Here is a 72,089-nt window from a genome sequence, read left to right as displayed (position 1 = left end):
TATCCTGGTGACACTACGAATATGACCCGTTTTATAGGTGTAAAAATTGTTGTAAAGTGCTACAAATGATCTGACCCTGATCATTCATGTGGAGACATGTGAGCGGGGGTATTCTATACAAAGGGGTTTGTATAAGATCGAACCACGAAATGATTAGTTTCATTATATAACACCATTCATAATAGAGACATACATTTCACTAGAATGACCATAGATGACATGACCTGAATCCTAAGTGAGTTATGAACTCCTTCCTATGAAGGCAGTCCTTTGAATTGTATGGGTGAGAGTGGTCAGATCGTCGACTCAATAAGTCTACCATTTTTTGGATTCGTCTGATTGGGGAGCTAAGAACACAACTGTACAAGACAAAATTCATTCCTTCCCTGACGTCTAGGTAAGTAGATAAATTGCTCCTTTAAGGTCTGATTCCAGGGCTTGAACAATGTGGCACCACACCCTTTCGTGGCCCGAGAGAAGTATGATCATAGTTGGACTATGACTTATTGTTCATTAGAGGGATCAGTGGTACCTAAGAAGTTTGATGTAAGTACACGGGCAAAACGACAATTTTGGTCCAGCTGTACTTACGAGCAATTTGTGAAGGGTCATCGTGCTGTTGATTGGATATATTAAATGGACACAGAAATATATCTGTAGTGCAAAGAGTACAGCTTCCGATCTTTAGTGGAGTGTTCGGTAGTTAATGGATGTTGAATAATTTGATTAAAGAAGTTTAATTAATTATTCAAGTACCATTGGAGTTTCAATCTATAGGTTCATAAGGTCCCCTCTGTAGCTCAGCTGAGAGTATTGAGAATTAATTTTGGATTAATTTGAATTGTTCAAATTAATTTAGGGAATTTATTATATGTGATATAATTAATTTAACTTAATTATATATTATATAATTAATATAATGTATTTGATACATTATAATATAAAGTTTAATTGCAAGGAAATAGATATTTGAATATGATTTACATATTTATATGAATGAGATTCATATAATTAAATACCATACACGTATGATAGAAATAAAACTATAGGTTATATTGTATTTGATACAATATAAACTATAGGTTATGTGGAATATTTGATATAATATATAGTTACATATATATATATACAATAAATTAGTTATTAAATTTAATTTAAAAATTCAAAATTAAAGGGACCTCCCCTTAATTTTCTCTTATTAAACGTGGGAATAGGGGTGGTTTTTTTTTTTTTTTTTTTTTGTAATATTCATCTTCCTCACAGAAGATCTCAGTTTTTTCTCTAAAAAAACATATAGAAGACTCCCTACAACAAATAACTTCAATCTCTCCCTCTCTCCCTCTTCCAAAATCTCAGAGCCCATACACTCCTGAGAAATTCCCATCCCTAAAGAGAATACAGAGGTCTCACTTGTGGTGGTGGCCATTTTGGATCGTGACTGTTCGAGGAGGAATTTTGTGAAGAAATTGGTTTCTTCAAGGGTACGTATTTCTCTCAACCCTTTCTCTCTCTCTTTTTTTTTTTAGTTGCACACTGTAAATTCTTCATTAATGCATAATTGTATGTTATGTAATTTCATTGTTCTATGAAAATAAAAATTGGACCAATCCCCATTTCTACTACGGAACTTCACAATTTCTTCAATTGGTATCAGAGCATAGTTTTGGTCCTAATTTTTTAATTTTCCAGAATGCATCTATAGACCCATGATGGGTTGCATTGTATAAATTGATTCATGAGATGAATGAAAAAAAATTTGGTTTGCAATTATTGGATTTTTTTCGAGATTAGATCATAGTTTTACAGCTTTATTTTAAAAATTTTGGTTTATAAGGGCCTTTGTTTTCGGGAATTAATTGCAATAGAGTATGTATTTTGAAAGTCTTGAATCGTTCTTGATCATTTCGGTGTTTATCTGGAGAAATGAGGCCAAAATCAGAGGAAAATCGAAGGAATTCGCAACTGTATAGTAGCGTTGCAATGTTATGCCCTAGCATTGCAACATTGCGAAGGGCGGAGTGAAATGTTCTTTCCGTAGCATTGCAACCCTAGATCATAGTATGGCAACGCTCTAAGAAGAATGAACCGGTCTGCATGAAGTTCAGCTTGTGGCTCGGTTGGTTCGTGTTTAGTTCACAGGGTTCGAGCGATTCGTGGTCGATTCATATGGTGGGCGGTCTAGTTCGTGTAGTTCAAGACCCAGTTCGCTTGTTTTGAACCAGTTGGCTTTTTTTTTTTTTTTTTTTTTGTAATAGCTAGTTGTTTTTCTAAATTAATTAAATTAATATAAATTTTATTTTAATTTAATTAATTGTTTAAAAGTCCAATCCCGGTCCAATAATTGTTTTAAATTATGCATATAATGTATGATTTATTTTATATATTTATATGTCATAATGTATGTGAAAGAAATTGGACATGAGGATTTTCATGAGCAACGGAATGATCGTTCTAAATTCCATTAGTATTTGAACATAAACAATTACAGTACACAAACAGAAACTAAGCGGTCATGCACAATACGAAATTATAGCATGCTTAACAAAGATCAAGGGAAAGAATAAACATACCTTTGAAGACTCATCTTCAATCTCCCTTGATCCCGAACGCTTATTCAATCAGCAAGATAACAATCCCGAACGCTCGAACACTATGACCGCAACACTGCACGATCAAAGCAACCACGAACACAGCGATCTCCAAGATCACAAACACAACGATCGATCTCCAAAAATCTTGAACTATGTCGAGTTGAGTACGACACACCACAATGGCTACCGTGGTATTCTCAGAGTGAGAATCCAAAAGTGTGGGCTCTGTGTGGACTTGGTTAGAGGAAGAGTCTGGAGGAACAATCATGTAAATGATTGAGCAAATGAGAGATGACAAGGTCTATCGTATAGATGATGCCTAGTCGTTTAGAAGAAGCTCTAAAATCGTTTAGCAAAAGCTCCACGATCTTTTAGCTATCGGCCAACTGTTGAGTTGTCGTGTAGTGTCACTCCACGATCGTAGTCTCTCTTTAGCTATCGTTTAGTGAATCTCATACACCACACCGATCATATCATATATAACCAAACTACCTCTTGTCAATTTGAACATTTCAAATCAATACCAAGAACTGATTCTCAACTTGAATCCATTGAGCTACCAAGGGGACCTTATGGACCTGTAGCTCGAAGCTTCAACGATACGTGAATAATTGACTAAACTCTTTAGCCACAGGATCAACCATCCGTTAACTGCCAGGCACTCCACTAAAGACCGACAGTTGAACTCTCCTTACCAAAGATATATTATTTATCCATATCAACCAATCAATAGTGTGATAACCCTTTACATACTGCTCGTAAGTACAGTTGGGCCAATAACCGTTATGCCCTTGTAGTTACATCTAACTCCTTAGGTACCACTGATCCCTCTAATGAATATAAGTCATAGTTCTATTATGGTTAAGCTCTCTCTTACAAAGAGAAGTTGTGGCCACTATGTTTAAGACCCGGAATCAACCCTTAAGGGAGCAATCTATCTACTTACCCCTGCTTTGGGAAATAAGTGAATTCCATTTTATGTAACTGGTTCCCAGCTCCCAAATCAAATAAGTCCCCAAAAAGATAGGCATGTTAAGTTGGCAATCTGGCCACTCTCACCCATACTAATCAAAGGACCACCCTCAAAGGCAGGAGTTCTCAAAACACTCAGGATTGAGGTCATGTCAACTATGGTCATTTACGTGAGATGTAAGTCTCCAGTATCAATGGCGTTATATATAGAGACTAGTCATCTCATGGTTCGATCTTATACAAACTCTTTGTTGAGGACACTCCTGCTCGCATGTTTCCACATGAATAGTTAGGATCTACCATCTGTAGTAGTTCACAACACTTGCAAACTTTTACAAAGCGGGCCGTATCCGTAGTGTCATAAGGATTAGGTATCTCTTCTTAATCCTTATACTACAAACCTATTTAAGTTATCACTTAAGACATGATCCACTTATATATCTCATATACATGCTTAAGTTTACATACAATAACCATGGAGCTTTGTTTATTGGATATGAGTAAATGCCAAATAAAATAACTCTTATTTTATTCATAACAATGTGTATAAGTTACAAACGACGAGACTCTAAGAGAATTAGGACACCAATCCCAACAATCTCCTACTTATCCTATTGGCTCGGGAGGCTAATGTACAATACAAAATAAATACATGTACAATATACAATAAACTAGGGCATACCAGTATCATCTCCCACTTGCCCTAGACAAGATGCCGCATGGCCCGCAGACCCAGACTCTCCAGGTGACCCTCGAACACTTTAGTCTGAGAGACTTTATAAATGGATCAGCAACGTTGTGCTCTGACGCGATCTTTGTGACTATCACATCACCGAAATGCACAATCTTCCTAATCAAGTGGTTTTTTCGCCCTATATGCTTGCCTTGATGATGACACCGAGGTTCCTTCAAATTTGCCACAACCTCGCTGTTATCACAAAAGAGAATGATAGAAAAATCCATATTTGGAATAACTTCCAAATCTGTAAGGAATTTTCTTAGCCAAACAGCCTACTTAGCTGCTTCACAAGCGGCTACGTATTCGGCTTCCATAGTCGAGTTCGCGATGCATCCTTGCTTGATTCTTCGCCACTCTACAGCCCTTCCATTCAGAGTGAATACTGACCGCAATGTCGATTTATGAGAATCTCTATCGGTCTGAAAGTTAGAGTTTGTGTATCCTGTAAGGATCAAATCCTTATCTTTATACACGAGTATGTAGTTCCTCGTTCTCTAAAGATACTTGAGGATCATTTTGATCGCCGTCTAGTGATCAAACCTGGATTGGACTGATACCGACTAACAATCCCTACTGCATAGCAAATGCGGGTCTGGTACACAAAATTGCATACATTAAGCTTCCTATAGCCAAAGCATATGGAATCCGTCAAATCTCCTCAACTTCTTGAGATGTCTTAGGACATTGATCCTTAGACAAAACGTTTCTATGCCTAAAGGGTAATAAAGCCCTCCTGGAATCCTGTATCTTGTACTCGATCAACATTAGATACGATGTCCGAGACAAGGCTAACCACTTGTTTTTACGATCTCGAATGATCTGGATCCCTAGAACCTACTATGCCTCACCCAAATCTTTCATTTGGAATAGGGTAGGTAGCCATTTCTTAATGTCAGTCAGATACCCTACATCATTCCCAATGAGTAGGATATCATCCACATACAGTACCAAGAAATCTACTGAGTTGTTGATGATCTTCTTGTAAACACAAGGTTCATCAATGTTCTAATCAAAGCCAAACGACTTGACCGCAGTGTCAAATCTAATGTTCCATGATCTAGATGCTTGTTTCAGCCCATAAATGGACCTATTAAGCTTGCAAACTCTTTGCTCTTGATTTGGAACGACGAACCCATCTAGTTGAGCCATGCAGATGGTCTCCTCAAGATTACCATTAAGAAAAGCAGTCTTGACGTTCATTTGCTAAATCTCATAATCAAATGTGGCTATGGACAGGAGTATCCTAATAGACTTGAGCATGACAACAGGTGAAAAAGTTTCCTCATAGTCAACTCCCTCAACCTGAGTACAACCCTTTACCACGAGCCTAGCCTTAAAGGTTTGCACCTTTCCATCTACACCTCACTTTCGCTTATAGATCCATTTATACCCTATATGTCTTTCCACATTAGTCGATCCACAAGCTCTCAGACGTCATTGAAGTACATAGACTCCATCTCCTGGTTTATGGCTTTAATCCATTCATCCTTGTCAACATTTTTCATTGCTTTCTTAAAAGACAATGGATCCTCGACTCCATCATTAGAAATGACGTTTTGGGCTTCAGTCAAACCCATGTAGCATTACGGTGGGTTCATAACCCTCCCACTACGTCGAAGTAGTCTCAACTCTTGATCTAGTTGACTAGATGTATTGACCTCAACAACTCTAGTTGATTTTTCAATCTGTTTAACAACTCTTGTGGAACCCTCAGTAGTCTTAGTCTCACTAGAAATCTCACATAAAACAAGCTTACTTTGTGGCTTATGATCCCTAATGTGGTCTTCTTCAAGGAAGATAGCATTTGTAGAAACAAATACTTTGTTCACATGCGGATCATAGAAGTATCCTTTTGAACGCGGTTTTAACTTCTTTGAGTTAGTCACAAGCACGTGTGTCAGACACCCCCAAATTCTGAAGTGGCGTAAACTACCTTTACGGCCTCTCCACAACTCAAAAGGTGTTTCAAAAACACTTTTCGAGGGAATGTTGTTCAAAATGTAGCAAGCAGTCTCCACTGCAAAACCCAAAACAAGTCTGGAAGATGAGCATAACCCATCATAACCGAACCATGTCCAACAAAGTTATGTTTCTCCTTTCTAATACACCATTTTTCCAAGGTGTACCTGGGGCCGAGAGTTGGGACGCAATCCCATGTTATATCATATAGTTCTAGAATTGGAGGTCCACATACTCTCCACTGCGATCAGATCGTAGTATTTTTATCTTCTTACCTAACAAGTTTTCAACTTCAGCTTTATACTCCTTGAACTTGTCAAAGGCTTCAGACTTATGTTGCATTAGGTAGAGATACCCGTACCTTGAATAATCATCTATGAAAGAGATAAAATATTCATGCCCACCTCGAGTTCTAACACTAATCGAGCCACAGAGGTATAAATGTACAAGCTCCAAGGCTTTTTTGGCTCTGTAACCTTTTCTAGTAAAAGGTCGTTTGGTCATCTTACCTTCGAGGCATGATTCACATACCGGTAAGGAGTTTTCTTTTAAACTCTTTAGAAGTCAACTTTTCACCAACTACTCAATCTTATTGAGGTTTACGTGACCTAACCTTAGATGCCAAAGATGGGCGTTTTCTTTAGGAGAAACCTTTGGTCTTTTAGCTGTTGTCGTTGTACTTAACATTTCAGTATTAACATTTCAGTATTAAAAAAGAAACGGTATAACCTTGTTCAATGAGAAAAGAAACTGAGATTAAGTTCCTCTTGATATGAGGAACTACAAAAACATTATCCAGTAACAAATAACATTTCTTGTCTAAAAATAACATCAGTCTGCCTACAGCAGCAGCTGAAACAACCTCACCAATAGCGACTCTAAGAGTCATCTCTCCCTATGGCAACATTTACCAGGAACTGAATCCTTGGTAAGAGGAACTAACGTGATTAGTAGCACCTGAATCAAGGATCCAGGCAGAATCATAATTCTCTACCAAGCACGTCTCCAAGACCAATAAAACATATTTATTGTCTTTAGACATCCTCCTATTTTAGAGAGTAGTGGGATCAATATCAGAACCTAAATAAGCTCTAAGTTTTATGTCAGAGAACACTTCTCTTCCATGAACCTCAATAGAGTCAACAATAATTGTTTTCTCTCCCTGGAGTTTAACTTGGGAACTGACACTACTAGTATTGTCATCCATCTCTTTATGCTCGAAAAGTAAAACTGACATTCAAATAAATCTTGCAACGAGTCCATGATCTCACATGAAATGACCATGTTCTTAACCCTTTTGGCCAAAACATCAGGTATGCTAGCCAAAATGTGAAGTCAGGCCAATGAATTAGCCTTCATCCACACCTCATATGCATTACAAACACTTCGCGGTGCATCAAGGATCGAGACTTGAGGACATTCTTCAACCATGAAAAATTCGATGATGTTTACCACAAAATACGTTTTACAAGACTCTTTCCACTGTATGTAATCGGTCAAATTAGAGGCATTAAATGAAAATACAAATATGTTGCTGAAAAAAAAAAACACATTGACCTACGTTAGGTCTTAAGCAAATACCCATTGAGAAAACATACAACATCCAATAAGGTTTAGCAAAACTAATATGAACCCCTGATGACATGCAGAAATGCACGTCATCTTAGGCCTTTTATTTAGAATTATGAGGGCTGTTAAGCATAATATGCGGAAATTATGTTAGGAATACATGAGAAAATGAGTTTGTGTCGTTCAGCATTAAGAATCTCGACTAACCCACTATTATGCATTATCATGCGTTCAATTGTCTATTTTTGAAGCTAACGCAGGAATCGGATGCAGACGCGGAAGCCAGGCTATCGCATAGACGACCGCATGTGGAGAAATTCTCCATCGCAAACGCGAACGTATACGTTCAACGCATGGGTGTTGCGGTAATCGATCGCATGCGTTCATCGCATAGGAGTTGCAATCATCAAGTGATTGCAGTCATCGTGTAGAAGTTGCAGTAATCAAGTAAATGCGATCATTTCAAGATTGCAGCTACACAATGATAACCATAATAGCAGGATTACTGCAAGGTTGGTGGAATGGAAGAATCAACGCATATCTCGAGAAAATCAAAAGATGATATTGACATTTCACCTACCACGCCGTTAACAGTCGAGATTCAGAAAAGGAACAATGCACCGCGAATGTAAAAATCAGAGTAGGTCCATTAATGCTGTCGGCAATCAAACTCTATAAATAGAAGCCGATGAGTAGAATTTCAAACGATCCAAGGTTTCCATCCAAGGTTTCCTACCTTCAAGTGGATCCTTGTGATCTAGACCAAAGCGTTAGAAGAAAGTTTGAGAGTTCTTCATCTTCTTCATCAATTCCGAGTGACGACCGGAGCCTTCGCCGGAGTTAGATCTCGAGAGAGTCAGCTTCACCGCCCTTCCATGGCACCACCGGCAGCTTTGACATACATCCGCTGGAAGCAAGACATTGCTTCCAGCTGGTCATTTCATTTTCTCTTCTTTTCTTATATTGTATTGTATTACATTTTGGATTAAGAAATTAATGCATTGTGTGTTCAATGCATTTTTATATTTTCTTCGATTCCATCTCCATATTTCTTTACTTAGCATTCTTAACTTTCATCGCATCACTTAGTGAGATTGCTAGAATATCGCATACTTAATCATGCGGCATAGGAATATGAAGCATGTAGCAAACCACCGGGAGGTGTGCATTGCGTGAGTGTGTGAGAAAACCTTATTTGCTTAATATGAAGCTGTAGCAAAGCTTGTCTATAAGTGGATGCAATGTTTGTCTATGAGTAAAATCAGCAACAACTAACTGCCTGAGAGGGTAAGTGGTTGGTCGCATTAAGCAGTGTAAGCAAGTGTTCACTAGAGATAGGAATAATCTTACGTCAACAAGGTTTTTGCGGTTACCTTGTCTTATATATGCGTCCATCACACCTTTAGAGCTACTCGGGAGAGTCTGAAGAAAGAACCTAAGACTCGGGAGAGCTAGGTTAGAATCGATGCTCGAGAGAGCTAGATTAAGATTGCATAAGCAAGAATGAAGACTTAGGAATAAGTTCCGTTTGCTAATACAAATCACGTGCATTTGCAGCGGGCATGTATGACATGAACGCATTAGTTGACGTTAGCTGGGGTTTCCCTTGCGGTCAAGCTAGGGTTGCGATGAAGACATCCCCACATTTTATCTATTTTTTCACGCATTTACTATGCATCAACAGTTGTCATGTCTCTACCTCTCATTCATATTCTCATTGCTTAGTCTGTTAGGAGTAGGAGTAGTTTGTAGCTTAAAATCCCCCATCATTCTTTTATTCATCCGCTGCATACACATTACCGTATAGCATTTAGTTACAATTCCCTAAGTTTGACCTCGGATCACCCGAGAAACTTGCGTTCGCATTATACTTGGCGTGAGCACAAGAAAACTTGTGACGGGAATGCATGGTCATCGCATACATTCGTTAACGCATAGTTTCATTTCAACGCATGACCACCGACGCATGAGTATCAACGCATACCTTAAGACATGCATTGCATAATTGCATCCCACTAATTTTTGTCATCAACCCCGTATGACATCTAGTTTCATAATGATGCTTCAAAGGTTTAGGACAAAAGCTACCGAAGGGAGGTCAATTATCCCTCCCCTAAATTGAGAAATTCTCAACCAGTCATTAATACCAGAACAACTCTTGCTCCTATAATGACTAGCCATCATTGATTTGATCAAGAAATCATTAACTTACTTAACAATTTCTCGTAAGTGTGACCCGCCATTTTAGGCCCTAGAGTTCCATCCCAACTAGCCAATCTGAAGGGAAAAATCTTATTGGGACAAAAACTAAAGTGACCCTATCCATTTCTGGAGTTCACCTTAATCTTGACCAACTGCACAAAACCCATCCGAAGGGAGACGCTCCCAGGGCGCCACGAGGGAGTACACAATGATTTCACAGTGCGAACCAGTGACAGAGACCATAGAACGTGTTGAAACACACCTTTCACCCACTTACTATAAACACTCTCTCCGTCCACCTTGATATTGACTCATGCAAACACCATTCGAAGGGGATGCTCCCAGGGCATCACCAGGCCAAGATAAATCTCACGGTGTGAGCATTCAAGAAGAAACGTGAGTGGAATCATTGACATATCAGATACATTAAAACCTTTGAACTTAGGTCTATCTCAATCCAATTTTAAAACCCTTTTAAAACATGAGTTCACCCTAAGTCCGCATGCAACTCTTTCTTATCAATTTTAGTTCTAATTTATATTATAACGCTTATAACAAAAACAAACAAAATCAACCACAATGTAAAGAAACACATATGAGGCATTCATAACGTTTACAAATAGCCTAAGTGTCATGCTCCATGCATCGTTCATTCATTGCTACCTTTCATATAACACTTATACAAACACACAACGAACGAAGCAAAAACATGCTTCCATACACCCCTTATACTATAATGCTTATAATATAAAGATGATGCATGAATATGCTTATTGCATGCATAAATATAACTCTTATATTTTCATGATCTATGCGCATGCTCTCTTATAATTTCATCATGTCATATTATAACACTTATAATACATGACGCATGAATAATTGCACAATCTAAGGTGGGTTTCAAATCTATATGTCAAACACTTTGCCATATGTCAAACACTTTGCCCTATAAACCACATACATCTCATGTATATAAAACAAATGTTGATGAACCGAGAAAATATGTCTCAAATCCTCAAAAACTAAAGCTAACTATTACAAATTCAAAGAGTCACTAGTTCAAACAGGCGAACCGGGTCTTGAATCATTCGGTCGAAGCCCGCATCTCCACTGATCGTGTACCAAACTTCCCCACGATCGTCTAACGAAAGAGTAAACGCTTTACTCAATTGTTTACCTACGTTTCCAATGCTAAACGATCGTTTAGCAACGATCGTCTTTTCACTATGCAATGAAGCACGAGGTACGCGATCATGCAGCGCGCTCCGCAACGCAAGCCTTATATGATCGTCTAAACAACTATGATGCGATGAAGTACGATCGTCTAAACCATCGCTGAGCGAGTGCCTTTGTATCGTATACCGCATGATCGGTAGTTAGTGACTATGCGATGAGCATGCTAACTACACAATCGTTTAGCGCACTCATCTTTTTCTTAACGATGAGTATCAAATGCTCCCACTCGATCGTTTACCTTCAGCGTCTACACGATCGGGTAAACAACGCTACGCAATAGAGTAAACGCTTTAACCCATCGTTTAGCATTAGCTAAATGATTATTTAGTAAATATAGACAATCACATAGAAAAATCGACACGATCGTTTAGCCAAAATCTAACGACCGTTTACCTGAGGCTATACGCCACGACCAACTCTAGGTCTTCTTCTTCGCTGAGAACCGCATCTTCATGCTTTGAAACTTCATCATAAACAACTCAACATACTCATACACTTTGAGTTACAGACTCAGTTGCATGTTAATTATGCCCAAAGACACAAGGGCCCTACAATCTTTGTAATTTAAAGAAAGCTTTATACAGAGGCAATTAACCCGTAAACATTCATCAATGCCATCCACAAACGTATTTAACAATTAAACGCAATGCAGAAACCCCACCACGACTGTAAAGCAAATTCAAAACATAAGTGAAATTTGGAATATCATAACAACCTGACTCTAATACCAATTGAAGAAAATCGAACATGAGGATTTTCATGAGTAGCGTAATGATCGTTCCAAATCCCATTAGTATTTGAACATAAACAATTATAGTACACAAACGGAAACTAAGCGGTCATACACAATACGAAATTACAGTATGCTTAACAAATATCAAGGGAAAGAATAAACATACCTTTGAAGACTCATTTTCAATCTCCCTTGATCCTGAACGCTCGTTCAATCAGCAAGATAGCAATCCCGAACCCTCAAAAACTACGACCAAAACACTGCACGATCACAGCGATCCCCAAGATCACGAACACAATGAATAGCCTCCAAAAACCTCGAACTATGTCGAGTTGAATACGACACACCACAATGGCTACCTTGGTATTCTCAGAGTGACTTGGTTAGAGGAAGAGTCTAGAGGAAAAATCATGTAAATGATTGAACAAATAGGAGATGACAAAGTCTATCGTATAGATGATGCCCAGTTGTTCAGAAGAAGCTCTACGATTGTTTAGCAAAAGCTTCACGATCTTTTAGCTATCGGCCAACTGAGTGAGTTGTCGTGTAGTGTCACTCCACGATCGTATAGTCTCTCTTCAGCTATCGTTTAGTGAATCTCATTCACTTGACAGCCTTTCCGTGAGAACTCTTTTCCATAATGGAAAATCTCAAATCATTTTAGATTTAGAAAAAAAAAATTCCTTTTATCTCACGGTTACCATGAAACCACCAATAACCTCCCACTCAATTGATTATTAGAAAAAAAGAGATATCCAATAATTAATATTATTATAAATATATATGATAACCAATTTACCATACTTTATTTATAACCTATAGTTTAAATATTTCATCTCATGTAACATGTAAACCATAATTCTTTTTCTATTTCATGGTGCTTAATGTAAATCTCATTTATATTAATCCTCCACTTGATGTATCTCATGTATCACACCGATCATATCATATATATAACTGAATTACCTCTCGTCAATTTGAACATTTCAAATCAACAACAAGAACTTATTCTCAACTTGAATCCATTGAGCTACCAGACCTGTAGCTCGAAGCTCCAACGGTACGTGAATAACTGACTAAACTCTTTAGTCACAGGATCCACCATCCGTTAACTGCCAAGCACTCCATAAAGACTGATAGCCGAACTCTTCTTACCACAGATATATTATGTATTCATATCAACCAATCAACAGTGTGATAACCCTTCACAGATCGCTTGTAAGTACAGCTGGTCAATAACTGTTATGCCCTTATAGTTACATCTAACTCCTTAAATACCACTGATCCCTCTAATGAATATAAGCTATAGTTCTACTATGGCTGAGCCCTCTCTTACAAAGAGAAGTTGTAGCTACTATGTTCAAGACCTGGAATCAACCCTTAAGGGAGTAATCTATCTACTTACCCCTGCTTTGGGAAAGGAGTGAATTCTATCTTGTGTAACTGAGTTCCCAGCTCCCAAATCAGACAAGTCCCCAAAAAGGTAGGCATGTTGAGTTGGCAATCTGGCCACTCTCACCCATACTAATCAAAGGACCGTCCTCAAAAGCAAGAGTTCCCAAAACACTCAGGATTGAAGTCATGTCAACTATGGTCATTTATGTGAGATGTAAATCTCTAGTATCAACGGTGTTATATACAGAGACTAGTCATCTCGTGATCTGATCTTATACAAACTCTTTGTATAGGATACCCTCGCTCGCATGTCTCCACATGAATGGTCAGGATCTACCATCTATAGTAGTTCACAAAACTTGCAAACCTCTATAAAGCGAGTTGTATCTGTAGTGTCATTAGGATCAGGTATCCCTCCTTAATCCTTATACTATTGACCTATTTAGGTTATCACTTAAGGCATGATCCACTTGTATATCCCATATACATGCTTAAGTTTACATACAATAACCATGGAGCTTTGTTTATTGGATATGAGTAAATGCCAAATAAAATAACTCTTATTTTATTCATAACAATGTATATAAACTACAAACTACAAGACTCCGGGAGAATTAGGACATCAATCTCAACAGTATGTCATATAGTAAAATACCACAATAGGTTATGCATTATTCATGCATCATTACATTATAAATATTCTAATATATAGTTGCATGACTCAATTTTATAGCATGCTCATGCTTCATATAATAAAATGTTATAATATATGTTTGCATGCATTAATAACATAGTCATGCATAATTTATATTATAAGTGTTATAATATATAGTTGAATGTATGGATGGATGTATGTTATTAATTATTTCATTACTTTAGTATATAAGGGTTATGTATGTTAAGTAATGAAATGGAATTGCATGAAGTATGTCACTACTTTAGGTTATGTTATAATTGTTATAATTTACCTAAGTATGCTCTAACATGCAATAATTGATTTTAATTTATTTCATTTCTTTTATAAAAGTTATAATAAAATGAAATTAGAAATTAAAATAATAATTCAAAATTGCATGCAAACCTTAGGTTAAAATCATTTTTTTAAAATAGTTTTAAAATATGATTCACATAGACCTAAGATCACATTTCTAATGAGATTAGAATAAGTTTAATAGGATTAAATTGATTTAATTAAAAGATTAAATTTGTAGCAAATGTATCTATAAGGGACCTTTTGTCTAAGGCTAGTTCTATCAAGGTTGAGGTATTTAAGTTGGCAGAAACGAAACATCCTTACTTGGGAACTGACATGAAAAGGTGAATTAGATAGATTTGTTACAAGCATACGATTGTTTATTAAAGTTTATTAAAGTGTTTAATGAACATTAATTAAAATTGTTTAACTATCCAAAGTAAGTGTTACTTTTGGGCAAATTTAAACAATCGCTTAGTCAAATAATTAGTCGTATTTTTCTAAGTTAAATTAACCATAGGTAAAACACTTAGTGGGAGGAAAATGAGGTATATGATACTTCATTTTTCCTTTTTCATGTATCTCTATATAAGTTCACACTGTAAGATCTATACTCGGCCTCGAGGCACCTTTTCTTGTGTCCCACTATCTTTGAAGCAAAAATCGGCATGACTTATGTACTAAAGCGCAATCGCTAACTGCTCCCCAAGGTTATCACCACCTCTAATCTTAGATGTACACTCATTAAAGAAAAGAAAAAAAAACCAAGAAAATTGTTTTCGCTCAGAACTAACAGACGAGAAGATGAAAGAAGAAGTATTCAGACTTGGAAAAAAAACATTCACTATGAGAAGTTGGGAGAAGAAAAACGTACAAACTGAAAGGTAGTAAAAGATTTAGTTCATTTTTTGCGTAAGCATAGTTACCTAAACCTGCTAGTTCGAACGACAACAAGTACACAAGCATGTGGAAAAAGTTTTTACTTCCACCACAACCACAATTTGAAAGCTCGAATGCAAGCCTTTGTATACAATCCCCTTTGAGAGTCAAAATCTTCCAATGTGGGACACCATATTACTTTTTCCTCAATTTTTTTTTTTTTGCTTTTCACTATGGGCCAAAAGCCCAAATCACTCCCAACACTCCCTTCTTAAATCATGTTGGAATGTTTGATCGGCTCTTTTGGTTGAATCTTTTCGAACTCAAGTTCTCCTTGTGTTGTAGACCATCGTTTGAATGACTAACCGGGAAATCATTCTTTTTCATTTTAGATGGACTTTCAATTTTTTACCAAATCTCGATTGCTAAAGAGGACCAAGAAAATACGACCATCACTTGCACCTATGAGACCTACACCTTTAGTTGGGCTTTGTAACACCCAGGTATGTTTCAAAGGTGTATGATGAGAATTTTTTCAAATTTTATTGAAAAGTGTATAGAGGTCTTTATGGATGATCTTACTGTCTACGAAGATTCTTTTGAGGATTGTTTACACAACCTTAGTTTGATCACGAAAAGATGCATTAAAACAAGCCTGGTTCTTAATTATGAAAAGTGTCATTTTATAACTTCTCATGGCATCTTGTCTCATCTAAGGGAATTGAAGTTGATAAAGATAAGATATATGTGATTGCTTAGGGAAGTTTGTTCTTTTCTTAGAAGTGTATGTTTTTATAGGTGCTTTATCAAGGACTTTTCGAGATTGCTCTCCCTCTATCAAACTTACTACAAAACGATGTCCATTTTGATTTTAACAAAGAATTCCATAAAGCTTTTGACACTTTGAAGGAGAAATTGACTTCCACCCCAATTCTACAACCTCCACGATGGAACATTCCGTTCGAAATCATGTGCGATGCTAGCAACCTAGCAGTTGGAGCAGTTTTAGGGCAGATGGTCGATAAGAAAAGCCATGTCATTTGTTTCACATCAAGAACTCTCAATCCGACTCAAATCAACTACACCACGACCTAAAAGGAGTTTCTCGCTATTTTCTTTACGTTGGATAAATTTTGTTCTTACATTCTTGGTTTTTTTGTTACGATTTATACTAATCACACTGCTCTTAGATACCTTATGACAAAGAAGGAGTCCAAGCCTCGTCTTGTTAGATGAAAATTAATTATTTGCTAATTAGCTTAGTTGATTTCAATTAATGAAATAAAAACTTCTTGATTATGAAATATAATAATTAAATTAGTGAATAAGAACAACATATGATGTAAGTGGGAGTTATAAATTTATATTTGATGACAACAATGAAGTATAAGATCTTTTGGATTGGTAATTGACGTTTTTATTTGTTGAATGAATCGAAACAAAATGAAGATGGTGGATGGGGACTACACATTGTGGGAGAAAGTTGCATGTTGTTCACTGTCCTAAACTACATTGTATTGCGTTGGTGAAGAATATAAACTCAAACATTCAACTTATTCAAGAACTATTTCATATTTCTTTAACTTTTACAGTCTGTTATTGTAACTACTTGTATCAGAAAATAGTATAAGTACTCATCATTTACAAATTTCATAGCATACAATACAATAGCTTCAAGAAAAACTTGAAATCTGTAAAAGAAAGAATTTGTGACTTAGCTCTCAATAAAGATCTCTCTCCTTCCGGTGGACGTAGGCAACATTTTGCCGAACCACGTATATCGTTGTGTAGCACTTCTCTTCTTCCCTTCGTCTACAAGATTACATGCTTTTGTTCTTCAATCGTTTACTCGACCAGTCGCACAAATCAAACAGAGAAATTAGGGTTAAAAGAAGTTCTGCAGAAATCGAAAAGAGAAAACGAGAGAGCAAGAGAGAGAAAGGAAATTAATTCTGAAAACATCACCCATCAGATTAATTTTTCTTTCACTTCCATCAGGCAAAGATTAGTGGAGCAAACCACGTGGAGCACATCAGCTAGAAGTTCATGGACAAACGGTAGCCAAGTATTCTACCAAACCAAATTCTTTTGGGGCAAAATAATTAGACTCACGAATTGGATCAACAAAAAGGGCCACACACATTATTCATCATTTGGGCTTATTTCAAACATACAACAAGAAACAGGCCCAACAAAGTGGTATCAGAGCAAAAGACTTACAAGATTATAGTTCTTGAAGAATCAAGAATCAAGAATCAAGTTTTTCAACAAAAAATGTCAATAGCAAGATTCGAAGTGGAGAAATTCGATGGCAAAGGAGACTTCGGCCTGTGGAAGGCCAAAATCATGGCGATTCTCAGCCAGCAAAAAGCTCACAGCACCCTCTTTGACCCATCAACACTCCCTGCCACTATGACAGCCCAAGAAAAAGAAGACTGGGAGCTGGCAGCCTATGGTACATTGGTTCTAAACCTTAGTGATAGTGTTCTTAGACAAGTTTTAGATCAAGAAACTGCATATAGGATATGGACTAAACTAGAAGAGTTATATACTACTAAAGATCTTCCTAGTAAAATGTATCTTAGGGAGAATTCTTCACATTTAAAATGGATTCATCTAAAACTTTAACTAATAACTTAGATGAGTTCAAGAAAATTGTTGCTGAATTTAAAACTCTAGGAGAAAAATTTGGTGATGAAAATAAGGCCTATGTGCTTCTAAACTCCTTGCCTGAACCCTATAAAGAAATTAAAAAATGCTCTAAAGTATGGAAGGGACAGTATAAGCACAAACACTATAATCTCAGCCCTAAGAACTAGAGAGCTAGAATTACAGATTGATAGAAAGGATCATCCTAGTGGTGAAGGGCTATTTGCTAAAGGAAACTTCAAACAAAATCATTCAAAGGACAGAAAACCTCACAACTCAGAAGATAATAAATCAAAATAGAAAATGAAATGTAAGTATTGCAAGAAGAAAGGACATCTAATTAAGGATTGTTTTACCCTAAAAAGAAAGAATCAAGAGAAATAAAAGGACTCAAAAGGCAAACAGCCCGAAGCATCTGTTGTAAAAGGCTCCTTTATCTACTAAGATGCTTTAGCCTCAACTTTAGACAAATCCAACCATGTAAATCCTCTAGGAAAACATGATTGGGTCCTAGATTCTGGATGCACCTACCACATGACCTCAATGAGATCTTGGTTCAACACCTTTAAGAAATTGAAGGAGAAATGGTATATTTGGGAAACAACCAAGGCTGTAAGATAGAAGGCATTGGCTCTGTTTCTATGAAACTTAAGGATGGAACTATTAAACTTCTTAGGAATGTGAGATATGTTCCATTACTTAAGAGAAATCTAATCTCCTTAGGAATGCTAGATGCAATTAGGTGTGAGTATAGGGGTAAAGGAGGGACCCTTGAGGTGCTAAAGGATTCTAAGGTGATATTAGTTGGGGAAAAGATAAATGACTTATTTGTGGTCAAAGGAGTTGAGATGATGACAGAGGCATATGTTGCCACCACAAATGAGATCACAGAGGCTGATGTATTGCACAAAAGATTATCTCACATTAGTGCTAAAGGCCTAGAAGTCTTATCTAAACAAGGGATTCTACCTAAAAGTCTCTCAGAAAATCTAACCTTTTGTGAACACTGTGTTTTAGGAAAAGCCACAAGGCAAAGTTTCACTAAAGCACAACACACCACAAAAGCTATCCTAGACTATATACACTCTAACCTATGGGGTCCAGCTCCTACACCTAGCCTAAGTGGCTCAAAGTATTTACTTTCTTTTACGGATGACTTCTCTAGGAAAAGTTGGGTCTACTTCTTTAAAACTAAAAACCAAGTGTTTGATAGGTTTAAGGAATGAAAACTCATGATAGAGAAGCAAACTTCTAAAGAAATTAAATACCTAAGAACTGATAATGGACTGGAATTTTGTAGTGAAGAGTTTAACAAATTCTATAAAGAAACAGGAATAACTAGGCATAGGACTGTTAGATTCACTCCTCAACAGAATGGAGTAGCTGAAAGACTAAATAGAATAGTCATGAAAAGGGTTAGATGTCTTCTATCAGATGCAATCCTTAGTGAAAAATATTGGGTTGAGGCAGCAAGCTACCTTAAATAAGTGTCCACATTTCTCCCTAAACTTTTTAACTCTTGAAGAAAAATGGACCACACATCCACCTAACCTAAAAAATCTAAGGGTATTTGGATGTGTTGGCTATATTCACCAAAATCAGGGGAATCTAAAGTCTAGGGCAGTAAAATGTATGTTTGTTGGGTTTTCTGTAGATGTCAAAGGATTTAAGATGTGGAATCCTACTGAGAAAAGGTTTGTCATAAACAGAGATGTTACTTTCAGAAAAAAAGAGATGTTTATGCAAAAAGAAAAGACAACTTATGAAGTTTCTAATGGCCCTAATACTGCTAGGATTGAGGTGGAGACACCTAAAGATTCTTCTACGAACCATAACCCTCCTATTGAATCGGAAGAAGAAGAAGAGGATATCTCAAATGAGAATACAGGGAATACTGAAGTTGTACCTGATCTAAGTCAGTATTCTTTGGTTAGGGATAGGCAGAGAAGAGTGATAGTTCCTCCAGTTAGGTATACTGAAACTAACTATATGAACCTAGTCCTAAATGCCACAATAGCTCCAAATGAACAAGAACCAGCAACTTTTGAGGAAGCAGTAAACTACCCTAATGTTAAGTCTTGGATTCAAGCTATGTGTGAAGAAATGAAATCACTCACTGTCAATAATACTTGGACCCTAGCCTCTCTTCCTAAAGGTTGCAAACCTATAGCCTCTAAATGGATATATAAACTAAAAGAGGGTTCTACCAAAGAAGAAAAGCCTAGGTACAAGGCAAGGTTAGTGGATAAAGGGTCTACACAGAGGGAAGGCATAGACTATACTGAAATTTTTTCACCAGTAGTAAAACAAACCTCTATTAGACTACTTTTATCTCTAGTTGCTCAGTAAAATCTTGAACTAGATCAACTAGATTTAAAACTGCTTTCCTTCATGGAAACTTAGATGAGGTTATCTATATGGTTCAACCTAAAGGGTTTGAAGAAAGAGGGAAGGAAGACCTATACTGTCTTCTAAATAAGTCTATATATGGTCTAAAACAATCCCCTAGATACTAGTATAGAAGGTTTAATGATTACATAAAGAGTATTGGATTTCAAAGAAGTTCCTATGATATTTTTTCTTATATTAATTCATCTACCTATAAGGATAAAGTCTATCTACTACTCTATGTTGATGATATGCTACTAGCAAGGAAATCTAAGGAGGATTTAATTCATGTCAAAAATCTCCTAAAAAAAGAATTTGACATGAAGGACTTGGGTTAGTCTAGAAAAATCCTTGGGATTAAAATTCAAAGAGACAGAACTTCCTCAACTCTAACCATTAGCCAGTTAAGCTACTGTGAAAAAGTAATTAGCAGATTTAATATGTCTAATGCAAAACCAGCCACTATACCTATTGCTAGTCATTTTAAACTTTCCTCAGAAAACTCACCAAAAGAAACAGACATAGAATATTTGACTCAAATGCAATCAATTCCATACAATCACGCAGTAGGGAGTCTAATGTACTTAATGATATCTACTAGACCAGACCTTTCATACAACACTAGTCTAGTCAGTAGATACATGTCTAACCCTGGGAAAAGACATTGGGAAGCAACAAAATGGATTTTAAGATATCTAATTTGGTCTAAACAGTCAAAATTAACATATCAAAGTATTAATGAATTAAATTTAGAGCTATATGGATACATTGATTCAGATTTTGCAGGTGACCAAGACAAAAGAAGATCATTAACAGGTTATCTAATCTTATTTGGTCCTAATCTGCTGTGTTGGAAAGCAAATTTACAGTCAATCACAGTATTATCAACCACAGAAGAAGAGTACATGACTTTATCAGAAGCAATAAAAGAAGCATTATGGTTAAAGGGGTTGAGGAAGGACTTTGACATTAATCAAACAGTAGTAAAAATCTACTGTGATAACCAAAGTGCCATTCACCTATCCAAAAACCCTCAGTATCATTCAAGGACCAAACACATAGACATTAAGTATCATTTTGTAAGAGACAGAATAGAGAAAGGAGAAGTCGAGATGCTTAAAGTTCATACCACCGAAAACGCAGCCGACATGCTTACCAAACCTATGAGCAAACTCAAGCTAGCAAACTGTCTTGGTCAGATCGAGTTCTAGCTTCCTGAAAAAGGGTAAAGACATGTTAAATCCGGAAAGAGAAGAGCTTGAATATTGAGCTTAAGGTGGAGATTTGAATAATATAAGCTCAAACATTCAACTTATTCAAGAACTATTTCACATTTCTTTAACTTTTACAGTCTGTTATTGTAACTATTTGTATCAGAAAATAGTATAAGTACTCATCATTTACAAATTTCATAGCATACAATACAATAGCTTCAAGAAAAACTTGAAATCTGTAAAAGAAAGAATCTGTGACTTAGCTCTCAATAAAGATCTCTCTCCTTCCCATGGATGTAGGTAACATTTCGCCGAACCACATATATCATTTTGTAGTGCTTCTCTTCTTCCCTTCGTCTACAAGATTGCATGCTTTTGTTCTTCAATCGTTTACTCGAGCAGTCGCATAAATCAAACAGAGAAATTAGGGTTAGAAGAAGTTCTGTAGAAATTGAAAAGAGAGAACGAGAGAGCAAGAGAGAGAAAGGAAATTAATTATGAAAACATCACCCATCAGATTAATTTTTCTTTCACTTCCATCAGGCAAAGATTAGTGGAGCAAACCACATGGAGCACATCAGCTGGAAGTTCGTGGACAAACGGTAGCCAAGTATTCTACCAAACCAAATTCTTTTGGGGAAAAATAATTAGACTCACGAATTGGATCAGCAAGAAGGGCCACACACATTATTCATCATTTGGGCTTATTTCAAACATACAACAAGAAGTAGGCCCAACAATTGGCTTGGGGAAGGAGCTGACAAGGATGGTTGTGCTAAAGTAAGGAAGTGGATTCTTGACTATAGAGGTGCTCCTTATATACCTTCTTGGGGAAAGATTTGGCTTGCAATGAGTAGTATAGTATTTAATTTCTACCTACTTTATTATTATTATTATTTTCTTGTAATTTGTATTAAATGGAGTAATTTTAATATGATGATATAGATTCTGGGAGTGTATGAATGGGAGGGAACAAACCTAATTCCACCAGAAGTTTGGATGTTTGGATCAGAAAAAATGGCTATGAATCCAGGAGCACTTTTTTGCTATTGTCGATTGACATATCTTCCAACATACTTATATGGGAAGTGCTTTGTGGGGTCTCTCACTCCTCTCATTTTATAACTACGACAAGAAATCTATATTCAATGTTACGCCAACATCAAATGGAGTCCATCAAGACATCACTGTGCAAAAGTGTTTATTTAATACTAGTTATGCAGAGGAATAATTTTCAATAATATTTTATTTGATATGGGATTCTAATCATACAATAAGTTGTTTTCCCTTAATACTATAGGTGGATAAATGCTTGAGCGTCCATTAATTCAAAAGTTAGCATGGGATGCTCTTCAATATCTGGGAGAACCAATTCTCAACAGTAGGGTATTTAAAAGAGTCAGAAGTCGTGCTCTCCAAATAAACAAGCGCCACATTGATTATGAAGATCATTGTAGTCGTTATATCACAGTTGGATGTGTGGAAAAGGTTTTGCTCATAACTAACGTGGTTGGTTGATTACTACAATTAATATAAGAGTTAATAATACTTGGTTTTATAATGTAAGGTTTATTCGTTTTGCTATCCACTTTTTAGGGATATTTTCAAACTCCAAGTAATATGTTATGAAAACCAAAAAAGTAAGTTTTTAAAAACTATTTATTTTCTGTTTTAGAGGTTGGTTAGAATTCAAAATGTTTCTTAGGAAGGATGAAAATCATGATAATAAATTGAGAGAAAAAAATATAATTTTTGAAAACAAAAAAAATAATAAATAGTTATCGAATGGAAGGTAAATAAGTATTAATTATATTGACATGATAGTAGGCTAATGAACGTGTAGCCATTATAATGATTGCTTGCTAGGCAGATGACCCTAATAGTGAAGCATATAAGAAGAATCTTGCTAGAGTCAAAGATTACTTATGGGTTAGTGAAGATGGAATGAAGATGCAAGTTAGGATTATTCTTTAAAATATTATTTTAGTTCCGGTTCTTATAGCTTTGGTCCATTTTTATCCCTAGACTTTTAAAATGTTCGTTTTGGTTCTTATATACTTTCAACTTTAGTTTATTATAGTTCTGGAATTTTCAAAAGATTATAGACGTAGTATTTAAATTTTTTATTTTTTCAAGAATGATATAGTTAAACATATATATTTCTCTTATATGTATATACACATACATTATTTTTGTTTGATCGTGAGTAAAGCTTTGGAAGCCAATCTTGGGATGTTGCCTTTGCCATTCAAGAAATTCTTGCTACTAATCTTCATGATGAATTCTCAGACACTAAAAAATCACATGTACATATGGGGCTAATAATTGTTACACAGGCACACATGTGTAATTGATTAAACCTTGCACTTGTTTGAAGAGATACTGCCAGATGATGTTTAGATTTTTCCCAGGTGAGAAGAAGTTCAATCGAGGGGGAAAAGAAGCAGAGGAGAAGATGATCGAAGACATAACAATTACACACAAAGAAAGAATAGTAAGAAAAAAGATCGAGAAAGAACAAGAGATTAAGTGGTTTGGCTTTCAACCTATATCCAGTTGAGGAATTACAAGATGAAAGTTATAGATAATAGCTTTCTAATTCTCCCTTTTCTCTAATTGTTTTTCACACACTTACAACATACTGATCAATGGGTATTTATAGCAGATTGATGAAGAGAGATTGAGGCTGATTCGTTGAAGCAACTTCTAACGGCAAAGGTCTTTTTCTCTCTGTTTTTAAAAATCCCCACCTTTGATTCAATAAATTAGTTGAATTTCATCCTTTGCCATGATGTATGCTTCACTCTTTGTTTGGTAGGGCCAACCCGATTAGGTTAGCACAATATTTCGGCTTCTGTTTTGAGACTGGTTTAGTAAGCATGTCGGAAGCATTATCTTAGGTATGAATTTTAAGCATCTCTATTTCTTCATTTTCAGTTACTTTTCAAATGAAGTAGAATTTGATATCTATATGTTTGGTGTGATTATGAAACTATCGGTTTTTGGATAAATGGATAGTACTTTGATTATCACAATAGATGTAAATTGTTTTATGTTTTATTTTAAAGTCATTGAGAAGGGTTTTTAACCATAATGCTTCCTTAATAGTCTCAGCTAATGTTATATATTCAGCTTCTATGGTTGAGAGAGCTATTACAGACTGAAGAGAGGCTTTCCAACTTAGGATATTTTTCCAATAAAGTAGATATAACCACTTAGCGATTTCCTTTTGTCCAAATCTCCAACAAAATCTGAGTCAACATAACCATATAGATTATGTGTGGAGTGATCATTCATTTTGTAGTCTAGCTTAGCTTCTTTGGTGTGTTTAAGATACCTCATTAGATTGATATACCTGCAAAACATGGGAGTTATCGTTTGATTAATAAATTAATTAAATCTTATTTAAATGAGACATTTCTCACATAACCTATAATTTTAATTCAATTAATTAAATTGAATCAAATTAAATTAAATTAAATTAATAATTAATTAATTCTCCAATTAATTAATTATCAAATTAAATATCATATATTTAATTTAGCCTACATTCGAATCATATTCAATTGTATTTCTCTCATAACCTATAGTTTTAATGTGTATCTAATAGACATTAATTTTAACCTATAGTTTTAATATGAATCTAATTCATATCAAATTAATATTTGAACTCTTTCAAATATTTAATTCTCCCATTTGAATCATATCCAAAATTAAATTTATATATAAAGTTTAATTAAAATATAAATTTTATATTATAATGTATCATTATACATTATATTATTTCCCTAAGTAAATTTGAACATTTCAAACTCTATTCAAGACATAGTTACCTCAATTCCCTTTACGAGCTAAGAAGATGAGCTCATGGACCTACAGATCAGAAACTCCTACAATATGAGATTAATTGACTAAACTCATTAACTACATTAATCAATATTCATTTTCTGTGGGTACACTCCACTAAAGATCCACAGTTGCACTCTTCTCACTGCAAATATATTTTTGTGTCCACAGATATAAACCAATCATAGCAAGTTAGTCCTTTACAAGTGTTCGTAATACTAGTTGGGTTAAATTACCGTTTTACCTCTGGGTTACCTCTATATCCTTAAGTACCAGTACTCCTCTACTGAACAACCTATTTATGGTCCAACCATTAAACAGAAACCTCTCTCAGGCCAGTGAGAGGGTAGCGTCATTTGTTCAAGTCTCGGAGACACACTTAAAGGAACACTCATCTACTTACCCTAAAGTCGAGAATGAGTGAAATCCATTTTGTATTATTATGCTCCCAGCTCCTCACACGGTCTTGTCCCTAAAATGGTAGGCATATTGAGTCAGTGATTTGGCCACTCTCACCCATACAAATCAAAGGACAATCCCTCGTGAACAGAAGTTCATAATAGACTCAAAATTAGAACTAAGTTTGCTTAGGTCATCCTATTGAAATAGAAACCTAACCAGTCAACGGAGTTACATCTAGTGGTTACTATTTCACGATTCGGTCTTATGTAAACTCATTGCATAGGATACCCCCACTCACATGTCGCCTACATGAATGCGTTGGATCATTGCGTTTGTATCAAATACAAAGTGGGTCGTATCCATAGTGTCACCAGAATAAGGTGCTCAGCCTTATCCCTTTACTATAGACCTTTTAGGTTGTATCTTGAACATTGATCCCTATATATCTTTACATAAAGTTCAAGACTCATAAGACAACCTAAGATGTTAGTTTATTGGATTTAGGGCTATTAAGACAAAATGAATATCACATAATTAATAACACTTGTTGAAATAACATCACTACTACAAAATCTACATTACTCGACACTTGGGGGTTGTTTGGGGCGCTAAGATGATAAAGGATGTGGGGAGTTCTAATGTCTGGAGAGTTCTGATGTCTGTGTTTGGGTGTGCAAAGTTGTTATGTCTAAGTTGATATGTCTGCATTTGGATGTGCAGAGTTGTTATATCTGAGTTTATATGTCTATATCTGAGTGTGCAAAATTGTTATATCAGTGCTATCTGGTTCAATTTTTGTACTCTATAATAATTTGTATGTATAAACACTATCTTTAAAATAAAAAAAATAAAAAAATAAAAAAATCTTATAATCCAATTATTGTATCCATCCTATTTGGAATAAGACATTGATTGCATTTTTGTATTCTTTCTAATCTCAAGATATGGTACACAATTCAATTTTATATTAAAACAATTAAAAATAATTACATTGATGATTTATATTAAAATGATTATATTAATATTGAAATTTATTAAGTCTAAGTAATATATTTATATTTATTTATTAATTAAGCTATGTTTTTATTGTTCAATCTTCAAAAAATAAAGATTTCATACTTTTGCAAGGTAACTTAGGTAACTTCAATATTAGGAAGCATGTAAACATTAAAAATAAATGAAGACAATGCAAATACTCATAAAAAAATTAAAAAATTAATAACACCAAAAAATGTCAAACAGTCCATGTAATATAACCATTGTATAAATAGCACACCAAAATTAATAACATCAAAAAATACAATTGAAATGGAATATAAGGGAATACAAAAAAAAAGTAACACATCAACCTATTCCGTATTAGTTTGAGATGCATAACAAAACAATAAAAAGAAGTTACAAAAAAAAAAAAACTAGAAATACTTATAATGTAGGAAGAGAACTAGTTCGAATAGAGAATTACCTATGTTACTTCTATGAAGTACGATATGGATGGAGTCCAAGGGTTGCCGAATCAAAACACAATGAGGCACCCTACCACCCACCAAACAATCAAAAGTTAGAAACTTAATGAAAATAACACAACCAAACATTAGAAAGTAGAGAAGGAGAAACCGAAGTTAAACAACTCGCCGGATTGACAAAATAAATCTTGGACAGTGGAGGCTCTCAGCAAATAGAGAAGGACCAATGTTATTATATAGGAAAAGTGAGAAGAGAGAGTGGTTGTTGAACATTAATAATAACCCCAACAAATATTAAAAAAAAAAAAAGTGTGACCAGCTTCAGAATATTAAGTTTACATCATGAATGAACTCAAATCTAATTAATAACTTGGTTAAGTCATTAATGAAGTGGTTAAATGGGTAGTGGAAATACGCAATTGGAATAAAATCAGCAAACTATCAGAATAGTCATTAATAAAATCAACAAACAATCAGAACATTCATTACAAAGTTGGTGGACAGTTTAATAGATGAGGTAACTAATAATGCATAATATTGAAAACGTGCAAAATACGCAAATATGATCAAGTATGTTCAAACATGATCGAATATGAACGATCGAGTATGATTGAGTATGATCAACCATGATTGAGTATGTTCATGCATGATTGAGTATGATCGAGTATGATCAAGCATGATCGAGTATGATCGGGTATGTTCAAGCATGATCGTGTATGATCCAGTATGGTTGAGGGAAACGGTGACATACGATACACGAAAGGAAAATGATGATGAGATTTCCGAAAATGGGTCCACAAACAATTAAAATCGGTGAGATAGGATAACGGGCCTCCAAACACTAAGATGATATACCAACACATGGTATACCATCTCATGTTGGGTTCCCAAACAGCCTCTTGTAGTTTTTAATTACTTGACGTTTCTCTTGAAAAAAACGTCAAGTAATGACCTTTTAGAAAAGAAAATATCAAGTAAAATGGTTAAAAAAGTGGAGATTGATGGAATGTTTCAGATATTTTCACGCGAACCATTACTTGACACGTTTTTCGTGTCAAGTATAAGAAGCTCTTCCTTGACATATTTTTCGTGTCAAGCAAAATATAAAAAATAATATTTTTTAATCTTTATTTTTTTATTATTTTTTTTTTTGTTTCCCTCCCTCTCCCATTTTCATTTCCCTCTCAAATTTGGTTTCCCTCCTACCAAAATTATCAAATAAAATATAAAAAATAATTAACTTATTACTTTAAACAAGTAAAAGGGTTAAATGTGCCTTAGTAAAAGAAACTTCCCCTCCTTCTTCGTTTTCTCTCTCACAAACCCTCCCTCGAAACCCTCTCTTCATAGCACCCCACCAGCCCCAGCCGACTCTCCCTCTCCTTATCGCCAATAGTCGTACAACCAACCTCCGTTCATGCTGGATCGCACGTTCACTGCCGCTCTAGTTTGCGCCACCTGCAGTCGTTCAAGCCGTCAGACGCCATTCGATAAACCGCTGAGACTCAATCGCTTGTTTCGCATCGCTCGCCCTACATGTCAGCCAATAGAGTTCGTTAGCCCTGAGATCCACTGTCGTTCTCAATGATTTTGCTCAGTCGTTGCCCAATAGGCTGACTGCCAGTTTTTTTTCTCTTTTTTTTCCAACTCTATCAATCCCGCTATTTCATGCCTCTAATTGACTGAGCCATTGTCGAACTGGTGTTTAGCTCGTCAAGCAGTTGTCACTTGTTTGTCAATACCTTGGATTTGGGTAAAGATTGGTTTTTTTGTGTGTAAGTTTTGTGGGTTCCTTAAAAATCTTTGTTATCCATCAGTTCTTGGCCTCATTTGGTTGTATCCATTGTGATTTTGGTTTTTTATTGAAGGTTTGGAGCCTTTGGAGCCGTTGTCCGACAGCATTAAGGATCAATTTTCGATGTTTTTGGTAAATATTTAATATTATAAGTATTTTTCAAGGATGATTATATTGATTATTGATGTTGTAAATCGGGTTGCCCCTGTGGTCAGTTCTCCACAACCTAGTCCTTTTCCTGTGGTAAGTTCTATAGTCGTCGCTCTGCCCTTGTTCTATTGTCATAAGTCTATTGCTCTAATGCTTTCTAAAATATTTTAGGAGGATTTCTCATATTCATAAAAATTCATCCTAAAGAAGAAGCTTTCCTTGTGGAAAGATATCTTCTCATCACTTCTCTATCCTCTTCCTGTGGCATAGTTTTATGAGTGTTTTCTTGTTCCTCTTTTGTTTTTCTTTTCAGGCAAGTGAAGCGTCGATTTGAGCAAACCTTCGAATGTAGAGGCTATAATGTAGTAAGTGTTTTGGATGTATTGGTATGAATTCGTGTTTTGGGCTATAATATAGTATCTTCTGTAACGATTTGCTTATTTGAATGTTTGATGATGAGATTGATTTTGAAGTGCTGGAAGGAGTTAAGTTGTTGTCCAATAGGTTTGAGACCAATCTTGGCAATATTTTGGTAAGTTTGGATGTTAGTATTAATAGTTCTTTGTTACCCATTGAAGTATTGGTCTAATAATTGAATTATTTTCAATTTTTGATGTTCAATTCAAAAATTTCAAGGGATTGGAGCCACTGTCCAGCAAAGTTAATGATGTTTGGACATTTTGATAGGTATTAAGGCCTTGAAACTCCTTTGAAATTGTTACATAGTTGCTGGAATTTGCGCTTTGTAACCATTATTATTGAACTTTTCTAGGTTGGATTACTTTGTTGTAGTTTTGAAGTAGCATTCGAGCCACACTTTAGGTAATCTATTTGGAGTTAATTGGTTATTTTGGTGAATGAAATTTTGAAGAAAATTTTTATTGCTTGTAGATAAGATTGGCTTCTAATATTCTTATTTTTTATTACTTGTAGATAAGATAAGTTGTGAAAGTTGTGAAAGTTGGGAGAAAATGTATCTGCATTCTTCTATTTTAAATTTTAGCATATGCTTGATTTGTTTATAATCTTCTTCCTCTTTATTATATTTTCTCAAATCTCTCACATCTTCCTTTATTTTGCGTAATTGTTCTCCTAAGGCTGGATATGGTCAAAAGAGAATGAATGAAATCCTAGTAAGTCCCTAACTTTAAATTGCAGATATTTTTTAAGTTTTGAGTATGATATTTTTTCCATTACATAAAGTAAGTCAATCATGTACATTTTTCCTTGTGCGTGACTTTTGTCATTGTTGTATCTTAACACTTATTTCTATATTTTGAAATTTGATGTAATCGTCCTTCATTCTATTTTGCAGATTGACTTGCTTTAAACATGGCTTGTCTAACCCTTAGTTCTCAAACTTTAGACTTCAAAGCTTAATATATAGATTAAATAATGTACTTTGTTGAGAGGTTACTTATTAAACAATTTGACACTTTTGTGTTTGTTGAAAGTTGAGTTTTGTATATAAAAGCAATAGTTAAGATTTTATTTTGTGAACGTAATGTGAAAGAGAAATATTGTTGTAATTCATGAGGAGTGTTCATATGAAAATTCATGGTTGAATATATGGAATTTTTAGTGAATATATTGAGTTGATAGATCTTAAATGTGTATAGTGTTTATCTAGTTGATGTAATTGTATTGTTGGAATATATGGCAAAAAAATAAGAATATCAATTAGGACATTTAATTTGAAAAAAAAAATACATATACTTGACAAATAAAAAAGGTCAAAAATTATCATATATGATACGTAGTCAAAGTCAAGAATCAATAAACTTGACATACCACTAATATCAAGTGCATTATCTTTCTTTACACGAAAAATGTATCAAGAAACATTTGTCTTGACATTTTTTCGAAGTCAAGTTATCATACTATACTTGACAGTCAAATACTCGATGCTTTTATAAGCATCAGGTATATACCCTTTACTTGACATTGGAAAAACGTCAAGTAATCCAATTTTTGTAGTAGTGCATCGATAATTTTTATTGATGACAATCAATCACTTACATTTACTATGTACGTGTTTTAAGTCATAAAACCTAATCTACTTCCACTTAAACTTCAACTTAAAAAATAAAATTGAAAAAAAGAAAAAAGAAAAAAGAAGGAAAATAAGAAGAATGAAGAAAAAAAAAAGAAACTTGAAAAAAAAACATTAGAAGAAAAAAAAAAAAAAGAAAAAGAAAGAAAACGTCGGAAGAAGAGGAGGAGATGAAAATAATTTATGCTTGAAGCCTTATTTGTAGATAGAGAAATAGATTTTTAAATCCTAATTTGCTTAGGCTTTAGAATCAAATCTATCTTAGATTTTTATCAAATTAAATAATTTTTTTAAAAAAACTTGATTTTATCCCCAAATTAAGATTTTGCCCTTTTAAATTTTATCCAACATTTAAATTACACAACCTTCTATCCTCAAATCAAATTAAATTGAGGACAAAATCTTAAATTTATGTGAAATTCAAATTTGGGCATATTCCAATTTTTATCTCAAATTCATCCAAATTTAGGTTCTTATCTCTAAATTAAATCAAATTGCAGGTAAAATCTAAAATTTCTCTGAAATTAAAGTTTGATCATATTCCAAATTTTATCCCAAATTCAAATAGTCAAAGTTTAATCTTTTATCCTCAAGTTTAATTAGATTGTGGATAATACCTCCTATTTATCTCAAATTTAAATAGAGGCATAATTCAAAATTTTATCACAAAGTTAAATTGAGTGAAGTTCAAATCTTAACTTCATGTTTTATTCCAAATTCAAGCCTCTTGGGTAGAAGTTCAATTTTATTCCAAACTCAACTATGAATTATGTAGAGTGTAAATTCTACTTAAATTCAAATCAAGATTAAAAAAACAAAAAGAAAAAAGAAAAAGAAAAAAACAAAAAATTTGATTCCAATTTTATCTTTTTCAAGATTTATCCACCCTTATACATGTGTAAATATCGAAAAGAATATTTGTTGAATGAGAAATTTTGGACAATCACAAATTGTCACACCATTTACCAAATTAATGATGAAATAACAAGTAATTGAATTTAGGAATAAATAAAAGTTGACATATGTCCCAAGCTGAAATTGAGGTTACAAATTGGCAAATCCCGATGATACCATGTGTTTTCAACCGTTGGATCAAATTATTATTTTTTGGTCTAATCAAATATTAAAATTTAGGTTAAAGTTAAATTGAACCCAAAAATTACTTAATTTGACTCGAAGAATGCCCAAATCCAATAAATTGACCCAATAGCCAGGTCTATGGACCAACCAAGCCCAAACCCGTAAAGCCCACCTGGGGTTCTATAAATAGATAAGTTCAATTTTCTCTACAATTAGAAAACTCCTAGACTTCTAAAGACTGAAAACGGGCTCCGCTTAATTAGATGATCAAGTACTAGAGATCGAACCAAATCTACATCAACACAAATCCAACTCCTAGAAATCGAACCAAATCTACATCTCGAACTCCTATAGATCGAACCAAATCTACGGCAACACAAATCCAACTCCACAAAACAAGTTCCTTTGAAAATCTCGTGTAAACAATAATTTCAAAACAACTTTAAAAATTAGTTGATGTATGAGATTTGAAAATTCAAAACAACTTTCAATTTTGGATATAAATAACAAATCTCATTTAAGATAATTAATATAATAATAACAAATCTCAGCTATGATATTTAATATAATATGATATTTTAAATTTCAAAATAAATTTTGAAAATTAGTTGAGATACGAGATTCGAAAATTCAAAACAAATTCTATATTTTTATTATTATTTTCAACTTAAATTTCGAGATTCATGGCAAATTATACACGGGGAAAGACGCTCTTAATTGACTCTGAAAGTGTGCTAGAATATCAATAGAGTCCACATTATATATTCAAACAATTAATTGCAACTTCATTAATAAAGATGTGACCCATACATTTTGCTATAACAATTCCGTCTTTTGTTATTTTTCCAAATAACAGTGTAATTACTGCTATATACTCGAATATTCCTATTGTTGGTTGGAGATCGTTGGTTGGACTGGATCTCAGATTGAATTTTTTTTTCGAGATTACCCAACCTAAATTACACACACACATATATATATATATATCTTTTAGAACTTATGAATATGTGAATTCTGAATGTTTTTCTAAGATTTTGCGTTTACAAAAGATATCATGCATATTTAATATTTAACATTTGAGATTTTAACTAATATTTTAAATTAATATTAATTAAAAAAAAAACCAACCACCAAACTCGACCCAACACGAATTTTGAGGATTGAATTAGATTCAGTTAAAGATCTTATTTGAATCTTTTGGATTGCGACCTAAATTTTCGAATTGGTCCGGAGAACTTCACAACTCAGTCAATGTACACACCTACCTCAAACCAACACCTAATGATTTTTAGTGAGGGGGAGAGACAACAACTTTATATAGCTTCTCAAATTATTTTTTATTTTAGAGAAATTAAATACTCTTCCAAAGTTCAAATTCAATGGATCATCCTTAGGCCAGAGTAGATTTCAAAATCCCCACTAAACATCAATCAACTAAATTACCCACTAGAAAAAGAGAGAAAAAAAAGCCCATAACCTAATAATACATTTGGAAAACACTAACAATGCAAGCAAAAACCACTTCAAACCCCTTTTTGATGCTTTTGCTAATTGGGGATTACAAGGTCTGAGAAAGGGAAGAAGCTATTGCATGCCTATTGGGAAATAGAAGCTTATTTGCTTAGAGTCGGGATCTCGACGCTGCATTTTCTGAATCAGCCTCGCTCTGCAAGAAAATTTAAAAAATATTAAAAAATTGTCATGTTTCTATTCATAAGAGAGAGCATACCAACAATAATGTGAATCAACGTTTGGAAGAGATTTTGCATGGTTAAAATCACTTTTGTCATGTTAAAAACACTCTAAAATATGTCTTTAATCATTAAAAGTTAATATAATATTTAATTTTACGCTTTTAAATGCAGTTTTTATATACCATAATTGGATTTGAATCATTAAAATCAGGTTTGTGAATTTAAAAATGATAAAAGTGATTTTCATCATTTTAGAATTACTGGAGATCTTACCAAAGGTATGCCTTTTGCTACTCTTTCTTCTAAATACTTAGAGGGCTTGAAAAAATCACCATATTGTTCTGACCATTTCTTGAGACTTCCATATACATGTTTAGGCCCAACCAAATCTCCCCAAAACAGGAGACCGCCGCTGCAAAATAGAGGTAGCCAATAACCATAAGCATAATTATTTGGTAAAGGCATGCTAGAGATAGATATATGGTAAACGGTCATTTTTTTAAAATATATATTATTTTTATACTAGAAAAAATTCAAAGTAGATGGATGAATTTGTGTGCTTCCAAAATTAGTTTAATACATTTCACACTCAAATTTTATTATTATCATCATATATGTCTTTGTAGTCTACTTAACAAGTGTTCTATGCATGTTTACACATTTGTTGCACTAACAAGTACCCAAGTGTCCAAGTGTGACATGGACATGCTTGCCAAACTAAAGTGTCTATTCTTAGTTTAAAACCATTGTTTTCTTCTTAAAAGGTGTCCTTCCTAAGAAGGGTGAACATCAATCTAACCACTCTACCAACATGTAGATAATCGTCCAAGGCATCTACCTCATCCCTTAAGGTTAGAGGTTCAGATCCCCATCTCATATGTTGTATTAAAAGAGTCGATATCTCTCTCTTATTCATCTTCCTATCTTCTATTTTAGGTAACTTTTAAGTTCGTGTAGGTAGTCTCTATAATTCAATTTAATTTTCTTCAAGAGAGTGATGAAAATGGCAACCCAGTATATTCTCAGATTATAGTAATCTGAAAAAGATAACAAATGAGTGAAGGTGTGATACCGATAGGAAGGAAAGCTCATTCCAAGAACAGTTGCAACATTAAGGTCGGACGGCCTAACGACGATTCCTTCTTCCACCACACGACATCCCTCATTTACCACAGGAAAGAGTACCATTTCCAAAATTTGCTGGTCAGAAATGGATATAGGCTGCCAGAAGCAAACAAGAAGATTTAATAACGAACAGCAACTAAAAGATGATTTATGCACAATGAGTGTCCACGTTTATACAAATGGCTACTGTTATCAAGCTTTTAAGCACCTTTCCACCGGGCATAAGGTTGGCAATGCGCCTAGACTCCTCCAGAATAGGTAAAATTGAAGGATCGGGCTTTGGTTTGCTTCCTTTCTCATAAATATAGAAACCCCGACCATTGTTTTTACCTGCACGAGAAAATGAATATGTAGTTCACATTTCTGAACATGAATCATTTTGGAGAAGCGTGCACAAAAAAATAAGGTGTTATTCTGAAGAATTTCAGTACCATCACGCCCATTTTTCCGCATTAGGTCAATCAAAGGTGAGACCAAAACACGATCCGGAAATGCAGCAGAAAATTCTTTCCATACTGCAGTTGCCACTCCATATCCACTTAAATCCTGAAGCCTGTATGCATAAGAAGCAATCAAGATGGTGCAGATAGAGGATTGGACATTAAGCAATAAGCTTCCGGTAGTCCAGACTCGAGATCAAACATGATGTCTTACATTATTCTTACATAGTTGCATATAAAATCTGTACATCAATGACTGACTAAAGAGTTTTGGCAAAAACATCTTTTTGATTTTAAACAAAAATTTGCTAATAAGAGATAAAAGCATCATTTCATCAGAGTGACTACCATTGAACAGTACCGGTCAGGGAGTAACTTGAACGCAACATGAAAACATTAAATACTTGCGGAAATAAGAAAGATGCTAAAAAATCTCATTTAAAAAATGGGCTAGCAACATTTAGCCGTTGGCTTCTATGGGAATTGAAGAAGCCATGGCCAAGCAGACATTAAGAGGACAAAATTCTAGCATTAAGGAATTGACTTACTGGAGAGGGCCCAGGGGAAGACCAAAATTGGTGATCACCCGGTCAATTCTGATTGGGTCTACACCTAAGTTAACCAAAAAATGTGCAGCCTGAGCATATGGGAAAAATGCGCGATTGACTGCAAATCCAGTGCGGTTGCCCACAACAACAGGAGCCTTCTTTATGATTTTCCCAACTGTCATAAGATCAAGAATCACTTGTGGAGAAGTCCTTTCTGTCCGAACAATTTCTAGGAGGGGCATCACGTGGGCAGGGCTGTCCATTGTAGAGAGGTGTGAGCAAAAGTTGCTAATAATTAGTAATTGAATCAGGAGAAACATAGACAAAATATGGCAATAAAAACATGATGTAAACTCATGGTTTAGGAATCTTAATAGCGCAGGTACACATAAGAAAAAAGATAACTCTTTGAGGTCAAATAAGGCCTTCATTGTTCATTCTTCAATGAAGAAGTTAAACTCCATCCAATGTTACTCAATATATCATGCTTATCCTATCAAAATATAATGTGACTCTCGACTTTTATTGTGCACTCACAAAAACTTCATGAATAGATGGTTTTAACAAAGAGACAACAATCACAATACACGCTCCATCATAAGCTGAAATGTCGGTTTTGACCTGTGGACAGCTTTCCAATACAAGAAAATAACTATTAGATGCCCCTACAGATTTCAGTCGATATGCTTAACCTGACCCTGGATGATGCTTATTACTTCAGGTAATTTGTACTTGAAACAAACTGCTATATCCTTTGAATCATTATACTATAACATTAACTTTAACTCCTATAAACTATATATCAGAAAAGAGAAAAAGGAAAAGTTCACTCTACAGTCCACGTGTTCTCTTCTTTCGAGCAAAAACTGGAAAACAACCTTCCTCACACGCTGGTTGATGGAACAATAGAGATTCAAAATGTTCCTTGAGATACAACACTGGTTGACTTTGACTTGCACAAGGATTGACAGGAAAGAACTTTAAACTTAAATTAAAACAAAAACAAAATTGGAATATGACCTGAAAAAATGTGCTCCAATGATTCGATCAATGGATCTGGTTTTTTCTCCAACTAGATTCAGGTCGATAGTTGAGGTATTTGTTGCCAATATGCAGTGAGCAGGGCATACTTTCTCAATTTCACTAAATATTTTTTGTTTAAGGGGGACATTCTCAACAACCGCCTACAAAAAATAGTTTGGTCTTTGCCGACGTCAAAATTGAAAATATTATATATGAATTATATTCTGGAAGTAAGAAAAATATTGAAGCCAGAAAGATTGTCATAAATAATAGTAGTCTGATGTCACCACGACCAAACCAATGTCATTTCAATTCCTGAAAATTTGAACCTATATCTTCTTTAGATCTACTGAAACAGAAATTAAGAATTTACCTCAATCACCATATCCACATCTTTGAATTCTGAATAATCCAATGAACCTTTAAGAATCAGAAGAGCTTTATTTGCCTTATCTTGTGTCAGCTTGCCTTTCACTACAAAGCCTCTAAGATTTGCTGCCAAATAAATAACAGATATAATTCAAAGGACAATAAAGTTCAATGATGCACAATAACAACGCTTCTATTGAAATGTAAAATAAAAATGAAAACAGTTAAAATACACTATGATTTTGGTTTTCAAGCTTTAAATAAAAATGTCATCAGCTTACAATATGTACATTGTGAAACCTCAATCCCAATCTTGTTTGAAAGTCCAAGGCTAACATATCCAAAAACCCTAGTTCCATTATTCTATAACTGTCAATAACAGACTACTTTTGCATAACTGATTAAAAGCCACAAATATATTACATCCATACATACATATATATGGTCTAAAAAAAATGATTTCATAAATGGAGATACTCAAGAATTGAGCAGGAAAAGATGTCCGACTCAAAAGCAAAATACCTATTATATAAGACTTATACAATAAGTATCCCAAGCTTGAAAAGTTAAAATCACAGGAATGTCTTTGAAAATTTTGGTTACTGAAGCGGAAGCCAGATTCATAGCTCAAAAGACACTCCAGACCAATTGTAACAGTATTATTATTATTATATAGAAAAGTAATTTCAAATAAAAAATAACACTTTTTATTCAAAATAGCAAACAAGTTACATAATGATTGACAAACATGCATTTTATGGTTTTGGTTAACATGTCAACATATCTCAATGTTTATATATGCAACTAATTCACAATATATAACAGGGGGTATGGCATCCTAGACAAACCTTAATTCTAACTCAATTTTTTTTTATGACTTGGGAAGCGTTGAGAATCCCACATTTTCACAATCTTTATAGACATATGGACTACTACTCTCATTGCCAATTGGTTTCGAGATAGAACTCCTTGTTATCTAACATGGCATCACAACCCATAAAGCCCAAACAGATGGTCCAAAAACAAAATTGGGATCTGATCCATGAAATTGTGAATCCAAAAAGGCACCATATCGAGGGGGCAAGTTGAGAATCCCACATTAAAAAAATCGAGGGACCTTACAGGGTTTATAAGAGAGATAGGTTACTCCTCTCGTTGTCAATTGGTTGTGAGATGGAACCTCATGTTATCTAATATGGTATCACAGTTCATGAAGCCCAAAGGGGCATTGAATAAAAAAAAAAAAACAAAACAAAAATTGAGATTTGGATCAAGAATAGTGAACCCAAAGAGGCACCATCTTAAAAAGGCATGTTGAAAATTTCGCATTGGAAAAATCAAGAGACCTCACAATCTTTATAAGATATGTGAGCTACTCCTCTAATTGTCAATTGGTTTATAGATGGAACCCATGTTATCTAATAGGAAGCATTTAGCAAAATTGGACTATAACAATCAAATGGGGAAGTACTCTCGTGATAATATCTTCCACAAAAACAAAACAAATGTGCAACGGTACTAATCTCCCAAAAAGATGACAAACAAAATCTTAAGGATGAAATAATACTGGGGACATAAAAAATCCAAAAATCCTACCTTCAATAGTTTTTATTCCCTTTTGAAGATATTCAGCATTGATTTCCTTAAGAACAACATGGATGTTGCTTAAAATAAGAGCTGTTGCTATGCCGGAACCCATTAAACCACCTCCAATAACAGCAACTTTCTTCACTTGTCTTGGTTTAAGGCCACGATCAGTTACATTTGGTACCTGAGGAAGTTTGGAGGCACAGTAATCAGTGACACAAAGTACATCTGAAATCATCTGAAACCATAAATGAAATTGGAGAAACATATGCTATATTGTAGGTAGGCATAAAACATCATGGGAAAGAAATAGTGGTTTCCCTTTTTTTGGTTGCATTAGGAGATAAGGGTCTTAGTTTCTTGCATCAATGATGTACCTTTGATAACAAACGCTGGGAAAAAAAGACGTGAACAAGACCTTTTGCACTGTCTGTAACTACAAGTTCCCTGAATACTTTGTCCTCCTGCCACAATCATTCTTAAGTTAGTAACCAAACCAGCAGCAAGTAACAAGCCAGATGTTTCAGCAAAATAAAAATTTTAAAAATGAGAACAAAAAACCGGTGCAACATAACCAAGTTGATCCTTGCACACAGGAAAATACAACTTAAGACGGCACAGGCAGAATCTAATACAAAGGTACCTTTAGAACTCCACTATATCCTCCATGAATTATTCCCTCTTCAATAACATCAATACAAGCAAGGTGCTGTGGTGTGTTTGGCGCTATCTTTTTTGCTTGCTCCCTAGCCGATTTTAATACCAAACGAGCTTCAGCCAGGGACCCAATTCTGTCTGTCCGGTGAAGAGTACGGATCCATGGTTTGCGTCTATCAGCAATATCTAGTGCCCACTTTCTAGCTACTTTCATCAACTCATTTGGACTGACAACAGCATCAATAAGACCTAGCTTCTCTCCTTCTTCAGACGTGATTGTTTTAGATAACTGGGTAAAATGCAAAATTACAGAGCATAATCACATTTTATGCTGTAATAATCAATTTGAAAACAAGTTTAAGCCTACCTAACAAAGTATAGGCGCCAAATTCTTTTGATAAGATATAGAGGCCAAAAATATTTTTTCCCATAGGAAACTGAAAATTTTAGGATGTTCTTTACTGTTTAGTTTAATAGATAGATACATCAAGATCATTGATATACCAATCATATAGTTAAGACTTTTCTTATTTCTCTAAGGTCATAGAAAAATTGGAAGTCAAAATTTTCTCCAAATTAACATCCAGGACAAAATGGCATCTAATAAGTTAAATGTACTAATTTGGATATTAATTTGCATACTTTGTCATGAAAACCAAGTAGAAAAGAGAATGTTTAACATACCAGCATCATTTCAATAGCTTTTGATAGACCTATAAGTCTGGGAAGTCGTTGAGTGCCTAATAAATCAACCAGTACCCATAAACTCAGTGACTGTTTAAGAGAGAGAGGGGGGGCATAGATTGCTACATTCCACATATTTGAGATTTAAGAATAGGTTCAGAATAAAAACTTACCTCCAAACCCAGGAATTACGCCAAGTGACAACTCTGGTAAACCAAGCTGAACTTTAGGTACAGCAATACGTGCATGACTTGCCTGTATAAATACAAATGATGTGATGCAAAGATCCAAAAATTGAGGGAGGGAAAGAATCAAACAATGCTCAACATGAAGCACAAACCAAAGCCATTTCTAACCCTCCCCCCAAAGCAAGTCCTTCGATTGCAGCAACAATTGGCTTCTTGGCATCTGCACTTATGGCAAAATACTACTGAATGATGGAGTTTTTATTATCATAGACAAACAAGTCCCAATGAACAATGAAAATTCGGCAGACAATAAGTAGGAAGATACTAGAAAAAATGACATGAGAAGAACCTTCCATTGTGTTGACTGCAATCTCAACACTGACATCAGGGAGGAGGGATACGTCCCCTGCAATTTCAGACCATTCGAAAAGGTAAATTCTCAAACAAACTTCTCCACATTCAAAGTCCCAACTCGAATAAATATAAACGCACCAGTCTTGTGAATCTTCTCAAAAACATTGATGTCAAATCCACCGGAGAACCTTCCTCCTTCGCCTTTAGTAAATTAAAATAGATGTTCAAAAATAAGAATGGAACACAAAAACAGGGATGTTACTCAAATTTCAGAAATCCTAAAATGCTAAACATAAGAACAAGTTACTAGTTCATGTAGGAAAAATTCTTCAACATGCAGGGCCACGTATGTGATTGCTAGTTGTGTTGCATTATTTATAATTAAGCCAAAAAAATAAACTGGTAACGTACAAATATAGGCAACATGTAGACATTAATATTACCATGGAAATCTGCATAACTATATATTTATTTATCTAATTTGATAAGGGAAAAATCGAAATATGAAAACATAATAACTAAGGACCTATCTGACAACCATTTGATCTTTTAAGATTAGGCTTATTAACACTACTTCCACGTATGAGTTCCTTTCGTTTTGTTATTGCCAAGTTTTGAAAAAAGAAGAAAGTTCTAAAACTTCTCTTTGTTTTTGGAAAATAGATCAAAATTCAAATGCTTTGTTAAGAAAGAGAAAACCCATTGCAAAAAATTGTGAAAAAATAAGCACAATTTTAAAAAACTAAAAACCAAATAGCTAACAAACAAGGCCTGAATAATCAAAATGGTCACTAATTCAGGGCTATGGTCCCTCCCTTTGCGTAACTTTCATCAAGTTGTTTTCTTGTCCCCATTAGAGAAGGGATCCAAAACGAAAGATGATCAAGGTAAATATGAAACAGAAGAAATTAACACACATTTCAGTTTTTCATAATGAATTCACTTTTCCTCAGCACTTTCCTTCCGTTCTCGGGAATTTTGTCAAAAGTTAAACTGAATTTAATTAGTATAACACACGCTGCTAAATTACGTCGAACGTGCCAACAAGAGCGTAGCTCAATTGGCATAGTGCTTGTACTATCGACTTCGAAGTTTGAGGTTCGATTCCCCCACCCCACACTTTAACTACAATACCTTTCCAAAAACAATACGTCGAACTTGCTTAATGTTTGGTGTTTGGTTAATTTAATCCATCAGCTCACTCTTCAATTAGCACGAAAAATTGGAACATAATGCATGGATTCATCACGAGGAGACTACTTGATCTAAGCAAAACCAAGCGAAAACTACAAAAATTCTTGCAAGCAATTTCCAACCAAAATCAATTAACCAAGTTGTACTCGAAACAGTAAACTTGAGATTAATACTTACCAGTTAAAACAACAGCCTTCACATCATTTCTCCTCATCGCCTCATCAAATTTCGACTTCAAGGCAGGAAACACTGCATGTCCAGAAACAAAAATCCAAAATCCAAAAACAGAAACGAAAAAGAAAGAACAAACAAAAAGAGAAACAGAGAAAAGGATTCTCAAACTCACTGGTCCTTGCTAGAGCGTTTACAGGAGGATTAGACAAAGTGATCAAAGCAACGCCATCATTTCCAACCTCCATGGTGATTGAAGCCTCCGCCATGATCGAGAGTAGCTTTCGTTAAGCTGTGTCTTCAACTTTCTCTCTGGATTCAAGCAAAGAAACCGAAATCGAAAGGAAATTCAAATGAGTTAAGCTCGTTTCTTGTTGAAATCGAGTGAGTTGAAGATTTTATACGGCTACTCAGCGATAAATATGGCCGAGTTTGTGGATGAGAATGAAGAATTTCTCGGAAAGAAGTTCTTTCTTTCTTTTTCAATCGGAAAATTTCACCGAAATTTTGTTGCACGTGATATGTCATGTGCAAAGCTATGCTTTTCCACGTGGAGGGATATCATTGGTTGAACTGGAGACTAGTAAGAGGCATAGATTCTATTGGTTGTTCATTGCATACCTACCCCGATTGGGTGTGAGTGGAAGCATGGGAGTTTTCCTCATTCGTACATTGAATTGCCAAAACAAAAACGTGGAAGTGATAACGAAGTTGCTTCGAGTTCCTACCAACCTCGTTTATTTATGTATTTATTTTTATTTTTGTTATTATTATTTAAGAGATACCAAACCAAATTTATTTATTTATTTTGTTCGGCAAGTAGGTTTCGAGTATGTGCTACCCTAGCTTGTGGGAAATTTTATTTTTATCATTTGAATTTTAACTTTGTTTGAAATAAATATCTCTGGAATGTTTTTTTTTATATATATAATATGTAAATTTACACAACCACTGATGTGGAAAAATTAAATGACATTCATAACATCATTTAGGTTTACACTACCTTTTTAATAGCCTTTTTTAAGGAATTTTTACATAAAAAAAACCTTCTTTTAACCGCTATATTTTAAAAATCTCTTTAAGTTTTAATTTTTTTCAAGAAGACTTTTAATTTTTTTTTTTTTTATAAATTTGTTATTTTTTTATTATTTTTATTCTCGATTTTTATATATATTTCTCTATTTTTCTTCCTTAATGATTAAGAAATAAACTAAATTTATTATGGAGAGAGAAAAATCATTTAATATGTTTTTTTTTTCATATTTTCAATTGAAGAGAGAAAATACATTTATTTGTTGAGATTTTTCTCTTTATTTAATTTAATTAAAGAGATAAAATATATTTAATGAAATTTTTTACTATTTTTGTTGGTTTCACATTTTTTTTTACTGATTCATGGTTATTTAAAATATATCTCAGAATATTTTGTTAGATATTTGAAATCATCATATACCACAATATATAAATTACATAAATTACCATATAATGCATTTATTATAGAGAGAAAATGCATTTATTATGATTTGTTTCTCTTTTTCATTGTAGAGATAAGATACATATGATATAATTTTTCCATTTTCATTTGGAGAGAGAAAATAACATTTTATTTTATTTTATTTTCCATTTCGTTTTTTTATTTTTGTTATTATGTGAAATGTTCGATTGTTTGTTCACTTGTACATGTAATATATTTCGTTGTTTATTTGGAAACATTCTAAAAATATATATGAAATATATTGGTAAATATATTTGATATCTACTTAAATATTCATAATTATTTTTAAATATACCTTAGAACATATGATATCTACTCAAATATTTATGGTCATTTTTAAATATAGCTTAGAATATAAATTTTAGTACATATATACAAGCGTGTATATATCATGTATCGTAAATTCAAAATAGTAAAAAATCAACAAAAATATCTACCATAGTATATAAGTCACATATGGACTTGATGTTTAACCTAGAACATATATATAAATCTATATACAAAAATCATCATCGTTTATTTATATCACAGTATATATATCATCATCGTTTATATTAAACCTCCACCATGATCGGATTTTCTTGCCCGACTCCATCGACTGGATCTACCTAAGTATGCGCGCAGATATGCTTGCCCTCGGTGCTAGAAGCTTTGACACGTCTTCTCACGTTGTTCGTTTGCTCGAGCCCGCGATGTCGTCGACTGGATCTGCCCAAGTCTGCGTCAGATTTGCTCGTGCCAATGGCGGAAGCTTTGCCTCGCATGACGCCGTCCATTTGCAATCACGTTGTCGTCTGCTCGAGCCTACACTGGAATTGCTTGTGCTTGCGCTGGAGATTCTCTCTCCCCACGTCGCTCGTCTACTGCCTGCAACTCACATCGTCGGAACGAGAAAAGAGAGGGAGGAGGAAGAAATGGTTGTAGATTATGGGGGAGAGAATATATGTATGGGAGAAAGAGAAATAAATAAATAAATATGGTCCAAATAGACACTTATATTAGTAAATTTTGGGAGACCAATAGGTCTTTTTTTTTGTAAAAAAATGAAATGTTCAAAATATTAACATAATATGTATCTATTCTTCAGGCCATTTACGTAGAAATTCATTTTTTTCAAAGAGATACAAACAACGTTTATTTATTTATTTTAATAGGCAGGTAGGTTTTGATTATGGACCTATCATGTGAGAAATTTGAGAAATTGGACTGTATATCTATATAGAGATATCCATACAGCAGGGATGGGACAGTTTTCCCAACCCCATCCTGCCTCCTATTTTAATCTCTATTTTGGAACATTTTTGTTTAATTTTTACACAAGTATTGCCTCACATTTTACTTTTTATTTCAACAAAAAAAGAAACAAATATTAAAGTTTAATGGTAAAAATGAAACCTTTTAAATCATGAAATGTAATTAAAATTGAAACCTATCCCAAAGTTCAATGATGTATTTTCTCTTTTTAACAATTTAGCCCCATGGAGGTGAAGATTTGGAATTATGATATTTTAGTTGAAAATCAAAATATAATATCTTAATCAATTGAATTATGCTTACATTAGCGGACCCTGATATTTTACAATATAGAATTGTCATCGACACAAGCATAACTTAACATTTTATTTAACACATTTCTACTTTATTTCTATGGTCGTGAATCCAAAATTTCACCCCAATTAATATGCAATCTAATATTGATTAAATTATAATTTTAGTCCCAAAACTAGGATTGTGTCTATTCGTTCCATGAAACTTTAAAAATTTATAGAATATCGCTGAACTTTTAATTATGTATCTAACATGTTCTTGAATTGTTAAATTTCTAATTTATGTCCAATATGTCCCTGACAATTTCAAAAATTTTAAAAATCAATTGATCTATTAAATATAAAATTTGAATCTTATGTTTAATTTATTTTTAAACTTTTAATTTTGTGTTGAATACTGTTAGGGGCAAATGGTTATATAGAATTGAATACACTAACAAATTGATTACACCTCAATTACTAGATACACTCAATGTATAATATTCAATCTCAAACGAAAGTCAGATGGTGTAACAAGGCTTAGATATGAAAATCACCAAAGATTCGAAAGAACTTCAAAACCTTTGGAGACTCAAAATGTAGTCAAGGCACGCTTCTGGTAAGCACTGTCCTGAATACAATTATTTACTCTATATAGGCTGCAAGCATACTACAATATCGTCTTAGCAAGATACGACGACTAAATTCGATAGAACTGCAACCTCAAACTACTTGGATCTGGTAGAACTCTTAAATACTTGCTTTCAACTCAACTCAAAAACAAAAGAAATAAAGAAATGAGAGAACTCTTCAATTTGGAATTGGATGCTACAAATGAAGAACCAAGTTTTTATTAATAGTCTAGCAACTTGGTATCTCTCCAAATTACAAAATAAAATTAAATAAATACAAAAATTGAAACATTTGTCAATTTAACTCAATTGAGATGTTATTTGACAAAAATCAAACGTAACTCATTCACTTGAAAAAACTACAAATTTAATTTTCATACATATTAAATTTATACATTAAATTTGAAGTTTCAATTCAATTCGAAAGTTTCTAAACAATGAATTTAATCTACACAATTAAATTCATTTTATGTTTTAAGTCTTCACCAAACTTTCACCTTCTTTCACTATTATCCAACAATACCCCACATAAAAGAAAGTGAGAAAAATCAAACAAAACTATTGAGAGTAAACAGACAAGCTATGCATAAGGAGAGGTGTCTTCTAGACTTGAACTTTCCTTAGTGAATATCCATCGAATTTACCAAAGAAATAGTGAAACTAAGCTCTGAAACTATCCTTCTCATTGGTAAATTGAGACAACAGATATCACACACATTCATATTGTATCTTGGAGTTGTATATGTTTGTGTTGATTTTGGTCATGGACAAAATCCTGAATTCATGAGAGCTTTAGAGAATATAAGTCATTTGAAAAGTTCTCATAAAAGCGATCTCACTTCTACTCTCATATAGGTAATATTGATTAAGAGCATTCTGTCACTGCTCCTTTTGTAAAACAAGATATCAATATTGTTAGGGTTGTTGCCCTAAATCTCATAGAGTCCTATAATTTGTAATTGTATTGTACAAACAATTTATTTATGTAACAAAATATGTTATGTTTTATTTCAAAATTAGTTGTATTAACCACAAACCAATAAACTAACATCCAAATTATCTTGTAGCTTAAACATGTATGTAGAGACATACAGGCGGATCATGTATAAGTGATAATCTAAATGGTCTATAGTAGATAGATAAGGCTGGATACCTTATCCTAGCGACACTACGAGTATGACTTGCTTTATAGATGTTACAATTGTTGTAAAGTGCTACAAATGATATGACCCTAATCATTCATATGGAGACATGTGAGCAGGGATATTCTATACAAAGGAGTTTGTATAAGATCGAACCACAAAAATTTAGTCTCATTATATAACGTCGTTCATAATAGAGACTTTCATTTCATCAGGATGACCATAGGTAACATGACCTGAATCCTGAGTGAATTGTAAATTTCTACGTATGAAAACGATCCTTTGATTTGTATGGGTGAGGGTGGTCAGATCTCCGACTCAACAAGCCTATCATTTTGGGAATTTATCTGATTGGGGAGTTGGGAACACATCTACACAATAAGAAATTCACTCTTTCCCTAACATTGGGGTAGGTAGATAAATTGCTCCCTTAAGGGTTGATTTTGGGGTTTGAACAATGTGACATCACACCCTTTCCTGGTTTGAAAGGGATTTGGTCATAGTTGGACTATGGTTTACTGTTCTTAGAGGGATTAGTGGTACTTAAGGAGTTAGATGTAACTACAGAGGCAAAACGGTAATTTTGGCCCAGTCGTACTTACGAGCAATTTGTGAAGGGTCATTGTACTGTTGACTGGTTATATCCAATTGACACAGAAATATATCTGTAGTGCAAAGAGTGCAGTTGTCGGTTTGATAGTTAACGGATGGTGAATAATTTAATTAAAGGAGTTTAATTAATTATTCACGTACCGTTGGACCTTCAAGCTACAGGTCTATAGGTCCCCTCTGTAGCTCAAAGAATCAATTTTTGGATTAATTTGAATTGTTCGAATTAATTGAAGGAATTAATTATATGTGATACAATTAATTCAATCTAATTATATATGATATAATTACTATAATGTATTTTAATACATTATAAAATAAAGTTTTTCTTAAAGGAAATAAATATTTGAATATGATTCAAATATTAACTATAAAATTTTAATTCATATAATTAAATTTAATATAAATGAGATTTATTTAAATATCATTGGTGAGAGAATAGAAACTATAGATTATGTGTTACATTTGATATAATATATAGTTTTACATATATTATATGATAAAGTAGCTATCATATAAATATATATTAAATTGATTTATGAAAATAAATTAAATTAATTAATTTTATTTTAAAAATCATTTTGGAAGGAAGTTGTAACTCCTTCCCTCTCTTTTATCTCTAAAATATGCTAGTGTGGTAGAAGAGAAGTGGTTCTTCTTTTTCCTGGTATGGTTTCACAAAAAGAAGGTGAGATCCATAGAAAGGTTATGAGATTTATCGGAATCCCATCTCTTCCTCTCGTCACCCTAAAAAATCTCTCTCTTCCAAAATAGCCAAAGCCCACAAAACTTTTGGATTCTCACCTAGAGAATTCAGAGGTAACATTTGTGGTGGTGTCCTCATTGACGATTAGAGGGTTCGAAATTATACGTGACAAAATTCAGAGAAGGAATCTCGTGAAGAAAGGTCCTTCAAGGGTAAGGTTTCTTAAACCCATTTTCTATTCTATAATATATGTTTTAAAGTATGCTGCAATTATCTTTTAAATGCATAATCTGTATGTTTTTGCTGTAAAATTTATGTTCTAATTTTAGGTTTTGGGTCAGATCCTATACTTCCGCTCAAGGACCTTCAATGATTCCTTCAAATGTAACCTTACATCAACAAATCACTCACTCTAGAACATCATATAAATGGGAAGAAACTATAAGTCTCTTAGTGTGTCAATTTTGAATTATCCAACTAGTTTACCTATTGAACCTAGATCTTGGGATCTCTAGTCAACTAGATTAGGCTACCACCAGATAACTCATTTCATAGGTTTTAACCCCATTTCCCTCGATGTATATATGACTTGCTCTCTTGACAATCCTTTTATCAAAGGATCTGCAATATTCTCTTTAGACTTCACATAATCAATAGAAATTATTCCATTAGAGAGCAATTGTCTTATCAAATTATGCATGCGTTTAATATGTCGTGACTTGCCATTATAAAAATTATTCTTGGCTCTCATAGAAGCCGCCAAATTGTCACAATAAATATATATTGCATTTACAAGCTTTGGGCATGATGGAATATCTTCAAGAAAATTTTCGAGCCATTCAACTTCTTCTCCTACTTTATTAAGAATTATAAACTCTGATTCCATAGTAGAACGTGTTAAAACATTTATTTTGAAGATTTCCATGATACAACTGCTCCACCTAAGGTAAAAATATACCCACTTATTGATTTAGTCTCCATAATATCATAAATCCAATAGCATCGCTAAATCCTTCCAGTATAAGTGGATACCTCGTATAATGCAATCCTTAGTCTAAAATGTACTTCAAGTACCTTAGAACTCTGACTAACGCATTTCAATGATCATGCCCAGGATTGCTGGAGTATCTTGTTAACCTTTCTATTGAGTTTGCAATACCAGGTCTTGTACAATTCATTATGTACATTAAGCTACCAATAACTATAGAATATTCTAGAGAAGACACACCTTCATCATTATTTTTTTTCAAATTACAATTTGGATTAAATGGAGTAACAACTGGCGTACTCTCAAAATGATCGAATTTTCTCAATACTTTCTCTATATAATGAGATTGAGAAAGTATATATCCTCTTAGATTTCTTGTTATTTGAATTCTAATGCTAACATCAACAAGACCAAGATCTTTCATATCAAAGTTTGATATCAACATCCTTTTAGTGGAATCAATAGCATTTCTATTTATGTTCATTATTAACAAACAATGACATACTTTTGATATATGATTACTCATTTATCTCAAAACCATTAATAATATAGTGTGATCAAACTTTTCATGCCATTGTTTAGGTGCTTATTTCGACCCATAAAGAGACTTAACAAGTTTACAAACTTTGTCTTTGACAACAAACCCTTTAGGTTGTTCCATATAAATTTCTTCATCTAAATCTCCATTCAAAAATGCAATTTTTACATTCATTTGGTGTATTTCCAAATTTTGTAAAGCTGTTATTGCAATTAACATCCTTATAGATGTAATCCTCATCACTGGAGAATAGGTATCGAAGAAATTTAGCCCTTCTTTTTTAGTGAAATCCTTTAGCTACCAATCAAGATTTGTACTTATCAATAGTGTCGTCAGTCATTAGCTTTCTCTTAAAAATCCATTTACTCCCAATTGGTTTACTTCCAGGAGGTAAATCGACCAATACCTATGTATTATTCTTTAAAATGGATTATAGCTCACTATTGATAGCTTCCTTCCAATAAGGTGCATCAAGAGATGATACTGCTTCTTGAAAAATCTGAGGCTCACCTTCTATCATATAAGTTATGAAATCAGGTCCAAGAATTGATAGCTTTCTTAGCTCTTTTGCTTCTTCTAGGTTTAGACTCAGTATTTTGATCATCTTGACCTTTCGAAGAGCTAGTCTCATTAATTCTTTTGGTACCAATAATTTTATGTCCTTTCTCCTTTAAAGGAAAAATATCCTCAAAGAATTCAGCTTCAATAGATTCTATTATGGTATTATTATTGATACCGCATATTTCTAATTCAATCACCATGAATCTATAAGTAGCACTATGCATTGCAAGACCTATAAAGACACAATCAATTGTCTTAGGCCCAAGTTTGGTCCTTTTTGGTAAAGGAACTTGTACCTTTGCCAAACACCCCCACACTTTTAGCATTTTATATGAGGGTAACTTTCTATTCCATGCTTCATAAGGCAACTTATTAGTCTTCTTATGTGGAATTCTATTTAGTATAAAATTTGATGTCAACAAAGCTTCTCCCCATAAATTGTAAGGTAAATCTGAACTATTTAACATGCAATTAACTATGTCATTTAAAATCTGGTTCTTTCTTTTAGCTAGACCATTTTGTTATGGTGTATAAGATGACGTAGTTTGATAGATTATACCATTAACTTCATATAATTCATAAAGTGATGATGATTCATATTTACCACCTCTATCTAATCTGAGCACCTTTACTTTCTTCTCAAGTTGATTTTCAACTTCTGCCTTATATGTTTTAAAAACATTTAAGGTTTCATCTTTGTTATGTAATAAATATGAATAGCAATATTTATTGCAATCATCAATGAATGTGACAATCTCTTACCACCTCATGTGGGAGCACTTTTCATGTCACATGCATCACTGTTGATTAAATCAAGTAACTCATTACTTATTTCCACATATGAAAATGACTTACTAGTAAACTTTGATTTAACACATACTTCACATTTGTATCTATTATCAATGTTAAAATTCGGCAATAATTCTAAGTTTACCATTCTATTTAAAGAACGATAATAGACATGCCCCAACCTAGAATGTCAAACATCACACAACTCAACAATATAAACAAAAGAGTTGATATTATTATTATTCTTTGGCATTTGTGCCAGTACATTCAATTTGAACATGCCATCACTTAGATAGCTTTTTTCACAAACATACCCCCTTTTGTTAGATAAAATTTATCTTACTCAAATACAAGCTTGAATCCATTTTTGTTAAGTAAGGTTCATGACACTAGATTCTTTCGAATCTTTGGCACATGTCATACATCATTAATGGTAACTATCTTTCCAAAAGTCCATTTTAGCAGGACTTTTCCCTTGCCTTCCACTGAAGCAATTAAAGCATTTCCCATGTATAACTTATCGGTACCATCTAGCTTCTTATAAGTAATGAACAATGACATGTCCTTACAAATATGCCTAATATCACCAATATCAATCCACCAACCTTTGGTGTCTGAAGCTATATTTACCTAAAAAATGACAGCATCAAATCATCATTTTCCACGACATTAACTCGATTGTTGGAACTTGGTCCCTTTTTATGCTTGCACATTGGAGTAGTATGGTCTATTGGGATTGGTGTCCTAATTCTCCCAGAGTCTCATTGTTTTGTAAAGATACACATTGTTTAATGGAAAAAATAACTGTTATTTAATTCTAGCATTTACTCATATCCAATAAACAAAGCTCCTTGATTATCTTATGTGAACTTAAGCATGTATATGTGATATACAAGTGGATCATGTCTTAAGTGATAACCAAAATAGGTCTGTAGTATAAGGATTAAGGTGGGATACCTAATCCTGGTGACACTACGGATACGGCCTGCTTTGTAGAGGTTTGCAAGTGTTGTAAACTACTACAGATAGTAGATCCTGACCATTCATGTGGAGACGTGCGAACAAAGGTGTCCTATACAAAGAGTTTGTATAAGATCTGGACCATGAGATGACTAGACTCTGTATATAACGCCGTTAATATTAGAGACTTACATCTCACCTAAACGACCATAGGTGACACGACCTCAATCCTGAGTGTTTTGGGAACTTCTACCTTTGAGGGTGGTCCTTTGATTAGTATGGGTGAGAGTGGTCAGATTTCCAACTCAACATGCCTACCTTTTTGGGAACTTGTCTGATCTGGGAGCTGGGAACTCAGTCCACAATATGAAATTCACTCCTTTCTCAAAGCAGGGATAAGTAGAGAGATTGCTCTCTTAAGGGCTGATTCCGGGTTTGAACATAGTGGCCACAACTTCTCTTTGGAAGAGAAGACTCAATCATAGTAGGACTATGACTTATGTTCATTAGAGGGATCAATGGTACTTAAGGAGACAGATGTAATTACAGGGGCATAACAGTTATTGGCCCAGCTGTACTTACGAACAATCTGTGAAGGGTTGTCGCACTGCTGATTGGTTAAGATGGACACATAATATATCTGTGGTAAGGAGAGTTCAGCTGTCGGTCTTTAGTGGATTGTCTGGTAGTGAACGGATGGTGGATCCCGTGACTAAAGAGTCTAGTCAGTTATTCACGTACCGTTGGAGCTTCGAGCTATAGGACCATAAGGTCCCCTTGGTAGCTCAATGGATTCAGTTGAGGATCAGTTATTGGTATTGATTTGAAATGTTCAAATTGACAAGAGGTATTTTGATTGTATATATGATATAATCAGTATGATGTATGAGATACATCTAGTGGAGGATTGATGTAAATGAGATTTACATTAAGTATTATGGAATAGAAAAAGAACTATGGTTTATATGTTTCATGAGATGAAATATAGGTTATAAATATAGTATGATAAGTTGGTTATCATTTATATTTATAATAATATTAATTATTGGACAATTAATTCTTTTTATTTAATAACCAATTGAGTGGGTGGTTATTGGATTCATGGTAACCGTGAGTTTAAAAGGAAAGTGGTTTTCCTGTTTTAAAAAGATGATTTACAAGCGCTGAAAAGTTTTCATAAAACGGTTTTTTGAGATTTCTCTCTCGCGCAAAAGAAACTCACGTAGTCGTCAAGTAAATACGAATTTACTAAACGACGGCTGAGCTAGCTAAACGATCGTGTTGTGGCGAGCTAAACGATCGTGCAGTGTTTACCAAATGATCGCATAGTTTTGCTAGACGATCGTTAGCCCTAAGTAAACGATCGTGTAGTGTCTGTAGGCGACAAACCGAGCTAAGCAATGAGCTAAACGATCGCATAGATTTTGCTAGACGATCGCTTAGCTTTATCTAAACGATTGGGCATCAACCTATACGATAGGTCTCCACCATCTTCCACTTGCCCAGTCGTGTACACTATCAGCGTTTCCTCCTTCGTCTGCCGCATACCAAGTCCGAACAGACCCCACCCTCTAGATTCTCATACCGAGAATACCAAGATAGCCTTGTTGGTGGTGTCGTACTCAACTCGACTCCGTCGAGGTTTCTAGAGGTCGTTCGTGTTGTTGCTGAGGAGTTCGTGGTCGAGGCGATCGTTGAGGACGAGCGCGAAGAGTTCGTGCTCGAGGTTGCTGTTAGTCAAGCGGTCGTGCACAAAGGAGCGCGGATACGCACTTTCATTATTCGTACAGTTTTTCCCTTTGTACATGTATAGTTATTCATGCTGTAATTTCTGTATGAATTGTATAACCGTTTGTTTAAAGTCGATTGTAATTTGCATTGTTCATTCATGATTGTGATTTGGAATTATTTTTCTTCTGCTGCTCATAGAAATCTCGAATCTGATTTTCTTCAATTGGTATCAGAGCCAGGTTCTGTGATATTCCAAATTACAGATCTGAATTGAATGCATTTTTCAATCGCGGTGGGTTTCTGCATTTGTGGTTAACCGTTTTCTACATATGTGGTTGCGTTGATGAATGTTTTAGGTTTAAATTGTCTTTTTGTTAAAGCTTTCGGTATTACAAAGTGTTAATTGTAAGGGCCCCTGTGTTTTTGGGTGAAATTAACTTTGCAATCGAGTCTGTAATTCAAAAAGTTTGAGTTCGTCGAGTCGTTCGTGATGAAGCTTCGACGCATGGTGATGCAGTTCTCAATGAAGACGAAGACCAAGCATTGGTCGGATCGTGTAGCCTTAGGTAAATGATCGTTGGGATTTAACTAAGCGATCACTTAGATTTTTCTAGTCGATCGTATAGTATTTTCTAAACGATCGTTTAGCTACTACTAAGCGATGGGGTAAATCGTTTACTATAACGCGTGGCATTGGTTGCGCGATCGTGTGGGCACTGGAGGTAGACGATCGTAGTGGGAGCATGTGATGCTCGTCGTTTATAGAAGGTGCGTGCTAGACGATCGTGTAGTTAGCAAGCTTCATCGCTTAGTTACTACCTATGCGATACGGAGGCGCTAGCTAAGCGATCGCTTAGGCGATGGTACTTCACGACATCGTAGTCGCTTAGACGATCGCAGAAGGCGGGCATTTTGTAGAGCGTGCTAAGCGATCTTGTACTTCAGGCTTCATCGCTTAATAAAGTTACACAATCGTATAGTAATAGTTAAACGATCGTTTGGATTTTTCTGTACGATCGTATAGTAAATGCTAAACAATCATTTAGCTCTGGGAGCGCTAATAAACGATAGAGCAAAGTGTTTGTTTTATCGTGTAAACGATCGCAGGGTGCTTAGTACACGATGGTTGGTTGGAGAAGTGATGCTTTGCCCGAGCGGTTAAAGACCCGGTTCACCTGTTTGAACCGAAGACTCCTTGTCATTGTAATAGTTAGCTTTCTTTTGTGTTTTTAAGGAAATTTTATCCGGTACATCAACATTGGTTGTTTATACATGTGATGTATGGTACTTATATGCCATAGTGTTTGTCATATAGTTAAAACTCACCTTAGGTTGTGCAATTATTCATGCATCATGTATTATAAATGTTATAATATTGCATGAAGAAATTAATTGAAAGCATGTGCATGCATCATGAATTATAAGAGTTATATTTTGCATGCAGTGAGCATTATCATGCATTATCCTTTTATTATAAATGTTATATAAAAGAAGTAACAATGAATGGACAATGCATTGAGCATGACACTTAGGCTGTTTATAAGCGTTATGAATGCCTTGCATGTGTTAGCTTCGCATTGTGGTGGTTGTTTCCGTTTATAAGTGTTATAAAGGAAATCAGACCTAAAATCAATAATTCAGAGTTGCATGCAAACGTAGGGTGAACTCATTTTTTTACAAGGGTTTTAAAATTGGATTAAGACATATCTAAGTTCAAATGGTTCTAAAGAGTTTAGTAACCTAGATTAATCTTTTATAATCGGTTTAATAGGATGAAATTGGTTGAAATAAAAGATTAAATTTGTTGTAAACCTATCTATGAGGGACCTTTTATCTAAGGCGGGTTTTGGCTAGGCTGGGGTTCTTAAGTTGACGAAAACGTAACACTCCTACCTAGGAACCTACCAGGAAAGGTGAATTAGATAGATTTTCAACAAGCATGCAATAACTTTGGTTAAAGATACCATTAAAGAGTTTAATGGATGATGATCAAGGGTTTGTTCAACTATCCAAGGTAAACGTTACTTTTGGACAAACCTAAAAGTCACTTAGTTAAAATCCTTAGCCGTGTTTTTCCTAAGTAAGCCTAGGTTATAAAATACTCAATGGGAGGAAGAGGCGTATCAGATATGTCTATGATTCCACTTACATTTTTCCCTGTATGTTCACACCGTGATATTCATGCTTGGCCTCGTGGTGCCCAGGATTCTTCGGATGATGTTTGCATGAGTCAATATCAAGATGAACGGAGTGAATGTTTATAGTAAGTGGGTGAAGGGTGTGGTCAACACGTCCTATGGTCTCTATCGTTGGTTCACATCGTGAGATCATTCTGTACGCCCTCGTGTCGCCTTCGGAGTGCCCCCCTTCGGATGGGTTTTGTGTAGTTGGTCAATATCAAAGTGAACTCCAGAAATGGATAGGGTCGCTTTAGGTTTTTCCCCAATCAAATTTTTTTCCTTCGGATTGGCCTTTTGGGACGGACCTCTAGGGCTTAAAATGGTGGGTCACACTTACGGGAGATTGTTAAGTAAGTTAATGATCTCTTGGTCAAATCAATGATGGCTAGTCGTTATAGAAGCAAGAGTTGTTCTGGTATTAATGACTGGTTGAAAACTTCTCAATTCAGAGGAGGGATAATTGACCTCCTTTCGGCGGCTTTTGTCCTAAACCTTTGAAGTGTCATTGCGAAACTAGATGTCACACGGAGTACAAGTTAGTTTCTAAAACCTTATTGAATGTTGTTTTGTTTTACAATGGGTATTTACTTAAAACCTAACATAGGTCAATGTGTTTTTCTTTTTAGTAACTCGTTAGTATTTCCGTTTAAAGCTTTTAAAAATGACCAATTATTTATAGTGGAAAGAATCGTGTGAAATGAATTTCTTGGCAGACGACCTCGATCCCACTACTCTCCAAAAGAGGAGACAAGACAGTAAATATGATTTATTGTTCTTAGAGACATGTCTGGTAGAGAATGATTATTTTGTCTGGATCCTAGATTCAGGCACTACCAATCATGTCAGTTCCTCTTACTAAGGATTCAGTTCCTGGCAAATGTTGCCATAAGGAGAAATGACTCTTCGAGTCAGTACTGGTGAGGTTGTTTCAGTTGTTGCTATAGGCCGGCTAAAGTTATTTGTTGAAAGAAATGTTATTTATTACTGGATAATATTTTTGGTAGTTCCTCGTATTAAGAGGAACTTAATCTCGGTTTCTTGTCTCATTGAACAAGGCTATCCCGTCTTCTTTTATGAGAATAAAGTGTTTATTTTCAAGAATGGAATGGAGATTGGTTATGGTTCAATGGAAAATAACTTATATGTACTAAGGTAGTTAGTCATCAAAGCCTTGTTTAACACTGAAATGTTCAGTACGGCAACAACAGCTAAAAGACCAAAGGTTTCCCCAACGGAAAACACCCATCTTTGGCATCTTAGGTTAGGTCACATTAACCTCAATAGGATTGAGAAGTTGGTGAAAAGTGGACTTCTAAAGAGTTTAGAAAAAAACTCTTTGCCGGTATGTAAATCATGCCTCAAAGGCAAGATGACCAAACGACCTTTTACTGGAAAATGTTACAGAGCCAAAGAAGCCTTTGAGCTTGTACATTCAGACCTTTGTGGTCCGATGAATGTTAGAGCTCGAGGTGGGTATGAATATTTCATCTCTTTCATAGATAATTATTCAAGGTTTGAATATCTCTTCCTAATGCAACGTAAGTTTGAAGCCCTTGACATGTTCAAGGAGTATAAGGCTGAAGTTGAAAACTTGTTAGGTAAGAAGATAAAAAACACTACGATCTGATCGTGGTGGAGAATATATGGATCTCCAATTTCAGAACTATATGATAGAACATGGGATTGTGTCCTAACTCTTGGCCTCTGGTACACCTCAGCAGAATTGTGTATCAGAAAGGAGAAACAAAATCTTGTTAGACATGGTTCGGTCTATGATGAGTTATCTCATCTTCCAGACTCATTTTGAGATTATGCAGTGCAAACTGCATGTTATATCCTGAACAACATTCCCTCAAAAAGTATTTCTGAAACACATTTTGAGTTATGGAGAGGCCGTAAAGATAGTTTACGCCACTTCAGAATTTGAGGTTGTCCGGCACATGTGCTAGCGACTAACCCAAAGAAGTTGGAACCGCATTCGAAGGTTTGCCTCTTTGTAGGCTACCCCAAGGAAATGAGAGGAGGATACTTCTATGATCCGAGTTAGAACAAAGTGTTTGTTTCCACAAATGTTATCTTCTTGGAAGAAGACCACATGAGGGATCATAAGCCACGAAGTAAGCTCCTTTTACGTGAGATCTCTAATGAGATTGAGACTGCTGAGGGTTCAACAAGAGTTGTTGAACAGGCTGACAGATCAACAAGAGTTGTTGAGGTCGGGACGTCTAGTCAACCAACTCAAGAGTTGAGACTGTCTCGACGTAGTGGCAGGGTTATGAACCCACCAGATCGTTACATGGGTTTGACTGAAACCCAAAACGTCATTACGAATGATGAGATCGAGGATCCGTTGTCTTTTAAAAAAGTAATGGAGGATGTTGAAAAAGATGAATGGATTAAGGTCATGAACCAAGAAATAGAGTCTATGTACTTCAATAATATATGGGAGCTTGTTGATCCACCTGATGGGATAAGACCTATTGGGTATAAGTGGATCTATAAGCAAAAGAGAGATGTAGATGGAAAGATGCAAACCTTTAAGGCTAGACTCGTGGCAAAGGGTTATAACCAAGTTGAGGGAGTTTACTATGAGGAAACTTTCTTACCTGTTGTCATGCTGAAGTCTATCAAGATTCTTCTGTCCATAGCCACGTTTTATGGTTATGAAATATGGCAAATGGATGTCAAGACTGCCTTTCTTAATGGTAATCTCAAGGAGACCATCTATATGACTCAATCAGAGGGGTTCGTAGTTCCAGATCAAGAGCAAAGAGTTTGCAAGCTTAATAGGTCCATTTATGGGCTGAAACAAGCATCTAGATCTTGGAACATCAGATTTGACACTGCTGTCAAATCGTTTGGCTTTGACAGAATGTTGATGAGCCTTGTGTTTACAAGAAGATCATCAACAACTCAGTAGCTTTCATGGTACTGTATGTGGATGATATCCTACTCATTGGGAATGATGTAGGATATCTAACTGACGTTAAGAGTTGGCTAGCTGTCCAGTTCCAAATGAAAGATTAGGGTGAGGCACAGTATGTTCTCGGGATCCAGATTATTCGGGATCGCAAGAACAAATGGTTAGCCCTGTCTCATGCATTGTACATTGATCAAATGTTGATCAGGTACATGATGCAGGATTCTAAGAGGGGTTTGTTACCTTCAGGCATGGAATCATTCTGTCTAAGAATCAATGTCTTAAGACACCTCAAGAAGTTGAGGAGATGAGACAGATTCCCTATGCTTCTGTTGTAGGAAGCTTGATGTATGCAATGTTGTGTACTCGTCCCGACATTTTCTATGCAGTAGGGATTGTCAGTCGGTATCAGTTTAATCCAAGATTTGATCACTGGACGACGGTCAAGACGATCCTCAAGTATCTTCGGAGAACGAGGGACTACATACTTATGTATGGAGATAAGGATCTGATCCTTACAGGATACACGAACTCTGATTTTCAGACCGATGGAGATTCTCGTAAATCAATATTGGGGTCAGTGTTTACTCTGAATGGAGGGGCTATAGTCTGATAAAACATCAAGCAAGGATGCATCGCAGACTCCACTATGGAAACCGAATACGTAACGACTTGTAAAGCAGCTAAAGAGGTTGTTTAGCTGAGGAAGTTCCTTTAAGATTTGGGAGTTGTTCCAAATATGGATTTGTCTATCACACTGTATTGTGATAACAACGGGGCTGTGGCAAATTCGAAGGAGCCTCGGAGTCATCGTCAAGGTAAGCACATAGAATGAAAATATCACCTAATTAGGGAGATTGTGCATTGTGATAATGTGATAGTCCCGAAGATCGCATCGGAGCCCAACGTTGATGATCCCTTTACAAAAGCCCTCTGGCTAAAGTGTTCGGGGGTCACTTAGAGAGTCTGGGTCTGCGAGACATGCGACATCTTATCTAGGGCAAGTGGGAGATGATATTGGGGTATGTCCTAGTTTATTGTATATTGTACATTTTTATATTGTATTGTACATTAGTCTCTCGAGTCATTAGGACAAGTGGGAGATTGTTGGGATTGGTGTCCTAATTCTCCCGGAGTCTCGTTGTTTTGTAAAGATACACATTGTTTAATGAATAAAATAATTGTTATTTAATTATAGCATTTACTCATATCTAATAAACAAAGCTCCTTGGTTATCTTATGTGAAATTAAACACGTATATGTGATATACAAGTGGATCACGCCTTAAGTGATAACCTAAATAGGTCTATAGTATAAGGATTAAGGTGGGATATCTGATCTTGGTGACACTACGAATACGGCCCGCTTTGTAGAGGTTTGCAAGTGTTGTAAAGTACTATTGATGGAAGATCCTGACCATTCATGTGGAGATGTGCGAGCGAAGGTGTCCTATACAAAAAGTTTGTATAAAACCTAGACCACGAGATGACTAGACTCTGTATATAACGCTGTTGATACTAGAGACTTACATCTCACCTAAACGACTATAGGTGACACGACCTTAATCCTGAGTGTTTTGGGAACTTTTGTCTTTGAGGGTGGTCCTTTGATTAGTAAGGATAAGTAGAGAGACTGCTCCCTTAAAGGCTGATTCCGGGATTTGAACATAGTGGCCACAGCTTCTCTTTGGAAAAAAAGACTCAGTCATAGTAGGACTATAACTTATGTTCATTAGAGGGATCAATGGTACTTAAGGAGACAGATGTAACTACAGGGGCATAACGGTTATTAGCCCAGCTGTACTTACGAGCGATCTGTGAAGGGTTGTTGCACTGCTGATTGGTTAAGATGGACACATAATATATCTGTGGTAAGGAGAGTTCAGCTGTCGGTCTTTAGTGGAGTGTCTGGCAGTGAACGGATGGTGGATCCCGTGACTAAAGAGTTTAGTCAGTTATTCACATACCATTGAAGCTTCGAGCTACAGGACCATAAGGTCCCTTTGGTAGCTTAATAGATTCAGTTGAGGATCAGTTCTTGGTGTTGATTTGAAATGTTCAAGTTGACAAGAGGTATTTTAATTATATATACGATATAATCATTATGATGTATGAAATACATTTAGTGGAGGATTGATGTAAATGAGATTTACATTAAGTACCATGGAATAGAAAAAACTATGATTTATATGTTTCATGGGATGAAATATTAAAATTATAGGTTATAAATATAGTATAATAAGTTGGTTATCATTTATATTTATAATAATATTAATTATTGGATAATTAATTCTTTTTCTTTAATAACCAATTGAGTGGATGGTTGGATTCATGATAACCATGAGTTTAAAAGGAAAGTGGTTTTCCTATTTTAAAAAGATGATTTACAAGCGCTGAAAAGTTTTCGTAAAAGGGTTTTTTGAGATTTCTCTCTCGCGCAAAAGAAACTCGCGTAGTCATCAAGTAAATATGAATTTACTGAACGATGGTTGAGCTAGCTAAACGATCATGTTGTGGCGAGCTAAACGATCATGTAGTGTTTACCAAACGATCGCATAGTTTTGCTAGACAATCGTTTGCCCTAAGTAAATGATCGTGTAGTGTCTGTAGGCGACAGACCGAGCTAAGTTATGAGCTAAACGATCGCATAGCTTTTGCTAGACGATCGCTTGGCTTTATCTAAACGATTGGGCATCCACTTATATAATAGGTCTCTGCCATCTCCCACTTGCCCAATCGTGTACACGATCAATGTTTCCTCCTTCATATGCCGCATACCAAGTCCGAACAAAGCCTACCGTCTGCATTCTCACATTGAGAATACCAAGGTAGCCTTGTTGGTGGTGTCATACTCAACTCGACAACGTCGAGGTTTTCTGAAGGTCATTCATGTTGTTGCTGAGGAGTTCGTGCTGAGGCGATCGTTGAGGACGAGCGCGAAGAGTTCGTGCTATGTTACGGTTGTGTAGATCGAGCGTTCGAGGTTGTTGTTGTTGGCTTTTTTACCCTTAATCTCAAATTAATTAATTTTAATTAATTAATTAATCAATACTTTGATGATAACAATCTCAATTTTTAATTACTGAAAATCTTAGTGTTTTAATATGTCCATAGTGTAGAGCTCGGAACAACGATTCCAACACTTCTTGAATCACTCAAATCGGAGCTAAAACGAAGACGATATGACCAAAACAAGTCTATAGAGAAAATACTATGGTAGATGACGTGACATAACCAGACCATTTGCATGGAGACATGTGGCAGCATATTAGTTGAATGGTGGATCATTAAGAGATTAACATATGATGGACTTTTGATTTTTGGATTAATTTAAAATAAAAAAATTGAAATTTAAAAGAAATTTAAAAGGAAAATAAATTTAATATTATTTAATGTTTGTGTCTAACGGATAGTTTTTTTACACATGGTATGATTTTTATTTTTGGATTGACTTTAAAGAGAATGAATTTAAAAAGAAAATGAATTAAAAGGAAAATAAATTTAATATTATTTTATGTTTGTGTCTAACGGCTAGTTTTTGATACATGGTATTTTTTTTTATTTTTTTGGATTAATTTTAAAAGAAAAGGAATTTAATATTATATTTTGTTTGTATCTAACGACTAATTTAGTTTAAAATCTCGACCATTGATTTTTCTTTTCCAAAATCCAATGGTCCAAATTAATCGTGGTTTCTAAAAATTTTTCCATCTCTATATAAACCATCTTCCTCTCCAAATTTTAAACTAACAAATTTTACATTTCATAATCTTCCAAAACTCAAAAGTTCCATTGTTGCTCTCTCTCTAAGTTCCCAATTTTTTTCTTTTCATCTTATTCTTGAGAGAGTATTATTGTATTGTGAAGATAAACTTGTTGAGTGTTAAACTTGTAAATCCACTCTAGTGAGAGCTGTATTGTGTTCTTCAAAAATTCCAACATTTGTAACGGTTTGATCCTAAACAGTGGAAAGGATCAGATTTGCTCTTGAACCCGTAAAAGGAGCGGTGGTATAACGGTTGGACTCTAATCCGTGGAAAGAGTCGGAAAGATTTTATTCAAATTTCCAAGAGGCGCTTGGGGAGTGGAGTAGGTCGAGTTTGACCGAACCACTATAAAAATTACGGTGTCTTCTTCTCTAACTCTTTTCTTTTTATTTTTGTAATTAATTTAAGCAATTTATTGTATGTTTTAGTTTGTTCTTATTTATTTTCTAAAATTTGATAGAATTAAATTATCACATTTTTGTCATCTTATTTGTTGCATAAATTGAAATTTTCTTATTATTTATAAAAAAAATGTATTGATCAGTTTAATTGGGTTAATTTAGAAAAAAAAAAGTTTAATTAAACCCTATTCACCCCCTCTAGGGTTGCCATATCGATCCAACAGTTGTTGTTCAAGTAGTCGTGCGCAAAGGAGCGTGGAGACGCATCTTCCATTGTTCGTACAGTTTTTCTCTTTGTGAATTTATAGTTATTCGTTGTAATTTCTGTATGAATTGTATATCTGTTTGTTTGAAGTCGACTGTAATTTGCATTGTTCATTCATGATTTTGATTTGGGATTATCTTTCTTTCGCTGCTCATGGAAATCTCGAATCTGATTTCCTTCATGGTCATTCTTACCACAAACCTAGCAATTGCCTCGAATGTGCTTGCTGGCATCATTTCTTGACCCATGATTCACATTTTTCTTCTTGAAATTATGTTTTTTGGACTTGTGTTTTGAAGCTTCAGCAATGTGAACCTTGACTTCAACTTCTAACAGAGTTTTATCTCCTTTTTTGTTATTCTCTTCTATACGAAGTTTTACTGCGAGGTTCTCTATGGATAACTCCTTTCGTTTGTATTTGATATAACATTTGAAGTCCTTCTAGGAACGAGGCAACTTCTTAATCACAACAGCAACTTGAAATAGCTCATTGATTTCCAATCCTTCACTTTGCAAATCACTGATGATAATTTGTAATTCTTCCATCTGATTGACTACCAACTTGATATTGATCATCTTATAATCTAAGAGTTTTCCCACAAGGATTTTTTAGTACCAACATCTTTTAGCTTATACTTCTTGTCTAATGCCTCCCACAATAGTTTTGATGTATTGTAGGTCTTGCAATAGACATTAAACAAAGTGTCCTCAAGACCATTAAGTATATAGTTATGACCTAGGAAGTCTGAATGCATCCATGCTTGCTTTGCAGCTTTTGTTTTAGGAGTTACAACTTTTGGCAGACAATCTTTCTTCAAAATATGAGTAAGATTAAGTGTAGTAAGATAGAAGATCGTCTTCTATTGCCATCTCTTGAAATTGTCTCCCTTAAACTTCTTTGGTTTTTCAACATGAGGTTTGACAATGGGCGATCCAATGATGGTAGAAGTAGCGATATTAATGGAGAAGTTTGCAACCATTAGTTCAAATATAATAATTGTCTTCAAATTGTTGGGGGGGGGGGGGGGGGGGTCAATTACTAGAAATAATGCACTTAATGTATAATATTCAAACTTAAACAAAAGCCAGATGATGTAACAAGGCTTAGATATGAAAATCACCAAAGACTCGAAAGAACTTCAAAACCTTTGGAGACTTAAAACATAGTTGAGACACGCTTCTAGTAAGCATTATCCTGAATATAATTATTTTTTCTGTATGGGCTACAAGTAGACTACAATAATCATTTTAGCATGATACAACAACTAACTTCAGTAAAACTACAATCTCAAACTATTCAGATCTGGTAGAACTCTTGGATACTTGCTTTCAACTCAACTCAAGACCAAAAAAAAAAAGAGAGAGAAAACTCTTCAATTTGGAATTGGATGCTACAAATGAAGAACCAAGTTGCTATAATTATAGGCTAGCAACTTGGTAACTCTCCAAATTACAAAATAAAATCAAATAAATACAAAAATTGAAACATTAGTTAAATTTAACTCAATTGAGTTATTACTCGACAAAAATAAAACATAACTCATTCAAATTGAAACACTACAAAATTAACTTTCATAGATATGTGTAGATTAAATTCATTTTATGTTTCAAATCTTCATCAAATTTTCACTTTCTTTCACTATATATTGAATCAATACATCTTTAAATCTAAAAAATATAAGAGATAAAATATTAAATTTATAATTTAAATAATTCAATGACCAAACAGACAAGAACTAAGGCAAACTTTGTAATTTAACTTGTATTATTCTAATATAAACCAAACATGTGACAGTCAACAAGTACCCGTTGCTCATTAAATTTATTTTATGGATGTACTTGTAGTAGTTGAGTTAATTATACTTTTTTATTATTATTTTTTTTTTATTTTTTAAGAAAAGTTGAGTTAAGTCAATTGTTTATTTATTTTGTATTGTACTCGAGAATCTCATTCTCCTATATTTTTATTTTCGCTTTCTTTTCTAAATATTTGTGCTAAAAATAAATAGGTAGATTTTAAATCTTCGGATTTTTTTTCTTCGAGATTGATAGTATAAGTACTATGCCAATTGAGCCACATTTTTATTGACAAATCTTCAGGTTTTGATATCGGTTAGTTAGTTCAATTAATTAGACGTTATTAGTAATCATTTCATTACTTCATTATTTTATTTTTAAAAACTAGATTTATAAATATTACTTCCAACCATAACTTTATTTTTTTTTCCGTCCACCAATGTTTTTTTTTTAAGAAAAAAAAATCAAAATATTGTTTGAAAAAAATCAACTCTGAATTCAATTGTTTATTAAAAAGGGTTAAAAAAAAATAATAATATGGAATTTTGGAGAAAGCAAACTAATGAATGAAAAGTTCTAACTAATCGAATTTTACCACATCATCTGAAATCCAATTTTATTAAATTTAGAATAAATTAAGAATTATTGTGTTTCTAAATTAAAATTTGAGACTAATAAATTGTAAAGTAAAATATGTCATGTGTCGTCTTTTATGGTCATTTGATCATAACAATAATCGAATTCAACTGTGATTAAGCATGGACCACAACCAATAAATTTGGCTAACATTTCAATTGGATCTTAAATTATAAATTCGATCTGACCCAATAATTAAAGTCGTCCGAGTCCAAAGCTCAACTTAATTTTAGCCCATAGTAGAAAATTTAGTCAAATAAAATATTGGGCCCAAGCACAAGTCTAATTATTGAGCCTATAATTAGGGTCTAGCCATATAAAGTTCATGAAAACTCTATAAATAGAGGTCTTGTCCCTTCATATTTGAAATATTGGGAAAACGCAAGATTGAAGCAATTAAGCTCTAAAGACTCGAAGATTGAAGCTCTGTAGAGGTTGAAGACTTAGGAAACAAAACTTCTTGAAGTTAAAGCTCCAATAAGAATTAGAAGAAAAACTTCAACGTTCGAGAGAATGCATCAAGATATTACCTATTAAAGATTGTACTCATGGTAATAGCATTAATACAAAGTCAAAGTTCATTCAACAAATTAAATTTCTTCAAAAAAATCTTGTCGAGCATAAACAAAAATTTTAAAAAAACATAAACTAAAAAGAAAATTTCCAAATTGGGACTTCATGCTTTCATGAAAATACACTCAAAACCAAGGTATTATGAAAGTTGTGAGACATGCCTCATTTTATCTAATGGGTATTTGTTAAAATGAGAATAAAATGCGTGACCAACTCCGGGTTTGAGAATCGTTTATTTATATTATCTAAAAGGTTATGAATCTTATTCTCATTTCTTGTTTCGTGGGATTCACACCATTATTTTTTTATGATTTTATACCATTCACGTATCTCTCATTTAATCTATCTCGCAAAGCCAATAGATGATATATACAATGGGAACTTATATTTATAAACTACTAAGGGGATGCTTGAAGCGTTGAGTTGAGTTCTAAAGTCTATAATTAATATGTTGGAGTTAGGAAATTTTTGTTTGAAGTTTAGAGTTGTTTAGTTAGAATTCATCGATACATGTGCCAAAAGAGAGACGAGAAAATTGAGTTTTCTCGATAAATGTACAAATTTTATTAGTTGTCGAAGTTGGTGAAAGTTATTTACAACAACTTATAAAGTGGTGGATCAAATACTTCATATATCCCATTTGATAACTATTTGTTTTTTTGTTTTTGAAACTTATGTCTATAAACCTTCATTCTATCTCTAGATTTATAGCGTTGTTATCTACTCTCTACCAATATTTTAAAAAACAAATCAAAATTTGAAAAAAAAATTGTTTTTATTTTTGAAATTTGGCTATTTTGTGTTTTTGAAAATTGTCTTTATTTTTTATTTACTCGTGCAATTTGATTTGGAGTGGAGTTTTTAACAGGTCGAGGTCATGATTGAGTTTATTAAAAAAAGTATAAGTTTAGATTAAATTATTATAATCAAATTCATTATTCATAAATGATGGCGATAAAATTGAATAGTCTAAAAGTAATGTTGATAAAATTTATTAATATCAAACAAAATGTATGAATGAAATAAATGATTATTAAATATAATGATAATGATATATGATGTAAATGTGTGAATAAAATAATACTAAAATAATAATGAAACAATAATAACAATAATAATGAGCTATGCATATGAATTTTATTTATTTATTTATTATTATTTTTTTTTTATAGAAATACATTTTCTTATGGTTACAAGAACATTAATTAGGGTTAATTCCAATTATTGATTTTTTGTATCATTTTCTTATTTGTTTTTTTTTTCAATATGTTTATTTCCTTTGTTGTGTTTCTTGGTATCTATTTATTCTATAATTCATTGTATTATGATTAAGCTGATTATTTAATATAATATACAAAATTAACGTAGTTTTAGAACTAGGTTTTATCTTATTCAAATCTAGCAGTCGACATCACTTTTATTCGACCTTTTTTTCTATTGACGACCACTATCGGTGGAGACAGACTAGATACATCTTTCTCAATTCACCCTCTATTGGAAGTCACCCTGCCATGGTTGACAACGAGTATTTTCGTCCAAATCTGTTCATTGATGATCTAGCCGTTCAATGCCCAGCCCAGTCATCGTCTGCAAGTTTCTCCACCCTGTGTGAGTTAGCCCACCGTCGTTTCTCCTCTACCATGCACCGGCCATAACCAACAAATCCCTCCCGCCCCCCGCCCTCCGCTCCCATGCACTGATTCTAGTTAGTTGATGTCTCTACTCAATCGCCGCACCTAGGTTCAACTTTGAGTTGGTCTCAATTCGCCTTTGTTTGGAATGGTTCCTTTTTGCTACTCTATTCGTGTCTCCCTCCCTTTGCCACTCAGCACAAATGTCATGGTTCAATGCATACCACTGCACATCATTGCTCAAATTCGAAAATCACGATCGCCTCAATTCATATCTAGTTCAACCCAATCTCTACCGCTCAAATCATTAAAGCCTACCCAGACGATATTCTAATGCCAATATCTTGGTGAAGCCCAAATCTTCACTACTCCACTGTATCACTCGAACATCCTATTTCAGTTTTCATATTTAGTTTCAAATCGATTCGGTTCAATCCACTTGGTTTGGTCTTATTTAATCAAGCCTAGTTTTGGTTTGGTTCTGTTCATGGGTTTTCAACCTTTATTTTTAGTTTGTCAGTCTCTATTTCAAATCATTCCACGTCTCTGTTTCATTTTCAAATCTATCGTTTGTGGGTTTTGTTTTTATATAATGTTGGTCTCTTGATCGATCAGATGTCTATGAGTGACGAAAATAAAAATAAATATGATCTAACTGCAAGCATACACTGTTAATAAAGTAATAAATCTTGGAGTATTCCAAGAGTTGAAGCCCACGAGACTATTTATGCATTTCAGTTTTTCTAAGAAAGAGCTTTTAGATACAAACCAATGGGTAACCAGTAAATAAGTGATTTTTAGGTTGAATGTTGATAAAAAGCAGTAAACAGGGATACAATTATATTCCGACCTTTCAGATTCTATGTTGTAAGTGATACGACCGCATCATACAAAAATAGTGAAATATGCATGAACAGAAAACTATTTCTGTTCGGTCTTGTGTCAAGTTCCTTTAGGAGATCTAAGTAGCTAATGTCTAATATTTCCATGGTTAGCTGGATTTTAAATTAATTTAAGCTTAGATTTTTATCTTACGGTGTCCCTTATTTCTAAGGCGACTGACCCTCCTATTTCTAGACTTCTAGTCTCGTATTCCTTTGTGACATCAATTTATTCATAATCTTCTCAGCATTAGGACTCCACTAGACTTCTAATTATTTGATCAATTTAAATTAACAATATTTTTCCATTAACTCAACAATGAAAATGCATAAGTCAAAGAGGGATGAATTAAAAGCATTGCTCAAGCCATAAAACCATAGGTATCAACATAACTGAACCCCTTAAAGAATTTAACTCATGACCAATGATAAAAAAATGACCATCATTAAATCATAAAATCATAGCTACAAGATGATGTTCAATTGGTGAAAATAAAATAAAATAACTACAAGAAATAAATGAATATAAATGCTGAAAAAAATACAACTCAAGAGATCTTGGGACAAGTCTTCAATTCTAGTCTTTCCCTAGGTCGATTCACCTTTTTCAATGAAGAATTGCTATTCACCACATGTTTTCACGGGATGATATGATCTAGAGCCGCTACACCTCAGAGGAACTTTCGTTCTTGAGGCTACTGACTTAAGAAGCTGAAAACACGCCAAAAGGGTTGATTGAATGGTAAAAAAATGAAGAAAGGTGAAGATCTTAGCAATGGAGAGTTGTTGCTTGAAATGAGAGGTTTCTCTTCCATTATGTAGACTAAGGTGGTGAGGAATGACCTAAAATCATATTTTGGACATTTACCCATCATTTTAAGCGTTGAATAATAACTTTGATCGAGAAAATAACATCCAGAATTGACTAGGCACAAATCTGAAAAATTAGAGCTTTCTGATGTGGTCGCAGTGAACCTAGTGATGCAGTTGTTGATATTTAGGAAACAATTTGTTTTATTTATTTATTATGGGCAGATGGGGCTGTACATGAATTCAAGCGTTAGACATGGCTTATACATTTGCACCCATGCCTCTGAGGTCATGCATCGGAATGAAGATGCGTTAAACTAATATGCAATGACCATGCGTTCCTATCATAAGTTTTCTTACGCTCACGCCAAGTATAATGCAAACACAAGTTTCTCGGGTAATCCGAGGTCGAACACAGGGACTTGTTACTCAATAATTCTTATGAAGCAATGTGTTTGAGGCAATGAAAAAAAAATTAAAAAGAAGTTAAATGGATGTACACACTATTCCTACTCCTAACTAAAAAGATTGAACAATAGAAGACTTGCAATGAGAATAAGTAGAGACACGACAACCATTAATGCATAGTAATATTTATTATCTTAAATCGCCCAAATAATCCCAGCTCATTGCACTAATGCGTCGCACACCTCTCGATGGTCAGCTGCATGACTATATCTCTATAGTGCATGGTTGCATCGAGCATAATATTGTGCCTATCTCTAGGAACAATGCGAACTTTGCTTCAGTGCGTTCCATCTCTTACCTTATCAGGCAGTTAGATGCGGCTATTTAACTTATAGACAAGCAATGCAGCATCCCATAGACAGGCGTTGCTATAGCCTTTCATCAAGCAAAAAGGATTAACTCACTATACTCGCACAACACACACCTCTTGGTGGGTTGCTTCATGCATACTATCTCTAGGCTACACGATTAAGCATGTGACTGTCTTTGATAAATAAACACTGAAGATAAACTATGATAGAGATGAAGATGATGAAGAAGACGGCAATGAAGGAGTTAAGATATGCATTGATCACAAAATATCTTAATAACTTAAGCTAAAATGTAATACAATACAGAGATTAGAAGAGAAAGGAAGGATTCTGCGTTAAGGCTGCCGGTGGTGCCATGGTTGAGTGGTGAAAATGTCTCTCTCGAGCTCGATCTCCAGCGAATGCTCCGATCGTCACTCGGTCTGGGTTGTGGAGATGAAGAATTCTCACTGAAAATCTCTTTCAAGCTCTCATATGTGATAAAAAAACTTCTGCCTTGAGGCAAAAATTCGGATGTCTTAAAATGAAGGTCCCAATGGCTATTTATAGAGTTTGGACACCGACAGCTATAATGATGACGGTATGACTCACTAGCTGCTTTTGTCGCGGTATAGGCATTGTCACATCACCTTATCTTGTTGATACTCCCAAGGTATGCATCCGAGCTTAATTTAGCTGAAGTTATCAACGCATTCTACCCATCTTGCGATCTTCTATTATGTCTATCACTCCGTGGCCGCAATCTCTATTTGGTCACCGCAATTCCCATACGTTGGACGCATGCGATTACCGCAACTTCTATGGTTGGACACATGTGATTACCGTCTGCGATTTCTTAGCTCATGCGTTTGTCTTTGCGATCGCCTGGCTTCAGCGCATGCGTTTGTCTGCGATAGCTTATTTCAAACACATGCGTTTGATTCTTGCGATAGCTACAAAAATAGACACTTTGGCATGGAGTAACGCATAATATTGGGATCAATGAGAATTTAGATGCTAATTGACGCAAAACTCAATTTTTCACAAATTCTAAGTATTGTCACCGTATTTTCTACTTATTAGCCTTCATGATTCTAAGTAAAAGGCTTATAATAACTGGCATTTCTGCCAGTTATCACCCCCTCAAACTTAGAATAATGCTTGTCCTCAAGCATGCGTTATACTTAAGAAATCCTTAACTCACCTTCTGGCGTCTATTTGCGATGACCATCTTCTCAGAATATAATTTACTCGTGCCTCTAACTATGGACGCAATGCTCTCCTCTGCTTCGGCTGCTTCTCCAAAGAGATATTTTTCTAAGTTAAATTCGGTAAGTCTTTGCTCAAAAACTTTTTTTTATTCATTCTCTGCAAATTTGCATTCAGCTCATAAGAATGCGTTCGTTCAAAACAATTCAAGCTTATGCGTTTACTTATTTTAACGTGGTGTTGAACCTGGTTACACTATTCGT

The 72,089-nt window shown here is 34.5% G+C and overlaps 1 protein-coding gene and 1 long non-coding RNA gene across 7 annotated transcripts; one reads left to right on the top strand and one right to left on the bottom strand.

The window, feature by feature from the left end:
- Window positions 1-28,488: 28,488 nt before the first annotated feature.
- Window positions 28,489-30,743, top strand: LOC150035808 (uncharacterized). 6 transcript variants are annotated; one of them, XR_016530073.1, is made up of 5 exons: window positions 28,489-29,137; window positions 29,469-29,687; window positions 29,792-29,842; window positions 29,928-30,288; window positions 30,471-30,743. It is a non-coding gene; the product is annotated as an uncharacterized LOC150035808 (long non-coding RNA). The 6 variants fall into 6 exon arrangements; XR_016530071.1 differs by having other exon boundaries at window positions 29,221-29,687; XR_016530069.1 differs by having other exon boundaries at window positions 28,489-29,248.
- A 2,863-nt stretch (window positions 30,744-33,606) lies between these two features.
- Window positions 33,607-42,820, bottom strand: AIM1 (Enoyl-CoA hydratase/isomerase family). The gene is made up of 18 exons (XM_039034106.2): window positions 42,498-42,820; window positions 42,329-42,400; window positions 41,096-41,158; window positions 40,953-41,009; window positions 40,756-40,823; window positions 40,589-40,670; window positions 40,416-40,471; window positions 39,718-40,020; window positions 39,452-39,538; window positions 39,084-39,258; window positions 37,492-37,613; window positions 37,116-37,279; window positions 36,096-36,350; window positions 35,539-35,660; window positions 35,316-35,437; window positions 35,055-35,203; window positions 34,256-34,394; window positions 33,607-33,954 (listed from the first exon to the last, which is right to left on the bottom strand). Exons 1-18 carry the CDS (start codon window positions 42,589-42,591, stop codon window positions 33,910-33,912), a joined length of 2,175 nt encoding a protein of 724 aa, XP_038890034.2. The 5' UTR covers window positions 42,592-42,820; the 3' UTR covers window positions 33,607-33,909.
- Window positions 42,821-72,089: the final 29,269 nt, after the last annotated feature.

The sequence above is a fragment of the Benincasa hispida genome, chromosome 6 (genome assembly GCF_027475165.1).
Source record: "Benincasa hispida cultivar pf3 chromosome 6, pf3_genome.v1.1, whole genome shotgun sequence".
NCBI classification, from domain to species: Eukaryota; Viridiplantae; Streptophyta; class Magnoliopsida; order Cucurbitales; family Cucurbitaceae; genus Benincasa; species Benincasa hispida.
This window is presented reverse-complemented; position numbering and strand designations above follow the sequence as displayed.

Coding starts and splice junctions, on each gene's coding strand:
- AIM1 (XM_039034106.2), bottom strand. CDS start 42,591: ATGGCGGAGGCTTCAATCACCATGGAGGTTGGAAATGATGGCGTTGCT. Junction 41,159..42,328: donor GAAGGCTGTTGTTTTAACTG/GTAAGTATTAAT, acceptor AATTTACTAAAG/GCGAAGGAGGAAGGTTCTCC. Junction 40,824..40,952: donor TGCAGTCAACACAATGGAAG/GTTCTTCTCATG, acceptor CCATAAGTGCAG/ATGCCAAGAAGCCAATTGTT.